The 72,089-nt window shown below is 37.5% G+C and overlaps 2 protein-coding genes across 3 annotated transcripts; both read right to left on the bottom strand.

Annotated features, from left to right (window-relative positions):
• Nucleotides 1-30,934: 30,934 nt before the first annotated feature.
• Nucleotides 30,935-31,594, bottom strand: LOC113279003 (protein LATE FLOWERING-like). The gene has a single exon (XM_026527717.1). It carries the CDS (start codon nt 31,592-31,594, stop codon nt 30,935-30,937), a length of 660 nt encoding a protein of 219 aa, XP_026383502.1.
• Nucleotides 31,595-33,616: 2,022 nt separating this feature from the next.
• LOC113281500 (mannosyl-oligosaccharide glucosidase GCS1-like) lies at nt 33,617-40,266 on the bottom strand. 2 transcript variants are annotated; one of them, XM_026530270.1, is made up of 22 exons: nt 39,840-40,266; nt 39,670-39,743; nt 39,304-39,555; nt 38,911-39,085; nt 38,714-38,800; nt 38,508-38,576; nt 38,269-38,365; nt 37,894-37,976; nt 37,530-37,637; nt 37,325-37,446; nt 37,041-37,148; nt 36,870-36,943; nt 36,615-36,740; nt 36,411-36,478; nt 35,864-36,013; nt 35,733-35,783; nt 35,224-35,280; nt 34,960-35,112; nt 34,718-34,809; nt 34,527-34,636; nt 34,241-34,304; nt 33,617-34,117 (listed from the first exon to the last, which is right to left on the bottom strand). In XM_026530270.1, exons 1-22 carry the CDS (start codon nt 40,134-40,136, stop codon nt 33,970-33,972), a joined length of 2,565 nt encoding a protein of 854 aa, XP_026386055.1. In that variant the 5' UTR covers nt 40,137-40,266; the 3' UTR covers nt 33,617-33,969. The 2 variants fall into 2 exon arrangements, with proteins under 2 accessions (XP_026386055.1, XP_026386056.1); XM_026530271.1 differs by having other exon boundaries at nt 33,765-34,117; nt 39,670-39,750; nt 39,840-39,968.
• Nucleotides 40,267-72,089: the final 31,823 nt, after the last annotated feature.

Genomic DNA, 72,089 nt, shown 5'->3' with positions numbered 1-72,089 from the left:
GCATCGATTAAGATTATTGTGAGGTGATTGATAATACTAGGCTGTTCTTCGGGAATATAAGTCCGATTTATCAATTGGTTCCTGTTCACCTTGATTTATCAAAATACAGAACAAAACTTGTAGGTATTTCTGTGGGAGACAGATTTATCTATTCCTGTAGACTTTTCTGTGTGATACCGATTTGTTTATTAAAGTCTTCGACTTTGGGTCGTAACAACTCTTAGTTGTGGGTGAGATCAGCTAAGGGAATCAAGTGCGTAGTATCCTTCTAGGATCAGTGACGTAAGGAGCGCAACTGTACGTTAAATCAGTGTGAGATTGATTGGGGTTCAACTAGAGTCCAGACCAAAGTTATTTTGTAGTAGGTTAGTGTCTTTAGCGGCTTAATACAGTGTAGTGTTCAATCTGGACTAGGTCCCGGGGTTTTTCTGCAATTGCGGTTTCCTCGTTAACAAAATTCTGCTGTCTGTGTTATTTCTATTCTGCATTATATTTTGTTATATAATTGAAATATCACAGGTTGTGCGTTAGAATCAATCAATTGTGAAATCCAACCTTTGGTTGTTGATTGAAAATTTATTGATCCTTGAACATTGGTCTTTGGTACCGTTCAAGTGATTTCTCTTGTATTCAATTAGACTCGCAGATTTCTATTTGCTTGAGAAAGAATTGAATCAAGAAAGAGAGATATAACTCTTTGATATACTTTATTAAGATTGAGTCTAGTTGATTCTCTTGGAAGTATATTGGAGTTTGTCCATACAGATTACTAATCGAAATATTGGGTGAGGTTGTTGTACCCCCGCTTTTTCAGCATGGATACTATGGAAACTAGGTAACTAGGGGTAGTTCACAGGGGAGAGTTCTATATAGAACTGGTGCTTAAACTTCATATCTTTGTGGGGAGAGTGGATGTGGAAACCAAGAGAAGAATTATTTTGATAATCTTTCCTAATATGAAAACTTGGTCGGTTCGGATCTTAGTTTATCATATCGAAGAGCAAGGTAAATATTTGTTTGTGTATGTTAATCATCTTTCTGTTAAGAAAAGATGATAAATGCTTATTCTTGCTTTTGTTTAACAAAAACGCGGTATAAATGTTATGCTTCAATTGGTTCCCGTTAAGAAAAACTCGGTCAAGTTGGATTTTTGCTTTTGCTTAACAAAAAAGAGGTTCAATTGCTTTAGTCCAATTGATTCATGATAAGAAAAACTAAGTTAATTCTGATCTTAGTTTAGGCTTATCAAAACGAGGTACAATTATTCAAGTCTCATCGGTTCCTTGATAAAAAAACTAGTTATCTAACCTAGTTTTGTCTTGTCTAAATGAGGTACAATTATTTATGGATAATTGGATACTTATAAAGTAACTAAGTTAATTCTGATCTTAGCTTGACTTATTAAATTAAAGGGAAAATTTCTTCGGGCAATTGTTTCCTTGATAAGATGCTAAAACAAATTACTTAGATAGTTTTAGTTTTAGTACTACTTATCTAAAATGATATGTTAAACCTTCGTGCTTAACTCTTATACGTTGTATGAATTCTTATGAACTTGTTAGATCCTTTCGGTTTGCTCTTGTATTACTTTATTTCTTTGTCATTTTTTTGGAAAAGGGGGGAAAATATATGGAGTATACAGGTGATTTACAATCACTGTGAAAAGGGTATATGTGCTGAAAAATGTATATCTAGCGAAAGAGTAAAATATAAACTAAGGGGGAGAAACATGAAGATACATATTTCGTGTCCTGGAGTGGAGACTTTGTATGCATACCTACGCAGAGTTACCATCCGATGATTCGTATGTTGATCACCAAATCTGGTCAATTACGGTACTTTCACATGCGATTATTTCGATTCACACATGTAAGGGGATTGTTGGTTATCTTCCTTGTTAGTAAGATTGTCAGTCCAAAGGGTATAAAGAGAGAATCACCGAAAATTATTTCTTAGTGATCATTCAAAGTTTTGTACATTGCACTTGATTTCCAAGCATAACCTTTCTGGCTATTTATACTAGCGTAGCTATCACGCAGTAAATATGACTAATTGGAAAACGCCTTAATCTAGATGGAGATAAAGTAATTATCCACTTAAAAATTTCTTTCTTTCCAAATAACCTCCTCAACCTGGGTAGCTCTCCTTGTCACATGGCTCTTACTCCGGGTCGTAAGCTCTTGGTCCTGACTTCAAGTTGTGTCTTCGGGCTCTATCTTTGTTGTGGGATCCAGAACTCAGATCGTGCACGTCGTTTAGTTTTCGTCTTCATGTCGTGATTATGAGAATATGATGTCATTTAAATCTTGCACGTACTTAAGACTCGTTTGCCCGACCTCGACCTAGGTTCAACACTCTAGCTCGTATGACCTGTTCAACTGTCAGTATTTGGTAGATTCTATATTTTGTCATCTATATATTTCCCCAAGTTTACTTAAAGTTTAGTCTTTGACTGTACTTTATGTAAACTTTGATAATTGTCTTCTGCTTGTAGCAGCTCAGATCGTTTTTTTAGCTGGAGGAGACGTGGCTTTAATTTTGACGTAAATATTATATTTACATCTCCACTCGGATAAGAGATAAAAATTAGTTTTATTTGGGCGGTATGCCGGTATTATATGGATTTGGGATATTTGAGATCTCTATTCTGATTTGATATGCCTCTCCCCCCCCCCCCCCCCCCTCAAAAAGGGGAGTATCTTTTTGTAAAGATATTGCTTCGTCAGTAGCTGTGAAGTTTGTTTGACACGCGCTAATTTTTATATAATTCCTCTGGGGAATATTAGCCGCTAATTTTGGTAATTTCAAGAGTTATTATTGTCTCATAGTGAGCACAGTATATTATGTTTACCATTATTGTAATGACCCGTCCCTCCACCAATATTGTCCCCAATTAACAATATTTTATGTTTACGGACACTAAAACTAGATCAAGAGATTAGCGGTAGTTCAGATCTATCGTTAGGTCTGATCATTAACTTGTGATCATCCATTGTTAACAGACTTCATTCTGCACGTGATCGATTATAAGTTGGACTCAAGTTTGGTTGTGCAGGTACAGAAGAAGATTGAAGATTTTAAGACAAGAAGATTTCTTATTTGTTTCGTGTCTTTGTAATTTACTTCGTGCACAAAATTGATCGACTAGGATCCAAATAGATCTGATTTATCTTTATTTGTTATTGCTAGTCGTGTTAGATCGAAAAACTGTCATTTAGCGGTATTATTAAGTATCTGAATCTGATAGTTTGTATACCTAGATCTGATTAACTTGTTAATCTAGATCTTGGTAGATCCTACCTAATAAAGGAGTTTATTGATTTAAACGAAAGAGCTTTTGTGAAATCAACTAGAATATCTATGATTGACTTTTTGAAATAAGAAGAGTAATTATTAAACATATTAGTCAACTACTGTTTGGAAGACGATCGAAAAGGTTGAATGCTTGAAATCTTCACAACGGCTGAAGCAACTTAAAATAATGGACTTTTTCTTAGGATTCACGTGCGTTTGCCAGATTTGTTTTAGGCGCAGGGATACTAAGAAAACTAGGTAACTGAGGGTAGTTTACTTGGTCTCAACTATAAGAAGTTGGTAGTGTTCTTTGTATAGCGGCTTAATTCTGATAGTATTCAAAATTGGACTAGGTCCCGGAGTTTTTCTGTATTTATGGTTTCCTCGTTAACAAAATATTGTTGTGTCTTTACTTTTACTTTCCGCAATTATAATTATTATTTTAGTTTTAATAAAAAGTAATACACTGCACGTTAATCCAACACTTGGATTGATCCCTATAGTTGTGTTCGGTTTCGAGTTCATTTTGTATGATGAAACAACTTTAAAAAATCACATAAAAACATGGAATCTTAACTTCATTATATTCATTGAAATCTTAACTTTATAATACATCACTACATCTTCAATGAACTTCATTCTTAAACACATAATAAAAGTTGATTATTTTGAAATAAAAAGGAGTTCATTCTTGACATACAACAAGAACAAACCAAAAAAACAGAGTTCATTCTTTCAAATGAACACACAACAAGAAGAATCCAAATTTAAATTAGAACAGAGTTCATTCTTTAAAAGGAACACACACCAAACTTCCATTATTATGAACAAAAACAGAGCTTATTCTTTCAAATGAACACTTGATAAAACCAAACTAAATCAAATATAAAAACATGAGTTCATTCTTTAAAATGAAAAACACAACAAAAACTTCATTATTATGACAAAAAAATAGAGTTCATTCTTTCAAATGAACATATAACAAAATAGAGTTCATTCTTTCAAACAAACACCTAATAAAACCAAACTAAATCAAATATGAAAACATAGTTCATTCTCTAAAATAGATACACATCAAAAACTTCACTATTATGAACAAAAACAGAGTTCATTCTTTCAAATGAACACCTAGTTAAACCAAACTAAATCAAATATGAAAACAGAGTTCATTCTTTTGAATGAACACCTAATAAAATTGTCTAAAAACATAGTTCATTGTTTAAATGAATACACAATAGAATTCAAAAAAATTTAAAGTTCATTTGAAACCGAAGAATAAAAATCAGATCGAAGAACAAAAACCTCACAAAAGAAAAAACACAAAATCTTTGTCGTCTTCATCATCAACAGCGCCAGAGAAAGAGAAGAAAAAACATAAAATCTTTGTTTTTCTTCATCAACTTCATCGTCTTCAAACGCAGTAGGAGAGAAGAAAATCAAAAGAACCCTAGAACAACAAATCTCTGTAAATCATCTTTAACAACATCATCTTCATCGTCTTCAAATCTCACCATCTTCAAAAACATCATCTTCACCGTTTTCAAATCTCTATAAATCAAAAACCCTAGATAAACAAACCTCGACGGAAGAAGACAAAAAAAAAAAAACAGAGCGAGAGAAAATAGAGAGAGAAGAGGGAAAGTAAATCTGAAAATGATTTCTTCTCTCTCGATTATTTCTGTTTTTATATAGATACATAAGGGTATTATAGGCATTGAATTTAGTGAGTAATGTCCACCCTAGGACCAAACAGTAATACAAATAATAAAAAATGCCTAAAAAGACAGTTGACTAGGTCAACAAGACCAAACTCACTCTATTTATATTATTTCTAGGACTATATGGTAGTTTCTAGTTTATTTACTTTATACGTAAAATTTTACGGGCTCTGGATTCGTACGGTCATTGGTTCTGGCGTTTGCTTTGTTTTTGTATAGATCAGATAAACTTGTCCGCAGACCCTATGACACTTCAACGTCACTTACGGTGATCCACCTGGGTATTTGTGTTGTTTTAACGCCAATCCTAAGGTGCGTGTAGAAAGTAAAGCTTTAGTCTTGTATTTAAAAATGAGGTTGAGAAATCATTGCTGGACGGGTGGTCCGGAGTTAACTGGCTGAATTATCTTGTGATGGATAGACATTCCTAGATATACGGATATGATGGTTATGTTTCCCAAACTTTTAAGCATGTCTGTCTATTGTCGAAGATGAAATATAAGTACCTATGCCTTCCTTGCAGTGTTCGATAACTTTTCGCCGGATCTGAGAAACCCTTGCGTGTTATCTTAAGAGATTGCATTCCTCCATATCTTGTAATTCCTGCTTCTCAAAAGGTAAATAATGAGGAATCGATGGGTTTAGAATTTTATATTGATGGTTCTTCATCTTCAGGAGAGAATGGTTATGTGAGGATTTCTAAATCCATTAACCATCCCAGGCTATAACAGGATGGCAATCAATGGATTCCATGTAATCAGACGCCCGTTAATAGTCCCCAATGAAAGGGTAAAAAAACTTTGGATAAAAAAAAATGTTAATTGTCTTAGTATCTATTCCAATTGCGTTCTTGTTTGGTTTGAGTATTGGGAACTTAGCAATGACAGAGCCCATGTAACTTGTCGGTGGCCAAGGTTGGCAATTATATAATACTACAGCTATATATTATCATATATTTTCTAAGTAGGTATTATGTTGCCTCTTCAAAACAAAATCAGGAAGACAATTTAATAGGGGTGGGACTTGGTTGGGTTAACCCACCCAACCCATGCCCAACCCGAACGTTGGGCGGACATGGGCAACGTATTTCAAAACTTTGGTCAGGTTTGGGCATACATTTTATAAACCCGAGTTAAATTTGGGCAAGCATGGGCACAAATATTTTTAACCTAAGCAACCCACCCAACCCGAAGAACTATGATATAGTTATATAAAACTATTTTTATAGTTGATATTATTATCTATTTAGAGTAATTTTAGATATTATCTTCAAATCTAATAATGAAAATATAAACTATATATATCTCATTAATTATTCAATATGAAAAAAAATTATATTATTGTAAATAATATTCATCTATTAGGAAAATTAAGATAAATGAAGCAATTAAATCTTATTATTTTTAAAGTTTGTTATTACCATTTTAGCAAACTCGTATGTCTAGCGAAAGTTGGGCCAACCCGAGGAACCCGAGGAACATAACTTGGGGGGACTTGGGAAATACCCCAATGGGTTCTAAGGGTTCGATGGGCAATCTGGACAAAGGATTTCTACCTTGGGCCTACTCGGCCAAGCCTTCTAACCAACCCAACCAACCCAAGTCCCACCCCTATACTTTCATACAAAATAATAGTAAGACATATGAAATTTTTTTCTTCTAAATTTGTTATAATTTTCTCTTAAATCTGGCAATAAACAGTTTTGAATTAATTTGTTACTTTTAATTTCCAGTACAAACTTTAATAAGATAGTTTTGAATTAATTTGTTACATTTAATTTCCAGTACAAACTTTAGTAAGATAGTTTTGAATTAATTTGTTACTTTTAATTTCCAGTACACACTTTAATAAGATTAGGTGGTTTCCTCATTGAAGAGAAACTCAAACAAAATCCTGATAACTAAATGTAAATGAATTCTATTATTACAGTTTATAATTTATTTATTTTACATAAGCATATCTCTTTAAACAAAACTAAGTACTCCTAGTTAAAGTCCTGTAATATCTTGGACAAGTATTACGATTTATAAATTAACTCATATATAAAGTTTTTTGGGACCAGTTATAGTTTATACATGATGAACGTCGTTTACTCAACAAAATAATAAGATGTTTCCCACTAATTAGCAAGTAATAAAGTGGTAGTAAGGATCGTTCCCACGAGGAGTAATGCAATTGATATGTTATCTATATTAGCGAAAATATAAAATAAGGATAAAAAGAATAATAAGAAAAAGATAATGAAGAAATCCTTCACCGTTACTAACCTTTAACTCAACATTGTACCCGTTTATCTCTTGTTAGAATCAATTGTCACCAACCGTAGAATAGCAGGTACGCTTAGCTATCCCCAAAACTCCTTGTATCATCGGATACGAAAGCGCTCGACTACTGGATTCTATTCAAAAGAACCACCTTGAGGTTTGATCCCAGCAGTTAAACTCGGTACGTTCAGTCCACTTACTGGTGTTGTCTTTACTCGCAATTGCTCCACATAATCCCTCCGCAAGGTCTTGCGATTTCTACTCGTGTAGGAGATAAGCGACAATTACGGATCGACTCAACTCTCTACTAGCATTAGAATGATTAATAGACTAATCTAGTTGGCCACCCAAACCAATCTAAGAATCAATCATAAACCTTCGATATAGTAAAAACAATCCACAATGATTAACTTTAAAACTTGAAACAAACTTGTAAATAATTGAGCTTCACAATTAGAATTTTGAATTCATCCTTGATAATAAAAAGAATATAGAAAAGAGATAGTTCTCCCCCCTAAGGGGGAGAAAAACGGTGAAAAGAAGATATCTTAAATTGTATCTAAACTTCCCTATATATAGAGTTTTGTAACCTCTCCTTTAAGAAAACTAGGAAACCTAGTTGTGTCCCGTGCATCACATCTCGTGCAAAGTAGTTCCCAAACTCGCCAAATTAAGTCACGGCCAAGTCTAGCTCGTGAGAAGTGGTTGCAATTAGCTTACAGGCCCACGGAGGTGATGAAGGTCCAGCCCACCAAAATTCGTTCAACTGTCAGTTCCATAGAACTGACACTATACCCTTCGGTCTTCCCTCGGAGGCATTACCATGGCTAGCACCACAGACCCATTAACCTTCTCTGTCCATTTCACCATATGCCATGCTCTTCGCGGACAATTCCCTCGTCAGGAAAATCAACTCCCTGACTTTCTTTACTTGCTCAGTCCATGAAACAACATCTCTATCTTCATCACAGCAGCCAAATAATCACCAGAAACAGCATCACTGAACAATGCATCACCATGCTCGAGTTGTACAACTCAGTTCCTTTGTTCATCTCAAGCTTGAGTTCTTCTCTATCAACCACGGCAACGTCCCATGCATTCTATCTTCCCTGTTCGATCTCGATTGACAGCAACCTTGCATACTCCATCGTCATCTCTCACCATTACTTACTGCCAAACAGACTCGATCTATTCTTCAATTCTATCCAAACGACACCGACGATAACAACAACACCCATCACCACAGCTCAAGCTATGGATAAGGTGGAAGGTTGTCATAACCACCCTCGCCCGGAAGATCTTGAAGGACATGCAATGGCCGCAAGACTCACTCCTCAAGAAATGGAAAAAATTGCTAAGTGTAGGAAAATGAGTATTCCACCTACCGTTATGCTTCACTTATTAAAGGAAGATAACCCGGATAACGTATCATCTTTGTCCACCATTTACAATGCAATTGAGACAATTAAAAGGAATGAATGGAAGGATAGACAAGTAATGCAACAATTATTTTTTTTGGCTCAAGAGAAAGGCTACGCGGTTCAAAAGAAGGTAGGTCCGGAAGAAGAAATTACTCATATCTTCATTGCTCATCCAAAGAGTGTTCAATTGGCTCAATCATTCCATGAAGTTCTCATAATGGATTGCACTTACAAGACAAACAAATACGAGATGCCATTGTTGAACATTGTTGGTCGTACGTCGGCGAAGTCACCGTTTACCGTTGCTTTTTGTTTTCTAAAGGACGAACAAGAACCAAGTTACACTTGGGCGCTACAACAAGTGAAGGCGATCTACCGAGATGATGATATCCCCGGGGTTATCGTGACGGACAATGAAGTAGCATTGATGAACGCAATAGAGAAAGTCTTCCCATTGGCACATAATATGCTTTGTACATTTCATATATGATGCAATGTGATGAATAGGTGCAAGCCTCAACTTTGTCCACCTAAGAGGAAAGGATTGGAAGAGATTAGTAAGCTACCGTAAGATGAACAAGCGGATGCAAAAGAGGAATTCGATAAACAATACACCATAAATCTCGCTAAATGGGTTGCCTTCTCCGGGGAATGGGAGGCATTGACTTGGTCTCTTGATAGGCACATTTTTGTGTCTTATATAATCTCAATTGTATATATTATTAGTGCTTGATTTTATATTTATTATGGCTTTTTATGTCCCTGTAGGTATTTTTGGAGAAATAAGCTTTTGCGGCGAAATTGGCTAAAAAAGTGGTTTTTGCGCTCGTGGGAGAAAATTACTATACGGACCCTCACTTTGGATAAGGGGTAACCTAATTACTAAGGGGTGACCCATTTCCATGAATCTGCTAAAGGGAGACCAGCACATGATAGGGGGAGGTCACTTTCTTCTCAAATTCGAATGAAATTTTGGCGGGAAAAATATCCAAAAAAGAACCAAACTTTGGGTTGGATTTCGAAGGTGTTTTAGAGAGATTCGATCGCTGAAATTTGTTGGGTTGGACGTGATTGAGCATAACAGGCTTGGTATGTGTGCTGGAATCGATCAAATTGATATGGATAATCCAGAAAAAGGAAACAGAGTTTGAGTTTTGCACAGAAACTTTGTGGAATTATTTTATGAATTCCAGGGAGACTAAAGGCGTGATATTGTTTCCTAAGGTGATATTCTATCCAAGGAAGAGTTTCGGATGATTTGGAAGTCTTAGAAACGCTCAAGGAAATCGGCAGAGAAGATTATTGGCGTGGCTTGCACGAAAAGAAAAAGAGAGAATTAATCGCTATTTTTAGGTTTCTGAGCAGTATAAAAGGTGTGTTCGAGTTCCAGGGAAGGTGACGAAGTTATTGGAACAGTTTGGGGAAGTTTAGAACACCACAGAGTCAAAAAATCGAAGTTGCAGGAAGTCGAGTTCTGCTGCTGCTGAAGAACACGAAGAACATAAGGTTGTAAAGGACAGTCGTTTCTTAGGGTCTTAAATTTCAAATCCTGTAACAGTCCATTAGTAACAATGATTTCAGTTTGCAACAATTCCTTGTAACACTCGATCTGTAACAATTATAACTGTTACGATTAAGCTACTTTCATTCTTTTCTCACATACCTTCAATAAAAACACCTTTTGAGTCATGAGATATTATTTTGAGCGTGTTTTCACCATGAAGAGCTAAACCCCAACATTGGGATGACGGAGGAAGCCTAATATCATACTTGGGTAATTATATTTATTTCTTATATGACTTTTGCACTAATTAAAATTGAATTATGATTTTGATTAATTAGTTGTCATCTCGTTTGATGGGTCATGCTTGCTTAGATGTTTTGATGTCCCATGCTTAGGATTTACAACTAAAGTTTTGAGAATCTACCTTGGCAAAAATAAGAGTCCATGTCTTTATTGATCTATAATTGTTAAAGAATTAATTATTTGAACCTTATGTTGTGAGTTTGGTGGAATCCTAAGTCCCAGTTTTTCCCGATACTGCTACCATATTTTTTATATATATTTATTAGAATTAGTATTTAAGTCTAGAATCGAGTCTACACAAGTCCGAGTTGAACGAACTTTACTACCACTTAAAAACTACATCAATTTTTGGCGCCGCCGACGCGGACTTGTATTTAGATTTGTTTTAGGTTTCTTTTTATTTTTATTATTTTTTGTTCTTTTTTACGCGTTTTGGTATTTTTCGATTCTTTTCAGATTTGGAGCGAAGCTACAAGGAAATAAAAAGTACTATAAAAGGAAAGCATCGCCAAAGAAGGAAAGAAGAGAGGAATCCAAAAGGAGTGAAGAATAAGATTTTGTATATAGTTATTTTGTTTTATTTTTAGAAACTGAAAATAGGGTTTTATTTTTTGTAATTTTTCTTTTTATTTTTGGACACTTTTTGGACTTTATTTTTGGACTGGGACATATTTATTTTTAAACCCTACGGAAGGGTTGGTTTAAATAAAAACTGTGTGCAGAGAAGGACGGTGATTACGATATCGCCTCGGCCCCTCGGGTTCGTACATGACATAGGAGTCGTGGCCCGAGTCGACTTCAGCAGTTCTTCGCCCGTCTGGTACGGGAGGTAGGTTTTTCGAAACACCCGCGAATCCGCTGTCAGCGGGTTTACTGTATTCCTTCGTTTGCATATATGTTGAGGACTTGAAAAGGGCTGCTTTAATTTCCTAGTAAAGGGCAAGGACTGGCCATACAAGATAAGGGATCGGATTTCATCACCAATCTCTTCTTGCCCGCCTTAGGAAAACGAAACCAAACGCGAACCTAAGCCTAAAATTTTGACTAGAACGAGACCTATAGGGTAACGAGCTTAATAGGAAAGTCGTTCGAAACATATTGGTTACTCTTTTGAGCATACTTCGAAGTTCATGATGGTTTCTGTGAGTTGAATGCGTGACTGCGCCGCCTTGTAACCGGTGAGGCCTTGGGTATCAAAGCTTCACTGAGTTTTCCTCGCCTCGATTCAACTTACTTTGACTCGAATTGATTCAGAGGGGTTTGCTCAGATTGTAACGAGTTCCTTTTCGAAAGAATAGAAGTTGGTCTAGAAACAATCTAAGTGGAACCATCATGCTTTTTGTTTGCTAGAAAATTAGGTTTGATTTGGTTGAGTCAGCCTTGTTTTTTGATTGCATAGAATCCCAAATATTCTGATAGTACCAGAAATGGCAACTTTGAAAGCTTTGTTGAACCCAACTAGGACTACTCGTCCTTCTTGTATCAGGTTAGCCGAAACTGAAGCAAATTATGAACTTAGGCCTGGGACTCTACAGATGCTCCCAATCTTTTTAGGGAAAGAAAATGAAAACCCATACTTCCATATTAGGGATTTTGAGGAAATTTGTAGTACCCTAAAGATTAGAGACCTTGATGATGATGCTTTGAAACTTAGGTTATTTCCTTTTTCCCTGTAAGATAAAGCCAAATCGTGGCTATATAGTTTGGCTTCCGGTTCAATAGAAACATATGAACAACTTACATCTGCCTTTTTGAACAAGTTTTTCCCTAGGCACAAAACATCGTCTATTAGGACGCAAATCTGAACATTTTCTCAACAGGAGGGAGAATCGTTATATAGGTATTTGGAAAGGTTCAATGACTTATTAGCCCAATGTACTCATCATGGTTTAGAAAAGGTTAGGCTAGTTCAAATCCTTTATGAGGGTTTAGATTATTCGAAAACAACCATGGCTGAGTCTCTATGCACTGGTGGTTTTGAAAACCAAACTGTTGATGCGACGATGGAATTTTTGAATGAAATCGCCGAAAAGACCCAGAAATGGGAATATTGTAGGGAACCCAAGAGAAAAATTATTCTAGGTAGAGGAAACGTTAATAGGGTAGAAGGAGGCTATGAATCAGATGCCAAAATTGCTGCTATAGCAAAAAGGTTAGAAGCTTTAGAATTGGGTCACACTAGTGGTAGAGTAGAGCCTTTTTGGGAATGCCAGAATAATAAAGAGCAAGCCAATGCTCTCTATAATAACACTAGGTTTGATAACCGTCAGAAGTTTGACCCATATTCAGAAACCTATAATCCTGGTTGGAGAAACCATCCGAACCTTTCATGGTCTAAGGACCAAGGTCAGTTTAGTAATTCTAATGTTCCCCCAGGTTTTGGCTATACTAAGAATACTTCAGGATCAACTCAGTTTCAGAATCAGTCTGATAAGAAAATCTTAAGTCTAGAGGAAACTCTCACCTCGTTTATTCAAAATACTGAAAATATGCGTCAATTGCTTTCACAAAGCATATAAGCTAGTAATAGGATAGGACAAGAACATAGTCAGGCCATTTCTGAATTGAAAGACCAGGTTAGTCTGATCAATGAGTCTCTAAGAGAAAAAGGTAAGTTCCCTAGTCAACCGATACCCAACCCTAGAGGAGTTAATGAAGTAGGTGCAAAACCATTTAATCAAGTGAATTCTGTCACAACCCTTAGGAGTGGTAAAACGGTAGACAATAGGGTATCCATGCCTAATAGTGGACATACTGTAGATCCACCTTCTATTTCCCAAGATGAGCCCCAGAAAGAGCCACTAACTGAAGAAACCGATAAAATTTCTAGTGATGCCAATGTGGTTCCCGACAGGTCTCATTCTGTACCCAAAGCCCCATATCCACAGTTGTTAGCTCCAACAAAGAGAGAGTCGACTTTCAAAGAAATACTAGAGATATTTAAGCAGGTAAACATTAACATCCCTTTATTAGAAGCGATTAGGAAAATGCCTGCTTATGCCAAGTTCCTTAAGGACCTTTGTACACGAAAGCGTAAGCTTAATGTCCATAAGAAAGCCTTTTTAGCTGGTCAGGTAAGTTCAATCCTTCTGAACCAAACAGCCCCTAAGTATAAAGACCCTGGATGCCCCACCATATCTTGTGTGATCGGTAATTATTCAGTAGATAAGGCATTGCTTGGCTTAGGAGCTAGTGTGAATTTACTCCCTGATCATGTATACAACCAGCTAGGTCTTGGTAAGTTGAAACCGACTAAAATGACATTGCAATTAGCTGATAGGTCTGTCAAAATACCTCGTGGTGTCATAGAGGATGTTATTATTGAGGTTGATAAATTTATTTATCCAGTGGATTTCGTTGTTCTAGATACTCAGCCTGTTCAGGATCCTAGTGCTCAAATACCGGTGATTTTAGGTCGCCCATTTTTAGCCACAGCTAATGCTGTCATCAACTGTAGGACCGGACTTATGAACATATCCTTTGGTAATATGACCACTGAACTAAATGTCTTTAATGTTAATAGACAACCTTCCGATGATTTAGAAGAAGTGAATATGATTAGCACTTTAGTTCAGGATCTAACTCAGGATAATGGGACGACACTTTATTTGGTGATTCCTTAGATGAACTTGATGAGGAAATTCTCTTAAGTCGGTTAGGTGACCAAACTTTTGAACTAGAAGAAGCTCTTGAGTACTTTAAATACTCTGAGGATCCAGAAATTCAAGCAATAGTTAGAGGTTTGTCCGAGAATACTGACTACCCTAAGTTTGGGGGTAGTAATGGTCAATTATCCCCATTAGAAGTCCCTAACTTGGGATTCGAGTCTAGTGTACCTGAGGTATTACTTGAGTCACTTCCGACTCCGCAACCGGATCCTCCTGATATTGTCCAGGAGAAAATTCTAAAAACTTGTTCGAATGAGTCAATTTGTCAAGACACTCATATGAAGCCCAAATGGGCACAACAGAAAAACTCAGTTGTCTTGCAGGAAACCTTGGATGAGGATGTGCTATGTCTGTTCATTTTTCTGATTTGGTGCAGTTGTATGATAATTGTGGCAATTTCATTTGCTTTTGTTGACCCAAAGTTGTTTCGACTATTGATATATGATTTGAAAGGTAATTAGCCATTTTGTGGTATTTGACGTCTGGCTGAAGACTTTAAATTTAGCACTTTTGGGGAGGTAACCCAATCTCATGCAACATGGTAATATCTTTCCTTATCTCTTTTGCTTCAAATGGTAACAGTTTCTCCTTGTTCATGCTTTTAATTTTATCTTTAGAACATTGATGACAATGTTAGATTTAAGGTTGGGGGTATGGGAGAAACTTTTTAGTTGCAGTATGAATAAATAAACTCCAGAGCTTAGAAATTTATGCCTATTAAGGATTGCACTAACTAATCTAAGTGGATGGAAGCATTTTGATTGTAGGAGTTGAGGAACCAATCTGATTAGATGGAAACATCAAGAAGAGTCTATTCATAAAAGCACAGAGCTCAGGTGTTAGAAATAACATGATAGTTTCACCATATCTCGTTGAGTCCTTTTCACTTCTATTTTTATTTTATTTTGTTTTTAAACCATGTTTCTCTAAGTGATAGGTGGGGCCCACGATTCAAGTTGTTACCAATGCTAGGGTGAATTAGAGTGATTGAGTTACAAAGAAAAAGAAAAAAAAAAGACCAGACCAATTAGACCAAACGGATTAAAAAAAAGGTTGAAAAAAAAAAGGTTGAAAAAAAAAGGTTGAAAAAAAAAAGAGAAAAAAGAAAGTGAATAAAGTCGACCACTGGTACCCTTGTATATGCCAGTTGTGTTGAACTAGAATTAGGATTATCAATCACTGGTTCCCTTGTATATGCCAGTTGTGTTGATATTAGTCAGACCAGTATCTCAATCCATTAGGACAGGTTCATTTTGGCGGAGGCCTTCAGAAAGATATGGGAAACGACGTTCACTTAGTAAACATCAAAACCATCTATGTTTTTCTCTATATCCATCTTCTTGATCTATCCATGTGATTAGTTTTGACTCCGGATATTGATGTCCATAGTGCGACTATCTGAGTAGAGCTCTGTCACTTTATATGAATTTTAGTATGCTTGAGTGCAAACTCGTGTACATCAATTGGAATTTCGCATCAGGGTACTTCCTCCTATAGTCAATAAGTATTCCAACCAAGGAGATTCTTTAGTGCCTTCCAAGGTTCTGCCTAGATACCTAGGGTCTGGAGTGTAAAGGTTTTGTGGGTATATCTCTTGTAAGCCCTCTCAAGACTATAACTCGGCCACTAGGGCCACCTAGGGGTTTAAAGGCTTATTGCATACGCTAAATGCAGTCGGCGATGCCTGCGACAGTGAGTTAGGATTTTATTTTCTATTTGATTTGCTCGAGGACTAGAAAATAATAAGTTTGGGGGTATTTGATAGGCACATTTTTGTGTCTTATATAATCTCAATTGTATATATTATTAGTGCTCGATTTTATATTTATTATGGCTTTTTATGTCCCTGTAGGTATTTTTGGAGAAATAAGCTTTTGCGGCGAAATTGGCTGAAAAAGTGGTTTTTGCGCTCGTGGGAGAAAATTACTATACAAACTCTCACTTTGGATAATGGGTATCCTAGTTACTAAGGGGTGACCCATTTCCAGGCATCTGCTAAAGGGAGACCAACACAGGATAGGGGGAGGTCACTTTCTTCTCAAATTCGAGTGAAATTTTGGCGGGAAAAATATCCAGCAAAGAACCAAACTTTGGGTTGGATTTCGAAGGTGTTTTAGAGAGATTCAATCGCTGAAATTTGTTGGGCTGGACGTGATTGAGCATAAAAGGCTTGGTATGTGCGCTGGAATCGATCAAATTGGGCTGGATAATCCAGAAAAAGGAACAGAGTTTGAGTTTTGCACGGAAACTTTGTGGAATTATTTTAGGAATTTCAGGGAGACTAAAGGCGTGATATTGTTTCCTAAGGTGATATTCTATCTAAGGAAGAGTTTCGGATGATTTGGAAGTCTTAGAAACGCTTAAGAAAATCGGCAGAGAAGATTATTGTCGTGGCTTGCACGAAAAGAAAAAGAGAGAATTAATCGCTATTTTTAGGTTTCTGAGCAGTATAAAAGGTGTGTTCGAGTTCCAGGGAAGGTGACAAAGTTATTGGAACAGTTTGGGGAAGTTTAGAACACCACAGAGTCAAGAAATCGAAGTTGCAGGAAGTCGAGTTCTGCTGCTGCTGAAGAACACGAAGAACATAAGGCTGTAAAGGACAGTCGTTTCTTAGGGTCTTAAATTCAAATCCTGTAACAGTCCATTAGTAACAATTATTTCACTTTGCAACAATTCCTTGTAACACTCGATCTGTAACAATTATAACTGTTACGATTAAGCTACTTTCATTCTTTTCTCACATACCTTCAATAAAAACACCTTTTGAGCCATGAGATATTATTTTGAGCGTGTTTTCACCATGAAGAGCTAAAACCCAACACTGGGATGACGGAGGAAGCCTAATATCATACTTGCGTAATTATATTTAATTCTTATATGACTTTTGCACTAATTAAAATTGAATTATGATTTTGATTAATTAGTTATCATCTCGTTTGATGGGTCATGCTTGCTTAGATGTTTTGATGTCCCATGCTTAGGATTTACAACTAAAGTTTTGAGAATCTACCTTGGAAAAAATAAGAGTCCATGTCTTTATTGATCTATAATTGTTAAAGAATTAATATTTGAACCTTATGTTGTGAGTTTGGTGGAATCCTAAGTCCCAGTTTCTCCCGATACTGCTACCATATTTTTTATATATATTTATTAGAATTAGTACTTAAGTCTAGAATCGAGTCTACACAAGTCCGAGTTGAACGAACTTTACTACCACTTAAAAACTACATCATCTCTCACCGAAGAAGAGTATTATCTAAATCTTGCTGAATTTAGAGAACAAATGATCTATCCCCGAATATCCGGAGGATATAATAACGTATGTGGTAGAGCAATGGTTGGAACTGCACAAAGATCGCTTTGTTTATGCTTTTACCAACAACTATAAACACTTTGGGAATCAAGCGACAAGTTTGGTAGAGTCGGCTCACCACCAGTTGAAGAAAAATCTCTTTGGATGTGTCGATAATTTTGTGGTTGTGTTTAACGCAATGGAGAGTTACTTCAAACGCGATATAGAGAGAATTAAAGAGAAGTTCCAAAAAAGTCGCATCATGAAGTACAAAAATATTGTAGACAAAGGTGGTAACATCAAGAAAATGGCGTACCTTCGGTTGTTCAAGGGACTCCACTATAATGTTTCACATGCTTGCATTAAGAGGTTAATGGTTGAGGTGAATTTGATCGACATATGGGGACCCAAGCCGGACGAGGTGTGTGTTTGCAACATGATGAAGTCTATGGGACTCCCTTGTCGCCACATGAAAGCTAAGTATGAACATGGCATAATCCCTTTAAGCGATATTGATCCATATTGACAACAATTAAGTTTGTCCCTCCTCCAAAGGGCGATGTCGGAGAAGAGTTTGGTGACAATGAAATGGGAAGAATGGTTATCTAAATGTACCGGAACATGAACAAACTCGAAAGGCAAATCTTTTGGGATGACATGCGGTCAATCGTTTTTCCGCATACTTCGGAGAATGTGCAAGAACCGGATAAAGGCAAGGGCAAAGGTAGGCCAAAAACCAAAGAACCAAAAAAAAAGTTAGAGAATATTCAAAGGTGTTGGCTAAAGGAAAACTGAAATTACTCCTTTTACTAGAGATCCTTCGGGGCATGAGTATACCGCAGCGAAGTACTAAGAAGATTCTAAGAAAAGGGGAAGGAAAATTATTGAAAAAGGCGAGTCAAGTGAACGGGATATGAAGAAAAAAGGACCGAAGTTACACTCTCAACCTATTTCGTCGGAACCGAGCCAACCAAGTCAACGGGACGTGAATCTAAAGGCTCCAATTGATACACCACCTCTTGATGATAAAAGGTACTTGGAAAAGCTACCTCCTTACATTAGAGATTACGTCATATCCACCCACGACGTCCCTCCGGATGGTAATTGCGGTTTCCAAGTAGTCGTACAACAAATAGGGCCTTTCAATCAAGGTGCCAAGCTATATGATGATAATCAAATCACTTATGTCCGTCAAAGGATGTTGATGAAGCTAAAGGAGAAACCGGAATTTTACAAGACAATGTTGTCCGATGGTGATGCTAGTCTCAATATTCAATTTGTTAGGTTTCAAATGCGTCTCCATGGGGCCCATCCAATCACAAGTGATCATTGGATGGTCATGCCGATATGCGGGCACTTAATCGCCAACGCATTCAATTGCGTGGTTCACTATTTCTCAAAAGGTGCTAGTTTCACATAGACTCCAAAAACAACCATATGTGTCGAGAAACTTAGACGTAGGAGAGTGGTGATTGCGCTCGTTAACCATAACCATTTTATAGGCCTTCGATTAGAAAAAAATTGTCCATTGTCTCCGATATGTGGATGCTCTTATTGTAATGGATTTAACCCCGACACAATGTTGCGTTGGTGCATTATGTATGAACATAACATGGAGATGTGGAAAGCTTTGGAGGAATCGGACAAAATTATACATGAAGGTTCAATTTCCCTTTGGGATGATTGTACCCTTAGCTAGAATATGTATGCTTTGAACATCATCATAAGAATTAAAGATTATGTTTTTTGGAATTTGGGTGTATTATAGTGTGTTTGCATAATTTGCTTTTATACAAAAAGTCACTATTGGTTTACAGTGATAGTTTCGGTTACCTATCAAATTTATGGTGGTAACCGAACAGCTAGTTCGGTGGCATACATATATTTGAGATACTACCGAACTAGCAGGTCGGTTGATCCCGCAGAATAACGAAAAAACCGAACTTCTTATGGAAAGAGCATTTTCACTAATTCGGGTACTTAAAAGTTCAATAATTAATTAAAATACAACACCAAAATAACAAACAAAAGTTGTGGGTGATACTAAAGCTAAATTTGCATAACATTTAATATTCGAAACGCGTTACGAAAAAGTGCACAAGGATGCGAAAATGATCTTCATACTTGAAATTCTTTGTCTTCCATATTCGCCGTTCATTTTTTGTTGTTAAAAGAATTTCCTTGCCTGTTTTACCCCTAAGTCGATACCGCCTTACAATCCGAAACAAAGCCATAAATTCCACGGCTCTCTCTTTAATCTTATCAAATCTAAGTAACAAAGCTATATGATCACAGTTATGAGGGTTTCCTGTGTCGGAGCAAAATTTCTCATGAATTTTTCCTCAATAACTTTGACTCATAATACCATTCATTCTTCGTTCTTCACCCCTCTTTGGATAGTATAATTTGTAGTTTCTGCAAAGAGATGGATCTTCATCTAGAGTAAATTTAGCACAATTAGATGCCATTTTTAGAAGATTTTGAGACAAAATGTTAACTATGAGACACATATTTATAACCAAAGAGGTGTATAACGGCAAGAAAAATAGCCGTTACTTGAAATTTGTGTCATTCAACTTTCAAAATACAGAGTTCGGTTACATAGGAAATGCATAGACAAAACCGAATAGGGCAGTCTAAAAGTTCGGTTGTTTCGCAGATTTGGTCAACTAACCGAACTAAGCAACAACAATATTTCAAAAGTTACAGTGTAATGTTCGGTTACCTGGTATTATTTTGCAGGTAACCGAACATAGAAAAAAATTCACTGATTTTTGAGCTCCATAGTTCGGTTACGCGGTATTATTTCGCAGGTAACAGAACAACAGAGTTCGGTTACCTGCAAAATAATACCAGGTAACCGAACTATACACTGTAACTTTTGAAATTTTGTTGTTAATGAGTTCGGTTAGTTGATTAAATCTGCGAAACAACTGAACTTATTATTTATCAAGTTCGGTTGTTTACCAAATTTAGTCAACTAACCGAACTTCCTAATAATTTCTTTAAAAAATTGAGTTTAATGGAACACATATGAGTCAAATATCCAAGCCAACTAATAATTTCTTAAAAATTTGAATTTAACGAAACACATGAGTCAAATAGCCAAATTAATCCCTTAAAACACAAATTAAAAACCAAAATATGAAATTCATTTAGTAATCCACATAACTAAATGTTGGAAGCAAACATAAGAAAACAAACTACCAAATACGCAAAACAAAAGTCTTCCAAACATAAGGAAACAAACTACCAAATCCGCAATAAAAAAGTCTTCCAAACATAAGAAAACAAAGTACTAATTGTTGCAATCACTTATTTACCACTACCACTACGAGAAACTTTTCTATTCTTGCGTTTAGGAGCTTTAGGTCGTCCTTCGTCACTAGGAGTGTCATCAACTGCTTTGTTGTTGAACCATCCGACTTAAACCTTCCCCTTCTCGGCGACTCCTCTTCGACGGCATGGTATGGCTTGGATCAACCTAGCTTGTATCGACAAGGTTGGGATTAAAAATATTAGTTATTTGGTTGTAGAGGTATGTTTGTTCTCGAGTGTCCATTGGCTCTCCACTCCGGATTTTTTCCATCATTTTCTTGAACAATTTAGCACTTGCCTTCACCTTTTCTCATCAAAAACATAAGTAACTATCATTTTTCAATACTTTATAACATTTTGAAAAACAAAAATAAGAGTAAATATCTTACCGCTGAATTCCACAAGATCAAGGCCTTATCACCACACATAGGGGTATGCTTCATAATCTTCTGAGCCTTTTTCTCCATTGCCGTCGCTTTTGCTTTATCAGCACGGACTTGTTGGATACTGTTTATTACACGAGGATGAGAAAAATGTTCATACCATTCCATATATCCATCGTCGGCTCATCGAACGAATCTTGTAACTCTTCGACTGGAACAAGATAATCCCCAAAGTTCTTTCAGTGGTCCACTGATGGAGCAGGATCGTATTTGGGGATGAAATTCTTCTCGTTGTTCGTAGTTCCGACCTTCTTTACCTTGAAGTTGAAGTTTTCCACTTGTGGGACACTTTGGACACAAGAAAGTTGTCTAAGTACTCTTCGAGGATTATACATTGTACAACCCCCGGGATGAAACAACGGTCCAGTATAACCCGCAACAGGTGAGAAATTAATAACATCAACATCCTCCTCGTCTTCATCTGATGCAATGTTGTAAGGATGGAAAACCACATCTTCCACTGTTAACTTATCCAATGTCTCCCTCAACTCCAACACCTTTTTTTCCTTATTCTTTTCCTGTGAGTTCAAAAATTCATATTTACCAGCTGTAGGCTTCCCATAAGGCCAAGGAGTGTGAGCATGAGACAATTACAGTTTAGGGAAGTGGTCGTACACCCAAACCTATGAGAAGAGGAAAAAATAATACATTCGCAATATGATTGGTAACAATACACATTCATTCACTTATATATTCAAACACACAAATGATAATTTAACGGGGTACCTGAACAAGGGTGTATAAGCCTCCAAATCATAAGCCTCGAAGCTTTTCTGAGTTCCGCTTGAACGAATGAAAGAACCACAATGCCCCAAGAGTAGTTGTTCACCTCATTCAAGGGGTCCAATAGCTGGAGGTAATGAGCATTTACCACGTGGCCTGAAATGTCAGGGAATAAGATGGTTCCAAGTTGATATAACAAATAAGCAGTCACATGGTTCTTAATCTTCTCCTAAGGGTGTATAAGCCTCCAAAATATAGACTCCTAAGCCTCGAAGCTTTTCTGAGTTCCGCTTGAACGAATGAAAGAACCGCAATTCCCCAAGAGTAGTTGTTCACCTCATTCAAGGGGTCCAATAGCTGGAGGTAATGAGCATTTACCACGTGGCCTGAAATTTCAGGGAAGAAGATGGTTCCAAGTTGATATAACAAATAAGCAGTCACATGGTGCTTAATCTTCTCCTCTGTCATCACCAACTTTCCTTGAGCAACCAAATCTTTCGTCCTTGAAAACTCATCAAACAAGGTTTTGAGCTTGATCTTTTTCAACTTCTTCTTGTACGTGCGGTCTTCCTCAAACTCATTATACTCATCACTTTCCTTAGTCTCTTTGTTAGCTCGCCTAAACTCACATTGTGCCTTTTTATCGCTCCATCCTAGACACCTTTCGACTAGTTTTTCAAGAACTTCATAACTCATCGAGGGATCGTAGCCATCTCGAACACTTGTTCCTGTAATTGGTAGGGTTGTGATTATAAAACAATCATCCGGAGTTATTGCCATCTCACCAAAAGGTAGATGAAAGGTATCCGTCTCTAGATAAGCCCTCTCGGCAGATGCAGTAACAGTGACAACATCAAATTTTTGGTGCGCATGTTGTATCCCGTTCCATAGTACACAATCAAATACCGCCAAGTGGACCTCATCACACTCATTTTCTATATTCCATACCTTGTTCTTTTGACGTTTCAAAACACGAACATCATTTTTATGATCCTAAAAAAACAACATCATATCTTATATACTAATATATATATATATATAGAAAAGAACAATATATGTCAAAATATAATAAAATGACTGGGAAATATAAATCTTGATGGTTAAGATTGAACCATACCTTTGTCGCAAAGATCTTGGCATCCCATGAGTTTTTGTAGCCCATCAATACCTCCCTGCCATCTCTTGGAGTACCATATGTTGGATTCTTTGGCGGCAAACACAAATCCTTATGAGGAATGTATGAATGTCTAGCACAAGGCTTTTTAGGCGCCTTTCTAGGTCTCTTTACCACTATGTCTGCTTGTTCCTCTTCTTCTTCCTCTTCATCCGAGTCCTCCTTTGATTCATCATCATCCTTATCTCCATCCTTGTCTCCATCTTCCTCATCTTTTTCACCCTCATCATCGTCACCCTCATTTCCTCCTCCACCTTGATTATGTTTTTACTGCGCATCTCTTCCACAATCTCTTCATTAACTTGTTGGATTACGTTGTCAACATTATCTCTATTGACATCATCTTGGATGACAACACCCGGTAATGATCCACCTCCATACTTAGCATTTTTGATTCCACGCTTACCGAAACCACAATGTACTTTTCCTCTAGGCGTGGGAGTTCTCAGATCTTCCAGTGAAGGTTGTTGGATTGTTTGCCTCTGCCACAAATCAAGAAAACAAAAGATATTAGCTTAATCGATAAATGATTCACTAAATCAGATGCAAATAAGGGTTCTCAGCGTAAGGTTCGGTTACCAAAGTATTTTTACGAACAAACCGAACTCAACATTGGTCAGTATTAATGAAGAGTTCGGTTTGTCCACTTTTTTTGCGAACAAACCGAACTCAACATTGGTCACTATTAGTGAAGAGTTCGGTTTGTCAAGGTTTTTCTCGAATAAACCGAACTCCACATGTATGCAACTCAACAAAGTTGGACAAGTTTGGTTAAATTGAAACTCAACATATTGGGCAAAATAGGATAGTTCGGTTACATTGAGTTTTTTTATTTATTTTATCTGTAATGTTCGGTTACTGAATTGTTTTAAAATTTTATGCGAACCAACCGAACAAGATAGCTCAGTTCGGTTACATAGAAACTCAAAAAAGCGGGAAAAATTGCACAGTTCGGTTACATGTGGAAAAAAAATTGTTGTAAAATTGGTTAAGTTCGGTAAGATAAAAGTTTTAAGCTTCTTTGCGAACTAACCGAACTGACTGTTCGGTGACCTAGTTTTCAATCCTATACAACCGAACTGTTCTTCGTATTCTTCATTTTAAGGAAGTTTCGGTTAGTAAACTAGGGTTTTGGAAAATCGGCCTAACCGAACATGGCTCTGTAACTCCTATTAAAACCCTATTTTGATGATTTCTATTCGATTGAAGCAATCAAAATTAAAGTGAAGGGTTTGTTGGAAAATACCTCCGTAGTGGTCCAATGGCAGAATCAGGTTGCGGCTGGCATCTTTTATACTCGATGATGTCTTTAACTTGCGGTTCCACTTCTTCAACAATTTCACCTGGGAGATTTGCTAGATGCCCTGATGGGGGACCTGTTCCTGGGAGTCGATTGGTTTTCTTACGAAGAACCATTCTTATACTTGATTGATTAATCGACGATGAAAATTTTGTTATCGATGAAAACGATGTTGAAATGGGGAAGAAGAAGAGGAAAACAATTTTGAGAAAACTGTTTTTTGTTTTGTGCGGCTAGGTTTAGAGATGATTTTGTTTTAGTTTTTGTTTTAGATAAAGCTAGAGACGGTTATTAGGTTAGGATTAATTTTAATTAGGATAAGGGGCAAATTAGTAATCCCATATAATTTTAAGACATTCCTTAAAATTGTAGGGTAGATGGCCTAACAGGACCATGGTCCCCAAAAAAACCATGGTCCCAAAAAAAAATCGTTCGTACAAATTGCCTAGTCTTTGTTAAGCCCAATACACCTTATAGGCTAAGCAGCTCACATCTACAACGCCAAGAGAATATGAATTCTCTTTTAACTCCAGTTTTGCTCCCTGCTCCCTGCTCCCATGAGCTTTAACCGTGCATACCGATGCCATCCATTTCAGCGCATTTTTCCTTCTTAACGCCCACAGAGCTGTCGATAGTGATTTCCCATGCAATGATGATTCTACCTTTTTTTCTAGCCAATTGGACGATTTTTTGTTCTTTTCGGAAATAAGCTCCAAAATTCTCATAAAAAGATAGCTAATAATACAATTTCACAAGAGAACTAGCTAAGAAAGCATAAAAATCGATATTTAGAGAGGTGTTTTTAAACACCTATCAATACACTAGCAACGACAAGTGAAATTTGGTAAGCTGTCTCCAGAAAATGCTCAAACATGAGACCGAAATATTTTATATAAACAATTATTGGAAGATTGCATAATAATTAATTAGATTGATGTTTAATTTGGGTTTTCTTAACTTGTATCCCAGTATAAAGTTAAGTTAAAAAATATATATATATTTTATTGTACTAGAGTCTATAATTTCTCTTGAATATCTTATATTTTTGGGAAAAAGATTTTTGTGCATCTAGAAACTACCAGTTCCAACTTTATGCTCATAAAATAAACAATTATACCCCTCTCTCGTCTCCATTGATCCATTTTTAATTATAAAAAAAAAACTTATTTGTTTCGGAATGCAGTGTAAGATGAAATCTATATGGTCTCTACACCATTTAAATTTTGGATTCGCTGCTGAACTCCCAATCCTTTTGTTTGGTTGTAATTAAATTGTAGTTATGGTGTTGGAATGTAAGGAAATGGGTGGATTTCCTATATCGATCCTTTTCCATATTGAAATGGGTTTCCTGAAGGAAAGAGTTTATTTGGTGATTAAGCTTAGGAAAAATTATTTCTAAAGTTAAGTTTGCTTAAGGGTCAAGTTTGTGTTCTCTATATGTGAGACTAGAAATTGTAGGTTTGTAGGACATCCAACCTAGAAGACTGGTAAAGCCTTGTGCTTAGTTTTTTTCAAGTCTCTTTGGTAGGGAGGGTCGAGTGCTACCGTGAAGATCAGTATCAGTGTGAGAGAAAAACTTGTAGATAGAGGATTTTGGTGTTCTAGTACTTCGGGTTTAGAGATTTTCCCTAAACCAGTTTATCTTCTGTTACTAGCAACTGTGAAGAAGTCCTAAAAGAGAAAACTGAGGCTGGTTTGAAGAATGATTAGAGAGTTGAGTATTATGGTTTCTTTGATGATGTTCTCGGTTATGTCTTGTTAACTCTTTTGTTTGTATTTTCTTCAATGGATTGTGAAAAGAGTATGTAATGGCCTTTGATTAATATAGAAGTTTTTCTTGTGGTGTAGGCCATGGATGTAGCCTATAAGTTAACCATGTATATTTTATATTGTGGTTGAATGCTTGTTTATCTTTTGTCTTCTTATTTCTCCATGTTTGGATCAAACCACCCATTGCGCTTTGTGATCATGTGTTCCACTGTGCTCGGATATCAATCTCCGAACATGGAGTACTCCTTAAATATCCTTTTCATTGAGTTCCTTTTATTTGATAAAAATGAATTCCTTTTCTTCTAATACTAAACTCTCCAATTAAATTCACCCAATAACAAAATTTTTTTTAGCTAAGTCATAATATTAAAGTCAAAAACAATAATTACAAGTAATTATCCATGGGCCTGAAGGTCCCGGACCCTTTAGAGAGCTAAATGGCAGACAAAACCTCTAAATATCTCAAAATTAATAGAAATGGACAAAACAGGCCGTTATAGGAAATGGTAAATAGTTATAACACCTGTTAAACTTCAAGCATTAATTTCACACGAACTCCAAGCACCCGATAGATTACTCATGTCCGTAGCAACCGACATTCTAACAACATAACTTCATTTAAAACTGCGTTTACGTGGTAGTAAAGGACCACGAAACTTACTACTCCTCGATTTATTACCATCAACTGATGCTATAGCCAACTTCACATTTACCAAATTCAAGATTCTCCGAGCTTCTTCCTCCGCATTAGGGTCAAACCCTTTATCTTTGTTAAAAGAGTTTACTGTAGACACCCCAATAATATAATTTATAATCGCTGATCGGTTAGTATCAACCTCCATCCCTTCATTAAAATCTTTTCCAACTTGCTCGTCATCCTCATCATCTGGCGGAGACTCATCGGACACCTTCTCCGCTAATTCATCGATAAGATTATTTGTTGCAATATCTATAATTTCTTGAGCGAACTTTGACATTGCTAGCCCCTCTTCCTCCAATCTCTTCTTATTCATACGTATTTCCTCTTCAGAGAGATTCTCTTTAGATTTATTTGTACATTTACGATTTCTATTGTTACCGGCTACAGCCCCCGTATAATTCTAGTAATAGTAAAGAAACCCTTAGGTAACTGGATTAATCTACAGCTACCATTGGTATTCCACTGTGATAATAAAATTTGTGTTGCAATTTCGAACTTCATATCAACTTTTTTGGTATCCGTACGACCAATCAAACTGAATTTCATGTCTTCCATGGATTCATCTTCTAATTCAGACGTTAAAATAATTTTTTTGCCTTTTCCCTTGATAAGAACATGTTTAGGTAAGGTATTGAGATCAACTGTGGATGATTCTTTACTTCGAATAAGTTTTCCTGTGACAGCTTCACTGAATAACAAATTACAGCCACGAAATCGGTATGTAATGTAAAGTAATACTTATAATTGAAATTTTATTGTTAAATTATAACAAAACACCATGAAATAAAAGTAACCAACCTTCAAATGATGCTTCTTCTATCCTTGGAACAAGGAAGATACAAAGATCTGAGGTTCTTCTCTAATAATCTTCAAATTTCTATCCAATTCTAAGATTGGAAACTAGAAGATAATAGATGCTTCTCTTACAAATTGAAATTTTTACCCAATTACAAATTGGAAATAACAAAGTGTTGGAGGCTCTTCCCTATGAAGGATTTTAGGGTTCTTACACCACTTTTCTAAACAAACCAAACTTCAAACTAGTAGAGCTAGGGTTTAAACAATAAGTAGTAAACAAAGATGAGAAATAAGGGAAAGAAGAGGATAAAAGAGTAATTGTGAAATAAAAGAGGCATAAATGGTATGTCTGAAATACCATTATGCATCATCCTTCCCTCCTTAAGTGAAATTCTCCCTCGAATTGTCCATCTCTTCATCCATAGCATTTTCACCCCAATATGGAACCAAGTGCTTAACATTAAACACGTCGGGCGTACGAATTGAGCTTGGTAAGTTGAGTCGATAAGCATTATCATTTATCTTTTCTCCAATTGGAAATGGTCCAATCTTTCTTACCTTGAGCTTGTTGTACGCACCCACGGGAAAACGTTCCTTTGTAAGAACCGCATAAACAAGATCTCCTACTTCAAACTCAACCACGCGTCGTCTTTGATCAACCTTGTTCTTGTATTTCCTTGATGAAGCTTCTAAATGCTTTCGGGTACTTTCATGGATAAGGTGAAGTTGAGAAACAAAGTCTTCCGCCTTAGCATTTGGCCTTTTCAAATCCGGTACTAAGGACAAGTCAAGTGGTACTCTTGGATTGAACTCGTACACCACCATGAATGGTGAATAACCACTACTTCGGTTCACCGCATGGTTGTAAGCAAATTCCGCCTTGCATAAAACTTGGTCCCATGTCTTCAAACTCTCTAAAAATAAAATGAACTCCCTAGTGCTTGAATTACTTCCCTTCTTGAAAACTACTCGACCACGATTTCTTCCTTTATAATTACTCACCAAGTCTAACCTCTTGTGGTGATAGTCAAGTGCACACTTAAGAAGCAAAGAAACACCAAGTAGTTTCTCCAACTTTGAATGGTGACTAGCATTATACTTGTCTTCAAAGGAAGCCCAAGTTGGGTCAACATAAGTTAATTTCTCATTTTCTTTGCTAATACTTGATAAATAGCTTGTTGTTGGGTGAATTTTTCTCTAAAATTTCATCTCTTGAATGACATTTTTGGATATGGAATAAACATAACTATTGGAATCATTAACAAGCTTGCTTACCTTTCTTCTCATGGTACAAGTGGTATGGAATGCGTCATGCCTTGTCCTTCGATCATCGTCGTCAAGTTCAACCATGGAGTATTTGTTTATGAAACCCAATCTTTGCATTTGATAAACGGTGATAAAATCTTCTTCCATTTCTCCATTAGGTTCTTCATCAAATATGGGTGGCGACGTAGGATCAAAGTAAACATCATTACCAATCTCACCTTCCTCAAAATTTGAAAAACTATCAAATTTTGGTGGAGACATTTTATAAAATACCATGTGGGCAACATCATTATCAATATCACCTTCCCCACAACTTGAGAAACTATCAAACTTTGGTGGAGACAAATTATCAAACATCTTGTGGGCAACCTCTTGATTCTCATACCTACCGATGGAAATTGAATTCTCTAACTCCATTTCATCTTCATAATCATTAGAGAGTTCAAATGAGTCCATATAAATACTTTCCAACTTCTTAATTTTCTCTTCTACTAGTTGACACATTTCATCAAACATCTTATATCTCATTTTATTCAATAATCTCATCACTTGAACATTACTTACTTTTACTCCTTCATCCATTTTCATTCTTCTTTTTGATATCATGATAAAACACCATAAAATTGAAATACCCAATTTAAGAAAACTACCAAGAAAAAGAAACAAAACCCAAAATACTTGATGATGATATTAGTATCTTTACCAAACCTTTCCCCAAAAATCAAACCAAAGCTCTTGATACCAACTAATGTAAAGTAATACTTATAATTGAAATTGTATTGTTAAATTATAACAAAACACCATGAAATAAAAGTAACCAACCTTCAAATGATGCTTCTTCTACCCTTGGAACAAGGAAGATACAAAGATTTGAGGTTCTTCTCTAATAAATCTTCAAATTTCTACCCAATTCTAAGATTGGAAACTAGAAGATAATAGATGCTTCTCTTAAAAATTGAAATTTCTACCCAATTACAAATTGGAAATAACAAAGTGTTGGAGGCTCTTCTCTAGGAAGGATTTTAGGGTTCTTACACCACTTTTCTAAACAAACCAAACTTCAAACTAGTAGAGCTAGGGTTTAAACAATAAGTAGTAAACAAAGATGAGAAATAAGGGAAAGAAGAGGATAAAGAGTAATTGTGAAATAAAAGGGGCATAAATGGTATGTTTGAAATACCATTATGCATCAGTATGCCAATACTTGATCAAAAGATGAACGCGCACAACATGGAAAAAGTTGATAGTATTTGTGAAGAACGCATCAAATAAATTTCAGCTTTAGCTTAGTCTTAGAAATGGACTTGACATGGGCTGGGTTTGGGCTCGGAGGAAATCATAAGACTCCAAAGTTCATGCTTACAAAAAATGAAAGAAAACTCCAAAATCATCATCAATACTAAAATGAATAACTTATAGTAATTAGAAAACATGAATTCAGTATTCACCGATCATACTTACTACCTAGCTACTGATTGAACCTCAATAATCTTCATTTATTTATATCATATAATATCCAACTAGGGTATTGTTATCAAATCCACCCATAATTGAAATATATTTCTTAACAAACATTCGAAATCATACCTAGTATGAGATGTATGAGATAATTGATTAGAAATTAAAACAGAAAAAATTTAGAGTACAATGCATCAAACACTGAACACCATTAAGTTTCTTGTCCAAATCATCTCCACAAAACGTAATAATAAACTGAAATTTTCCTATATGAATTCAAAATTCTTAATATTTGGTTGCTGTTAATCTTCACCATCGGTACATATGCCTCGATTTTGCAAAATTTCCTAATCTATATCAAAATGCCGAAATAAAAACATATCCCTCGTAATCACCATCACCAAGAACCTACATGCTTGTTCATTCAGGACAAAACCCACATAAATCCTACTACCAATAACCATTAAACTGAAAAAAGAAGAAGAAAGAAAGAGAGTTGTAGAGAGCTCGAGAAACCTATTTATAGGTGAAGGATAAGATCGAGATTGTTGATTTCATCATCATCATCGTTGTTGTTAATAATATTGTTGTTGTTGGTAGGAATATTAATATGATCATCATACTGATAACACTCGGAGCAGAATGAGTCAGGAAGAGGGGAATAACCAGTCTGATAAATGATATTGTTGTGATTCTCTGCAGCAGTGGGTAATTGTTGAGGATTAGTGCGATCAAACCAATAAAACTGTTGTTGATGATGAGAAGAATCATACGCTGCTACAGGTGACGAAGATGAAGATGGTGGTGGTGTTATTTGTGGTGGTATGTAGTAGTAATAAGGATTGTTATTGATGGGGAGCAGACGTCTTTTAATATCACCATGGGTTTTGCGATAAGCATCTCTTTCTTTCTTATGAGAGTTTTGATGGCCACCTAATGCTTGAGAAGTTAAGAATTGACGAGTACAGTAATTACACGAGAATAGTTTCTTGTTCGTTTCTGCTCCTGATGGCGATGGTGGTGGTTTCTTCCTCCTTTTGTTTGTCTTGGTGTTAGTTTCATAGGAGGGATGATCATGAAGATCTGCAGTGGTAGTAGTAGTAGGAGATGGAAACTCATAATAATAAGAAGAAGAAGGCATGTTGAGAAAATCATGATAGAGAGCAAGTGATTCCTCCATTGATGAAGCTTATTCTTCTTCTGAGCAGAAAGAGTGGTGGGGTACCCTTATTGGACGACGATCAAAGGAAGGAGTCCCTTAGTGATGAAAAAATGGTGAGTTTGTCCGTCACAATGTTTGTGCAGAGAAACTGAAATTGATTTTCTGGAAAAATCACAATTTCATGAAATTAAGCTCAAACTTGGGATCATCAATCAAATTGATTACAGATTTCAGTCAAACGCCATTAAACAAACAGATTCACAGTTCAAATTTCTTTAAAATAGCCATCAGATCCGTTGAAATCGATCAATTTCAGTATCATTTTATTAAAAAACAGTTCGTTTTCATGGCCGACCTTCACTGCTTTAGCAGTAATCTAGTATTAGTATATTATATGCGAAAATGTAAAAGTTGTTGCTGCAAAAAGTGAGTTGTACACGGAATGTGATAGCAGGTTGTTTAATTAACATTTTGACGAACTTACCCCCCATGGCTTTTAATTTCTAGTGGTTCTAGTTCTTTTTCTTGTAAGTTTGTCTAGGACGTACGAGTCATAATAACTGGATTATAACTTGATGAATTGAATTTGGCCCTTACTGATGGGATACAATTTAGTTTAACTAGAGAGGTAGTACTACTTCTAAAAGCTTCGAAACAAATGTAAGCTTTGCCAGTTTTTTTTCTTTTTTTCTTAACAAGTTTAGAGAGTAGAAAGCTAAATTAAATCCGGTATCTGTTTTAGTTTTTGTTACTGGGATGCCACGAAGGACGATCAAACGACTATTCATGAGGAAAGAGTGACGGCAAGAAATAAAAGGATAAAATGGGAAGTTTCACCAACCAGAAAAAGACAAAATTGATACAGAAAATCAAACCCGTCGTTTCTCTCTCTCCCCTCTCTCTGTGTGGGCACTGGGCAGTGAGTGTACGTACTATTTTCTGTTATGGGGCCAGGACGGTTGGGTGTTGAAGGTGATGTACTACATTCTCTCTCAACCATTAACATTTTTCAAATCTCAATCTCCCTTTCCTTGCTCTTCCATGAAACATTCAATTCACGCAGGTTATCAACCTTTCCTCCTCCTGAAGATTATCTTACATGATCATGGGACCCACACATGCACACGAAGGAGGATATATATTCACTGATGATTTGGCCACTCCATCATGTAGTTATATATTCTGACATCTTTCATGACCATTTAGGTTAGCCACCTGGTTCTTTCCGCTACATAAGTTTTCAGCAAGGGTCTCATCTCATGGACCCATGGTTTCCAAAGAAGAACAACGTACAATACCTGAGAGGATGAGCCTGAGCATGACATGTATGATTTCTTTTCTAAGCTTCATATATTTTATCGGCTTGAGTCCCCATAACAACCTTGGCATATAGTCAGTACCTTACTACGATAAAACTTCTTCATTAACGTTACTTGTAAATTTATATGAACCTAATAAGTGTGGCCATGTATTTTGTTCAATTCTGTATAGAAATAAAGTGTGGGCATGTACCGGACATGTGTTTAGAGTTTTGACCAAGTGAGATTTTGGTTTCCGGTGACTGCTTTCTCACACATTGTCCATCCAACATAGGGTTTAGTTTGATTGATTTGTTTAAGTACTTGAGTTTGTCAGAGGTGCTTATATATGAGATTTCTTGTTAGGTATTATTATAACTTGTGTTTAGTTCTTGTGCCCCTTCAAAAGACCCGCACTTTACACAAATAGCAACACTCCATGTCAGCATAGCTTGATGCTTGACATGGTACATTTTTGGTTTGATACCGTACAGAGCCCATCAGAGTGCTAGTGTTTGCATATAGAAAAGAAGCAAAACTTGTATTTTCCAAAAATGACACTGCAGACTTTGAAATTACTCGCCTTTAGTTTAGGATAAGTATTCTACGGACATTAAGCTGTTGACTACTTGTAGCCAAACTGCAAACACAAGGAATCATCATTTCATGTAGAATTAAATAAAAAAGCTCATATCATGGCTGATAATTTCAGATATGGAGACTTGTTTCCTTGCGCATAATAGATTTGGACACCGTATGATTCTGTCATAATCATTGAGGTTTGATATTACATAACAATGCTAAGAAAACTACAGTTCCACTGGACATGTTTAGCTTGATGAGCTTTATTATAATGTATGTATAGAATTTCATCCTAGGGGTTGTTGCGGTTGTACGAAATAACAAGACTTTATCTTCCATGGCTTCAAATCCCTTTGACAATCAAAATTCTAATGTCATGAAGCATACATATGTACATCATGATTGGCTAAATCTGTAATGGTAGTTAAATATTACGATACTCTCTAATGAAGTGATTTTCTCTAAGTAAAACATTTGCCTCCCAGAAGAAAAAAATCTACAAAACTCAAGGCTTCAAATTTCAGGATAAGCTTCTGCCATGATCAAAAGAACAAGTGAAGTCCAACCCGTGAAAGGTCGAGCACCTTTACCCTTCCCCTTCTTCTTTTGGTCATACTGCTCCCACAGATACCCTGTTTTGAAATAGTTATCGACTACATTCCTGCAATAAACACAAACGCCAGTGCTGATGATTCATTACCTGACAAAGTCCACTTCAACGATTATGTAAGGTGAGATTGGTTCCCCACATCTAATATATCTTCATAGAGAACAGAGAAAATACCTGATCAAGTTTTGCCGTAATTCACCATATATAGTTCTCGCTCTCTCTTTATAAGGTCCATCCTCTAAGAAAATAAGAAGAAGTAACAAAGATAATCAAATAACGTTATCTAACAGACGACAAATACTTCAACGAGTATTGACCTTATCTACTAGTAAAACCTTTCAAAACGTTTTATCATCTCTCGAACTTTTGAAATGGCTATTTTTTTGGGGCAGGTATCCATCTCTATTGTCGTCTAATAACTTTGAGATAGACAAAACATAGCAGAAGAGATTGTGAATACCTAGAGAATAATGGTGGAGTGCTGAAAGAATCATGTAGTTCATATTCATCCATATTGGGCCTCTCCAATATGGCGGGTCATGCTCCGTGTTGCGTTTCATGTACAAAGTGCTGCTTGAAATATTTAACGGTTTTAGTATTTTTGATTCTCAATAGGATCAAATAAGCAGATTACTCAAAGGATAACAATACCTTGACTTAGCTAGAGAGAGTAGTCCGTAATCTGTCCATAATGTGCTTCTGTTGGAAATATGGTCGAGCTGTTTTCCAAGTATTGGTGAACCCTGTACATTTTATGATGAGGGGAGAGATAAAATTAAGAGATCCAAAGACGGGAAAAGAGATCAAAGTGCACAGGGAACAAGCTGAACAGTATAACTTCTGGAGAATGTGTTACCTCACCAAGGAAAAATATGTGAACCACGAAAACTTACAGATGGAATTAGCCCCATCATAAAGGGGAAAAGGCTGACATAACCAATATGAGGAACCAGCCTCAGTTGTGGCCTTTCCGTAACTGCTCGGGTAAGCTCTCGGCTAGCATGGTTGCTGTTTAAGGTCTCTGTTTGTCGCCAAGTCAAGTGAACCTATAAGTATTAGGTTCAGACTTGTGATTATTAAAACAAGTTCAAAAACAAAATATAAGAAAATATTTACTAAACCAAATCCAAACTAGCTGGGGATATAATTACACATACCTTCTCGGAGTGGTTCCCAAAATCAAAATATGCTCCAGCAACATCATCATAATGCATCTATGAATAATTATGATATTTATAATTTCAGAAGAAGTGTAGTAAAAAAGTACAAGACAGACACCACATGTAAAGATAGCAATGAATATAATAGAGATAGGAATATACTAGATGTACAAGTCTAGTAAAATGAATATACACGATGAAGGAAAGAAGTTACTTAGCAATGAACATATCGAAAATAGGAATGAGACAAAAAACATGGATCAGAAAATTAGACATGCATTTCCATTAATAGTCATAAATAGCAAGTGATGTAACAGAAAAATCAAACAGGCGACCAAAGAACAAATATAAAGCAGTGCAGGTTCAATGGTCTACCAGTCCATAATTCTAAAACGCTTTGGGTTTGTGGCTTGACAACGTATATGTTTCTGACCTCAAGCAGTGGGATAAAAGACCTGATAATGATGAATGCAAAAGTCACCGGATGTATAGAAAAGAGAAAATACCTGATTCAGAAGCTCGAAATTTGAGAGCAGATTAGCCGTCGACTGATATTCCTGCATAGGAAAAACTCAATGCTTTAAAATCCAATAAATGAAACTCGTCGCTTATGGGGTGATTTCTCGCAGCACTATACCTTTCCTAAATCATTCTGCTTTCCAAGAAGCACTTTGATGGAACTCATGCAATCTGCAGCACGAAGCATCCAACAACGTAGATCCAAGTGGCGCTCTTCTTCATTGGGATGTGATGCACGTGGATAATCATCCAACCCAGAGGACAGTGTCTGGATAAACCATATACAACATTAATTGCACAACATGACCACGGAAAAACAAAACGATAATTCGACCATCTAATAATAAAATTAAATAAATCAAGCAAGCAAGCAAGTAAAAAACCGGGAAACAAAATTCCTTTCTCAATCTATGTATCTGTTCCTAATACTAGAAACTTAGAAAAAAGGAACTTTGAAAAAGTACTCAACTGAACTGGACCACAGAAAGGACTATCATATATCTGTATCAAACACATGCAACAGAAATGATCTCTGTCATATATTTGGATCCTAATTTGACCACATGGTTACCAGGACAAACGAAAAACCATAAAAGTAGTTCAGCAACACAAGAGGAAAATACTTGATATTTACCGGATAATAGAAAGGCTGTGGCAAAGACTACCTTTGGATTTAGCTCTCGAATTGTTGTTTGGTCTCTGCCATGCCAGTAATAGCTGCCAACATCCTTACCTACATATTAAAATCAAAAGGAACTTGGGCGTGAATCATCTAATAGATGATATGGACAACAGAGATATCCAAATAAGACGTGAAGTCATGGATTCTAACACCCAGGCTTGTGATCGAGTACTATAGTCAAACTCACCCGACTGTGTATTATTGAACCACTGGAACCATGCTTCCAGACGAACAAAAGCTCTATCTAAGAATGAAGAGACCTCATTGATCTCAGTAGTAGTAAATTTATTTCTACTTATGCCACGAACCAAATCTGAAAGAGGCAAGTCCACAAGTTCAAAGTGGTGCTGTCATTATATACTGGTGGAGTGAAGCCTTTCATATTCCAAAGAAGAGCATAGGATTTGGAGTACCAAAATACTGATGTTGTCAAGAAAGTTACCATGTAGAGCTAGAAACAGAGTTGGTGGATTTCCATTAGTTGGGTGCTGAGGAATGAATTCCTTAGGTACTTTACTGCAGATATTCCATAATAAGATTGTGAGGCTTAACATTATTATAAATGAATCTTTGATATTATACACATGTTTTAGCTTGTAAATATGTAAATCACCTCCGAGCTTCAGCACCTAAGATTTGCTCACGGGGTATCCATCCATCAACATTCATCAAATCTAGCCAGTGTCCAATGATATCCAAGCAAATTTGGATGTCCCAACGGCTATTCAGGGTGTAAACAAAAGAGTTCAGACCATGCAACAAAACACATTTAATTAAATAGCTGGGTCTAGGAATAAAACCCCAAAATAGAAGAACATGGATATATATTTCTTAATCGTCACAAGCAGCCCAAAAATGGGGTGATAGCTAATAATTCTTGGTGCCAAGCTAACTAACCAGATTAGGAGTTGGTGAAAACCTTCATCCCATAAGAACCCCCTTGGAAAGAAGGATCTGCTTGGGACAGCAGTGTAAAGCTCGGCTGGCCAATATGAAACAAAATCCTCCCCATACTTACGCTGCAAGAGAGAATGAAAAATGTTACCAATTTTTGCAATCAATTAAATCTCTTTAACAAAGCCAAATAACTTTTAACACTTACACTCAAATCTTGTGTGAGGGCAATTTTAGATTGCCCGTAAAAGTAGCCAATACCACCAAGCAGATTACCTATAGCCGCCCTACCCACAGTCACTGATTCGGGTTCAACCTGGTAGAGTGTAATGAATTTGGAACTATTTAAGCATCAAAATAAAAATTATAGAATTAAAAGATGTCATAATCTCATGATCTGTATAGATACCACCTCTGCCATTTATGCGCTATAAAATTCTTTAAATTCAAGAAGAAAATGGATAAGCAACATTTTGGTACAAAGCATGCCTTCATATATTATGTTCACAAAGCAAGTCTACCATCAAAAGAGTATTGCTTACTAAATAATTAAGATGCTGTGGATAGGATACCTTGTCTGTTAAATTGAATAGTGCTATATATTTGTCTTCAAAATCTCTCTGTTTCTCAATCAGTTTATTACTCAGTAGAGTTCCTGAATAAGATTCACAAATAATTCATGATATTAGTCAAGTGTAATTAAGAACTGGAGCATGTGATTCCATCAGCAGCAATTCATAAAATCAGTTAAATGTAAAATGAAACATATGATACATTAGATAGAAATTCATGGAAGCAGTTAAAGGTACATGAGAACTGTAACATATGAAACATGCAACTTGTTGGAGATGGGGACGCATCACAATACTATCTTGAAATATCCATAGAATAACAGATAAGCGGAAAAGCTAAATAATAAAGGCAAGTATTAGTTATAACAAAAACACCTGTAATGCTCTTGAGACGTTGTTCAGCTCTTGAACGTTTTAAACCAGCTCCAGATACAAAAGCAATATCTGTTCTGAAAGGAAATTTTGCAGAAATCTGTATACGGGAAACATAAAAAGTGTGAGAACTTCAAAATTTATCAATATCAGATAGAATCCATAACAAAGTGTGCGAGACTACAAACTGAGAAAGTTGGTATATCCAGGGAGATATAAATGATTAAGAAGGACCTACGGACCTGAAACACTAAAACATTGGGTGTTTTATCAGATGAGTCTGGTAGCTGTAGTAAACCAACCCGTCTTGCCTGGTTAAGATATGAATCAGAAAGACAGAAAAACGTGTCCTTTAGTATAGCCTAATATTTTGTTGGAAAAACAGCACTGCAAGGGAATACAATGAATGCTGTGTAAACACGCTACTACTAGCACAAAATATACATACATGAGCTCCAAGGGCTCCCAACACAAGTTCAGTTAAATTGTGAAAATGAGGAGTTCTGAAACCAGAATAATGGATTTCCATGTTATCCTGCAAAATTAGAAGTTCATAGTCAGAATTTAGATTCTCCAAGTCAAATTTATCACGAGATCAATATAGACAAGTGGAGGACAAATCTTTCAAGATATCTTAACACATACCGTTGAATCTGTATGCAACTCCCAATCTCCAATATCTTTACGTGTACCATATGCCAAAAGAGATGAATCATGAGTATCCAGTTTCTCTCTACCTAAGATTAGACTATTTCCTTCTTCATCTGCCACATAGAAGAAAAAATGACCAGTACCCAGTAATTCTTCGTCAAGTTTAGATCTGCAAGTAACCATAAAATCATTATTCACCAAAGAATACCAAAGGCAATGAGGTAAGATACACATCTTCATCAGTTCATTAACAAAAATATTGATGTCATATTTATGCTGGCACTCATATAATTCCAATTCTCTCAACCAAAAACCATGTTCACCTAAAGTTACACACAGTTTAGAGGAGCATAAAACACAAATTAGTAACAAAGTCAAAAACTTCACTTATCATGTTGTGCATCAATATGAACAGCCCAATCTCCTCCATAACCACTACCATCCCCTTTCACTTTCAAAAAATCAGTCGTCAACGTCATGCCATGATCAACCATAACTTGACGCCCGTAATCCCTCCCATTATGATGTGTCCATCCATACTTACTGAGCTCATCAGAATCCTCACAAATATGTCGCATAACGTACCTCCCATCCTTTACACCGATCCACATTAACCCAGCAATCAATGACCGCGGTGTCCTAAATCACCCCAATAGTCCAAAATAAAATTCTCTAAATCAAAAGTGTCAATTTGCACCAAAATTATCAAAATGACAAAACATTAAAACTGACAGTTAAATATCAGTTATATACCTGGATCGAATTCCAAGATAAACATGAGGGCGATAAGTTCCCCAATACAAGCTTTCCTTATGATCACCTTGAAACTGCAATCTTCGTCACACCATCCAAAATAAATAAAAAAATACAAAATCACAAACTAAACATCTGAAAACTGAAAGAAGAATATCTCATTTAGTAACCTGTATAAGATCCATAATCTTTGGTGCAGGAAAAGGAGTTATAACCCTAGGTTTCTCAACTTGTCTTTCTCCTTCATTTGGTTGAATGAGATGATAAATTAAGAGAATTAAAATTAGGGACGCAAAAATACCAAACCCTAATAAATACTTGAGATTAACTTTCATAATCTTAATTGAGTTGGGATCCCCATTTCGATTTTTCTTGATTGATTTTCGATCGTTGTGGTCGTCTTCATCGACATTGTTGTTTGTCGATTTGATCCTACTTCGAGTAGTTTTTCTACCACTACCAGTCATTTCGAAGTTTTGAGAAATCACGTTTATGTTTTCATTTGATTAAGAATTTGGAATTAGGGTTTTAGAGATATAGAGAGGGAAAAGAGAAACAGTTTTTTTTTGTGAGGGACGAGATTGGTCAAGAGAGAACATGCACTATCCCACTTATTGTTCAGCAGGGAGATTCGACCACTTTGCTGGGTAATGTGGCACTATGATCCACCAAGCCAAAGTTTGGCTGCAAGCAACCAGTGGGGGCTGCAAGCAACCTAGATTGTAGTGGTTGGCTAAGGCGAAGCACTATGGTGCGCCATTTCCCTTAACTATAGCTTATTTAAAGTTAAGGGAAAAAGTCCAAAGGCAACCTCATTATAGTGATGTAGCATCTCTTGGGTACACGGTACGTAAACTGAGTTTCCGCGCAAATAGTGCCAAGCTGTGTATCTGTTTGAGTTAATTCGTCGACTTGACCAAAACGGAAACCTAGTATGCGTTTCATGGGTATAACCATCCAAAAGGCGCTCGGATTTGGCACTTCTCTTCTTTCCTCTGCTTTTTTCCTCTCAAAACCCTCACAAACACCATTTTCCCCTCTTTTTGATTTTCATGGTGATTGTTTGCGATTTGTTGGTTGAAATTAAAAAGGTTTTATCCATACTCAAAGGTGATTCCATTGCATCCTTCAAACTAGAATCCCATCCAGAAAATCATCAAAGGTAAGTTATTCTAATTTTATGTTTCCAAGTTATCTTTTTTTTTTATTATTTTGATGAAATTGTTGATACTAAGTTGATTAGGTATTTCGTATGTAAGTCAATAACAAAGCTAAGATATAGATGTAGTGAAAAATCCACGATTATTACTTGTTTTGCGATGCATATCTTAATTTTTGTTGAATGAAATGTTTGTAAACTACTATTCTATTGATGTTAATATTGATTGACTTTTATTTCATGTATGGTATGAAGAAATTGATACTATAATTGTCGTTTGCAAAGGTACAAAATGAGTCTAATGTGTGCTTATGTGAGAATTAAACACGAAATCTATTTGGATACTTCTGGTAATGAAGAAAAAAAGCTCTGCTAATATTTACACAATTGTGTTTGGAAGAACGTTTGTGTATTATTCGGAAACCTGCCCCTAGGGAGGTGCAGACATGCAATTATTCGAGATCGAGTGTGGTATGATGCAAAAATGATGAATAATTATTTCACACCTGGAACCGGTTATACCTCAAGACAATTCAGACAACGTCTATGCATGAAGGAAGATTCATTTGAAAAATTGTTAGGAAAATTACTTGAAGTGGATCCAGAATGGCATCAACGTCCGGATGCAACAGATGTTATAGGGCATTCTCCACATATGAAATTAGTTGTCGTGATGAAATTTTTGTGCAAAAGTACAACATCTGATAGTGTCGATGACTTTTGCTAGGTTAGAATGTTGAACGAGGATTTCCAGGAATACTGTGTAGTATTGATTGTATGCGGTGGCCATGAAGAATTATCTGATAGCTTGGCAAGGAACTTATTGGGGTAAAGAGAAACACCGTTGTATGGTGTTAGAGACGGTGGCATCATATGATTTATGGTTTTGGAATGCTTTTTTAGAATTCCTGGGTCAAATAAAGATTTTAATGTGTTGGCACACTCACCCCTTTTTGATAACATGCTAAAGGGTGTAGCACCGCCATGCAGTTATATCAGCAATGGTCACCAATACAAGATGGGTTATTTCTTAGACGATGATATCTATCCAAAGTAGAGTACAATTGTACAAGCTTTTAGTCATACATTGGAGGTTCCAGAAATGGTAAGATTCAACAAGTATCAGATGGCTAAATGAAAGGATATCGAGCATGCCTTTGGAGTGTTGCAAGGTAAAGTTTGATTTATCAGATCAACCTTGTACGTATTGGCAACAATCTGACTTGAACCTAATAATGAAATGTTGTCTGATATTACACGAAATGATTATTGAGCATGAACGTCAGGATAGGGATGTTAAAAAAGAATTGCTTAACCAAATACGATACTTTACATTATTGAATTCATTCAAATAACTTAGTAACATAAGTTATTTAATCAAGGGAACCACCTGACGGTTTCTTGAGTACTTCTCTAGCAAGTCATATAAGACTTGACATGCCATCACCCACCTGTAACATAGCTCGTCCGTGATTGGTCAAAATGTGCAGGTCTCATATACACGACCAACAGTAGTTTTTGGGTAACCATGCATCCTCTTCTCCACTTCTCACAAAAATTCATCACCCACGTGATGCAACTTGCTAGCATAGTCATACAGGTCAACCTAGAGATACATGTCTGTCTAGTCATGCAGGTCAAGCTAGTCATGCAAGTCGACTTCTTTTATATTTTTTTCACCCGAGACATCAACAATGTCACAAATGGGGGATGTTCATCGGGGTATTGGTTTTGCCGTTTACAACATATGGTGTGTAATGCACCCATTATGGAAAAGTGTCAGGAAAGGCGGACAGTTAACAAGAGTAGAAGAGTAATGCATACAGAACCGGATGGTCCTTTCTTGTGAATAGGGACACGGTTTTCATCACTTTCACACGATCTCCACTTCTTCACTACTCTACAACCTCAACTTCCTATGAAATCAGGGTGTTCGACTATGACTTGATACAAATAGATTTTTAACATATCCAATCGAAAACCAACACAAGTATCCATAAAACACAGAAAACATACATCTTACACTTTACAAGCAAGTTCTATCTTCTGATGCATAGTCATAAACAACCACACCTTATAGAGTTCATCACTCTGATCTCAACACCTTTTCTGCTTCTCTCTCTAAGATCAACCCTTCTCCTTCCTTTGTGACCAAAGCAACACTAGAACGACCATTTTTTGGTTTAGGCAAGAATTGTATAGATTGATCTCTCGAATCTAAAGTACTAATGTGCGGTACATTTGATTAGGGTTTTAGACTTGTTTCTTATCAACCTACTATATTTTACCATTTTCAGAAGAATCAGTTTTTACCCCCATTACAATCTTAGCCCCCCCCCCCCCCCCCCCCATCCACTTCGGCTCCCTTGGCTAGGTTACCCATGAGGCTCGCTGGTAGGCTAGCACGACAACCTGTTCAATTCATGTAATAGTACGTTGTTGGAGCTTAGCTTGTTAGGCTTCCAACTAGTTAATGTAATAATTTTATCTAATAATTAAAAAAAAAAAAAAAATCTCAGCCCCCCCATCCGCTTCGGCTTCCTTGGCTAGGTTACCCATGAGGCTCGCTGGTAGGCTAGCACAGCAACCTGTTCAATTAATGTAGTAGTATGTTGTTGGAGCTTAGCTTGTTAGGCTTCCAACTAGTTAATGTAATATTCTTTATCCAATAATAAAAAAATTATTATAATAAATTAAAAAGATCAGTGTTGTTATAAACTAAAATGAGACATAAAAAGAAAAAAGAGATAAGAAGAAGAAAATTCTAATTAGTTGTTCATTACAAAAGAAACGCGTTAGAGCACTGTTCGGTCGAACTCGCAAGCGTTGTTATCTCAAGCTTGTTTGTCAAGTTTAGTTGTAAAAACTATAAGTCTTGATTTCTAGTCTACTTATAGCTATGTCTCGGATTAGGATAGAATGTGTATTTGAGCTTCGGACTTCACGGCGTTCATCGATTGAAGACGAAGAACTAATAAGGGGAGCTTGTGGAACTTCATCTACAAAAGGTATGTGGAGACTTGAACTCATTTATTACTCAGAAGTCTATTATATTCTATCTTCTATTAAGACTAAGTCATATAGCTCTATAGACTTTGATATTATACATATTTGATATTTCGAGCTGAGTTTAACTCGCTTATATCTTTCTCGAAATATGTGTTGGAAAGCTTTTTGTTTTAACTACGTTCATCATTATTCTTGACGAAATTCAAAAGATGATCATGTGAAAATCACTTGGTAACATCTTATATGATTTGTGTGAGATAGTCATTTGATGTAGATTCAGAATGTTTCGTATTGATCATTCGATCACTTGAAAATTTCTTATAAGCTGGTAGTTTGTGTGAGACAGTTATTGTCGTCTTCTAAGAATGTTTCAATGGTTGAAATGGGAGTTAAGAGCTAAAACCCATGTCTGGATACATTACGGTTTGTGTACTTAGTGTACGAACTGTTTTGACGGAATTCAAGACCGGAAGTTTGCATACCGTTCGCAAACTTATTTAACTGTTGAAGTTCGGGAACCAAGTTTGTGTACCCGTTCACAAACGGTTTCAACTGAGTTCGGTCTGGAGTTAAAGTTTGCGTACCCGTTTGCAAACTGTTGGCTTGTGACCAATGTCTGAAACATAAGTTTGTGTACCCGTTTGCAAACTTAAGTGGTTCAAGTACTAAAATCAGTTAAGTATGATTTCATACTCATGAACAAATACATTTATAAATCAATAAATGCACACGTTTAGGTACGGTTACCCATATCAAAATGAAGGTATATTCCATTTGTGTGTAACAAGCTAAGACCATCTAACAGTGAAAAGATATTAGCTTGAATCTTGAATCAGGTTTCATCTAACGGTGAATATTGATTGCTTTGTTCCAAAGTTATCAAATCCTGATTTGAAGATTATATAAGGGAGAACTCTAGCAACTGGGAAACCTAATCCCCATACCTCATGTGTGATACTAGTTGCGACTAGAGTCGATTCTCCTTTAACCTAGGTTTTCCCTAAAACCATTATAGGTTAATGACTTAAAGACTTCATTGGGATTCAGAATCCAGGCCCAACTATTTTCTCTGTAATTGCGTGTTCTGATCTTACTTGTTCTATCGTATTAAGTATTATCTTCTCTAAGATTTGCTCGAGATTTATCTCCGATAGGTAAGATATAAAAAGTAATCCAAAGCTCTTCGTCTCATTCTTTGTGATTCCACAATAACTTATTTTACTACCATATAGTTAAGTGATTGTGAGTTAATTGATATTTCTAGTCTGTTCTTCGGGAATATAAGACCAGATTATATCAATTGGTTCTTGTTCACCTTGATTTATCGAAAGACGGAACAAAACTTCATAGGTATTTCTGTGGGAGACATATTTATCTATTAAAATAGACTTTTCTATGGGAGACAGATTTGTTTATCAAGTCTTTGAATTTGGATCGTAACAACTTTTGGTTGTGGATGAGATCATCTAAGGGAATCAAGTGCGTAGAGTCCTGCTGGGATTCAGAGGCGTAAGGAACGCGACTGTACCTTTATCAGTGTGAGATTGGTTAGGGCTCAACTGCATTCCAGTTCAAAGTTAACTGGTAGTAGGCTAGAGTCTGTAGAGGCTTAATACAGTGTGGTATTCAAATCTGGACTAAGTCTCGGGATTTTTCTGCATTTGCGGTTTCCTTGTTAACAAAACTTCTGGTGTCTGTGTTATTTCTTTTCCGCATTATATTTGTTTATATAATTGAAATATCACAGGTTGTGCGTAGTTCAATCAATTGGTAAATCTAACCTTTGGTTGTTGATTGAAATTGATTGACACTTGAGCATCGGTCTTTGGTATTGTTCAAGTTGTTTCTCATTGTTGGAGCATAGCTCGGTTGAACCCACCAAGCGTTGGTATGTCAAGTTTGGTTGTCATATTTTAGTGAGCCAAAACTCATTTAAAGAGTCGCTTGATTATGTACTAGAGTCAACTTCGTATAGGTTAGCTTGAAAGTATTAGGATATGAGACATTACAAGTATTACGTGAAGACTTGAAGAAGTGAAGAAGTAAAGAGCTACAACGACAATATCATCCTTCCACTTGAGGTTAGTGATATTTGACTTGCACTGTTTCATTCCCTAACTTATCTTTGAATTCGTGCATATAGAAAACATAAATGCGAAGCATGAATGATTACTTCTAGTTAGACATGATATTAATGAATACAATACGAGGTTTATTGCTTAACCGTTAAACTTTGTATATAAGACATCGACATAATCGTTTGAATGTTATTGTGATAATGTATGGGTATGAGGTGAAGATTTCATCCTAGGAAACAATGTTTTACATTCGTTTAAAGGAAGTAAATTCATGAACTTGTTTCGTGAATCGAAAGGGAAATCGCTAGGCTTATTGGTATTGTTATTCATTGCATATATTTTGAATTACCAATATGTGTGATTAGTATAACCGCTCATGACTTGTTTATGTTCTTGGTAAAACTATTCACAAGGCCTGACTTTTGTATTGGTATGACTTTTATTAGTGAAACCGATCTTAAGTAATCACTTGAGATGGTATGATCGATTTGTTGTAATTGGTATGACCAACTCTAGGCAAAGGGGAACCGATCCTAGTAAGAGGTGCAACCGATCACAAATGGGAATTGATCCTTGTAAGACGTGCAACAAGTTTCTAGATATTGAGAACCGATCCTATAAACATGTGCAACACGTTTTTAGACATTGGGAACCGATCCTATGGACATGTGCAACAAATACAAGTTAGATACCATATATATGTGGGAACAGATCCTAGTACCTAAACAACCGAATTTTTGGAAAGCTAGTGTGACTAAATCCAGTACCCACATGGAGGTAGAACTAAAACTTGTTTTGGTAGAACCTTGAAACCCATGTTTGGTGATTGAGTGTTCTTAATCAATCACATAGTTCTTGAAAGTCAGATGAACCAATTCTAAACTTGTTTGGAAGTATGGCAAATCGGTTTCAAGATTGTAAGTATGAAAGAGGACTTGCAAACTTAAGATGTCGACATACTTTGTACATGTGCAGTAACGCTTATCTTTTATTGTTCAAATATATTCCTTAATAGCTAAAGGAAAAAATCCCAGATCGAAAAATAAATTGAGAATCTTTTAATTAAGGTTTTTAATTTTATTTTTGGAAAATGAAAATTAGTAATGTGCATTTACTAATTGGAGATTTTTTAAGAGATTTTCGGTCAATATTTGGACAAAGCATTTCCAGGAATTATGAAAACCGAATTTGGAAATATTTGCATATCATGAGAATATTTTCGGTTTTGGAAATTTCTTGGTGTCCAAACTTCCTTGGTCTATAAATATCAAAGTTTGCATTTCGAGCAAACTAATCCTCAGAGCCAGCAAAACTACCTAGTTGTGTTGTTACTGGTGGAGCCGTCTATTCGGAGAGGAAAGTAACATAATTAGGCAAAATCTCTTACGGCCGCTCGGTTTAAAGACTTCTTTGGGATTGAGAAGCTCTATTAGTACCGTTGGTGGGAAACTAGATAATTGCGGTTTATTATTAGTTTTCGATTAATTTGATTAACTAATGGTTGTTGATCTTTGATTGCACCTTGTTTGCTTATGCTTTAGAATCTTCTCTTCTGATATAAGATTCACTCAAACTAGATCGAAGTTTCGACGGGGATCTTTAGACTGTTTGTAGAACTAAAGACGTCTTGTGATAATCCATTGGTGACAGACTATGTTCTGTGCATGATTGATCACAAGAGATTCAAGTTGATTGTGTGCAGGTGTTTATTGAAGATCAAAGAAGACTTTGAAGATTTCAGATTTGGGTTCATAATCTTTGGTGTGCATGATCTCAGTCGTATGCGTCAAAAATAATTCACTTTCTTACTCAACAAAATATAAATGAAGTACAAGGTAAGGAAGAGTTCGTTTCCACAGAGAGGCAATTGTTGTTATAAAAATTCTAGTTTCTTAGTAACCAATGGGGGAATTTTTGTTTTATCAAAATAAACAAAGCAATAAAGTAATGAAAATAGTTGAAAATAATCATTAGAGAGAGATATTGGTCAAGGAGTTCATCTTCTATCTTAAACGAGTGCTTGCATTCATGATTAGAATTACAATTTAATCTCTCCATCATCAAAAGTCTAAAGTATCAAGAGAGCAAGATATTCCATTAATTTCCTAAGTTCATCAACACACACATTAGAGCTGCGTATGTGAATTGTACCTAAAGAATAACCTAACGCCTTGCGCTAATTAAGTTCAATTCCTAGGAGCATTAAGTTTTGGAAATAGGCTAATCAATGCAATTGTCATACATTGCGCATAACTATTCGGACAATGGTCAAACTCTACATATGATCACAAGAGTGTATCACTACAAACCGTGATCATATCATGCTACTTGTATTCGGGGTTATCGCTCGATGAAAAACCATAAAATAGCCATGGAAAAGGATGCAAGTTCAATTAATTGGCCACTAAACCAAAACAAACATCTAATCCTATCACAATACATCAATCATGTGATTATTAAAAACAATAGAGATTTGAACGATAATCAAGAGAGAAAACTAATGCATTAATCAAGCACAAGTTGTAGATATAGGACTACTTCCTTAACCAATAATATAAGATTTAGGTACTCATAGCTATGGAGTTCATCATAATAAATAATCAAATAAAGAAGATGAAAGCAAAGCAAACCCTAGTAGTGTAAGTAAAAGCGGCTCTCCTCCTTAGCTCCAAGTAGAATACGTGATCTCCCAAAAGTTGTAGAAGTCTTCTTTTATATTCCTTTGCTTTCCAAAACTAGGTCTAGTCTTCAAAGTCTATTAGATAAAAATTCACCAAGCCCATATGTGAGAAAAACTCATATAAAAATTATGCACAAGAACCTTCATCCATCTCTAAAACACAAAAATCTGTTGGAAATATTAATTGATTAACCTGCACAAGAACATCCTCAACAATACCCATTGGGTAGACATTAGAGCGATCAGCTAATTGCAATACAATTCCAGCCTTTTTAAGAGGACCAAGAGCGAGTGAGTTATACATAGATGCAGGCATAACATTAACGGATGCACCTAAGTCCAACATAACTTTGTTAAATGTGATGTTACCAATTGTGACCGGAATGTCAAAGCTACCGGGATCCTTGCATTTCAGTGGTAGTTTGTGTTGTAAGATTTTCAAAGCATTCTCCCCCACACTTAACACTTCATTAACTTTGAGCCTTTGTTTATTGGTACACAAGTCCTTTAACACCTTTGCATACTTTGGAACTTGCTTAATAGCATCAATGAGTGGTATGTTCACATGGATCTTTTTAAGAACGTCTAAAATCTTCTTTTCTAGTTCCGCCTTCTTGGAACTTGAAAATCTGCGAGGGAAAGGTAAAGGAGGAACATAAGTAGAAACCGGAGTTTTAGAGTTAGAAATAGGTACCTCAGAAATTTGGGGAGAATCCTCATTCTTCTCCTCCAAAACAGGTTCCTTTGGTGTTTCCACCTTGCCCGAATCAGTAACTTCGGGTTGCACAAGTTGTGTACCACTTCTCAACGTAATAGCATTGACACCCTCTTTTGGTTTTATAGGTTGAGAAGGGAGTTTCCCACCATTTTGTGCCTTCAATTTATTTATATCCATCGCCATGGAACCCATTTGTGTCTGCAACTCCTTTATGGCACTCTTAATATCTTTTTGACTTTCTTGAAACATAGTAGAAATGCCTTGCATCATTGTTTGAAGCTTTGCATCGATATTGGAACCTTGATTTTGCATAGATTGTTGTGGTTGCTGAAATTGTTGTTGTTGCAGCTGGAATTGTTGTTCTTGTGGTTGAAATCCACCCGAACGGTTGAAAGTGGGTTGTTAGACTGCACCATGCTTGTTAGCTTAGCTGAAATTGGGATGATCTCTCCATCCCGGATTGTAAGTGTTGGAGTAGGGATCATATCATCTTTGTTGATTTGGGAAGACCGCACTAGCTTGCTCTAACTCTTCATCATGTGAAGGTAAAATAACCGCAGCCATCCTTTGCATCATTCGCTCCATATTATCCATCCTTTGATCACGGTGTGATGATGAATCATTAACTTCATGCACTTGCCTAACCATTGGTTCACCTCTTGTGTAGAATTGTTGCGAGTTCGCAGCCATGCTTTCAATCAACTCGGTAGCTTGGGCCACCGTCTTGTTCACTAGTGCACCACCACCCGCTGCATCAACAAGATATCTATCACTTGTTTGTAGACCTTCGTAGAAGTATTGGATTATCATAACGTCACTGAATTGGTGGTGTGGACAGCTTGCCACCAATCTCTTGTATCGCTCCCAACATTCTTACAAAGATTCTCACACATTTTGTTTTATACCACAAATCTCCTTGCGAATTTGAGTAGCCTTTGATGCAGGAAAATACCTTTCTAAGAAAAATTTCTTCAACCCGTTCCATGTAGTGACACTTCCGGAAGGCAAGTAATACAACTATTCCTTAGCATTACCCGCCAAAGAGAACGGGAAAGCTTTCAACATTGCACAATCCGTATTAGTTTCTGCTGGAAGCATGGCCGTGACTATGGTATGGAAGTCCATAAGATGCTTGTTTGGGTCTCATTCACCATGCCATGGAACTTTGGTAACTCTCTAATCAACCCCGGATTGATCTCGAAGGTTGAGTTTGTTTGAATACACCATTGTTGTGTATCCAACTTGTGAGAAGCTAAGTCCTTGAGCGTACGATCACCCATAACTTCTTCTTCTTCTTCTTCAAAAGGTGTTTCTTGTTCAACCGGAACCTCTTGTTCTTCTTCTAATTCCAACTTTTGTTCTTCCGTCTCGTCAATCCTTGCTTGAAGTATTGTTCCTTCACGAGTAGTTATCCCGCACCTTGGATAGTTCCAATTTTTGGGAGTCAGGGATTAGTACCTGAAAAACAATGCTTGCAAACAAGTGAGAACAAGAGACAAGAAACAAAAAGCAAAGATATAAGCAAAAACAAAAATAAGGAATTAAAAACTTAATAACTAGCCGAATGCCTCCCCGACAGCGGCGCCAAAATTTGATCGCAGTCGTATGTGTCAAAAATAATTCACTTTCTTACTCAACAAAATATAAATGAAGTACAAGGTAAGGAAGAGTTCGTTTCCACAGAGAGGAAATTGTTGTTATAAAAATTCTAGTTTCTTAGTAACCAATGGGGGAATTTTTGTTTTATCAAAATAAACAAAGCAATAAAGTAATGAAAATAGTTGAAAATAATCAATAGAGAGAGATATTGGTCAAGGAGTTCATCTTCTATCTTAAAAGAGTGCTTGCATTCATGATTAGAATTACAATTTAATCTCTTCATCATCAAAAGCCTAGAGTATCAAGAGAGCAAGATATTCCATTAATTTCCTAAGTTCATCAACACACACATTAGAGCTGCGTATGTGAATTCTACCTAAAGAATAACCTAACGCCTTGCGCTAATTAAGTTCAATTCCTAGGAGCATTAAGTTTTGGAAATAGGATAATAAATTCAATTGTCATACATTGCGCATAACAATTCGGACAATGGTCAAACTCTACATATGATCACAAGAGTGTATCACTATAAACCGTGATCATATTATGCTACTTGTATTCAGTGTTATCGCTCGATGAAAAACCCTAAAATAGCTATGGACAAGGATGCAAGTTCAATTAATTGGCCACTTAACCAAACAAACATCTAATCCTATCACAATACATCAATCATGTGATGATTAAAAACAGTAGAGATTTGAACGATAATCAAGAGAGAAAACTAATGCATTAATCAAGCACAAGTTGCAGATATAGGACTACATCCTTAACCAATAATATAAGATTTAGCTACTCATACCTACGGAGTTCATCATAATAAATAATCAAATAAAGAAGATGAAAGCAAAGCAAACCCTAGTAGTGTAAGTAAAAGCGGCTCTCCTCCTTAGTCCCAAGTAGAATACGTGATCTCCCAAAAGTTGTAGAAGTCTTCTTTTATATTCCTTTGCTTTCCAAAATTAGGTCTAGTCTTCAAAGTCCATTAGATAAAAATTCACCAAGCCCATATGTGAGAAAAACCCATGTAGAAATTCTGCCAAAAATATGTTGCCGGAAAACTGGTACCAGCGCCGGAAGTTGACCGGAAGAATGTCGGAGAAGTATCTCAGGTGACCGGAAAAGTCTACCCGGTCACCGGTCAAACGAGCCAAATCGGGTCAACTGGGTTAACTCGGAAAGTCAGACCGACTCAGGTGAATCGATTCAGTGATGTCATGAGTCAGAAACGAGTCAGAGTCTAACTAGCCTGACTGAGCTGAATTAGCTGAGAAGGTTTTGGACTGAGCCATTGCACTGGCCTCAGTTATGCTGCACAATCATTGTGCTTCAGCAGTGCACTTCTATCCATAATGGCTATTCATCCTGCAGCAACAATATCTTCATTCAGTACCACCTCAATTCATAGCCTGCACTTCAGCTGCGACCTTGTATCTTCTCGGCTCAATTGCACAATCACTGCCATTTCAATCTCAGCTCCGCATCACCAGCAAAATATCTATCTCAGTCTCGTCCATCACCAAACAACTCCCACCTGCACATCCATCCATTGTCTGTTGCAATCATACATTCAACTCCATTCTTTCAGCAGCCAAGCAGACACACAAAACTAACCATTAGATGCAGCTCAGCTTAAATCCAATTCATCCTACTGCACCACCATCTGTAGTAGCTCATACTGCTGGTACCTGCAATACCAACTTCAGCTCCAGAACTTCCACCAAATTACTTTGCAATTCACCATCTCAGTATCATCTTAACCACCAACATCAATTGCAGTCACCACTACAACCACCATGTCCTAACCCTGAACTCTCTTAGTATTTCTCCATTGAATCCAACACAGACCCATGAATCTCAAAGCACAATTCCATTATCTCCTCAAGCCCACGGCTCCAACAGACCTGTTCCATTTCTACTCAACTCTCAACTGCAGCTCATTCCTCCATAAATTTCACTACACAGCTCCATCTCAGTTACAGATTCAACACAACCATCTGCCAGTCTTCTTCTGCAACACACTTGTTCTTGACGGAAAACCCATCTCAGTTCAACCAGAGCAACACCAGTCCACCTGCAATCTCCTCTGCTACAGTAACAACCAACACCACAGATCACCTCCAGTTTCATTTCTCAGCACATCTAACCAACAGAAGACCCATTACCAGGTTTTAACAAGAACCCCAAAATCAACCTCAGATCTGTATTGTTTGTTGTCTCACTCATTTCTGAATTCCTCCAAAATCATCACATCTTCTTCATATCATTCTCAACTTGAATCGAGTTCAACCAAACCCAATCTTCCATTACTTCAGTCACCAACAAAAACCATCAATCGATTTCTCGATTTGATCTAACCCCCAAATCCTCATAGCCATCAATAGAAACCCATCTTCGCACTGTAATTTCATCATACATCAATCTAATATTCCTAATCATTTCTCCAATAATTCCCATCAATTGAAGAATCAAAACCCTAGTCTCAAATATTCTCCTTGTCTATTTAACAACATCGTTCATCATCCCCTCTCTTCGATACAATATCATAACCTTAATCTCCCCGGTCACTCAATTCTCTGAGACTTCATCTCTCAATTTAACTTTCAGAAGCAGCCGCCATGGTTTACTTTACTCTCTCTGAATTTCAGACGAGAATGATGTTGGAAAAAATTGGTTTCACAAAGGATGAATGACACAAAGAAGAAAGTGTTGCACTCCAAAACTTTCAAGGCTTGTATAAATTTCTTTTAGACAAATATTTCTACCCTCCCAATAACAATTGGCGATTACAACAGGTATGCGAAATATTGCCTTCAGGATACAATGAAAGCCCTGCAACGAAAACTGAATTCAAGGTTTGTACCCCTTGATTCAATCAAGAACACACAAAGAGATTTCTGATTTCTGATGATGCTTTTTGAAACAGAGAAAACAGATTGATTTTTCTTATATGTTAAACGAAACTGGGAGAAGCTATTTATAAAGGGTTTTGCACCTGTTGGGAATAGGTTTTTATTCGCCAACAGGTTTCTATTCACGAAACGTCAGGTTCCTTCATCAACAGACATCAATGGTGTCTTTTGGATTCGAAATTTTCGAACAGGCTTTTATCGGCCAAATAAAACCGTCAGTTCAAAAAATTCTTCCGGGGGCGATGCCCCCCAGGACCCCCCTTTGGTTAGCGTCGTTGAAAATATTCCAACAAATGATTGAGGGGATTAGTTTCTCTCACTCTCGGGGTTTGGTAATGATGAAAATCACTGCAGGCACCCAGAACTTAGATAAGGGTCATCTAGCTCATGTATGGCATGTCAGTTCCATAGAACCGACTGCCTATTCGATCTCTTGCTCAACTGTCAGTTATGGGGAACTGACAGTCTATTCTTCAGCTCCTTCTCGTGCACTTTAGCCCGCTCCAAGTATAGCTCGCATGTGAATTGACCTTGGTGCTTTTCGCTCCAAATGGCTAATTTCTTCTTCTTTTGCTCATAATGACTTCATTGCACCTAATAAACTCAAAATCAAACATAAGAGACACAATTCATAAAGACAATAGCAAAGAAAGCATAAATACTAGATATAAAATTAGGTGTTTTAGACACCTATCAGTGTACAATACTTGTTTCGGTTAAAGATGATCCAACTATAATCGGTTTATCCTTGTGGTAGATTGGATTGATTAGTTGGGTAGATTGGCATCAATACAATTCTTTGTGATTCAAAGTATTGATTGCAAAATCTTGACAATTACTTTGGTAGTTGTTATTAGATAGATCTAAGGACCTGACAAAGGATTTTATTGGGATAAACGGAAGAGCCTTTTGTCGAACTCACATCACTTCGTTGAAAAGAGTTTTTACCAAACAGATTTGTTGTTCCTTTACTATTTGATTGCGAACCAAAGGAATTGTTCCAAGTACGTGACTTATTACAAGTTGGAGGCGTGGGAATACATACGGAACTAGGTGAACTATAGGTTTAGTTGCTTGGTCTCCACTATACGAAGTTGGTTTGATTTTGTATATCGGCTTAATCCTGAGAGTATTCAATTCTGGACAAGGTCCCAGGGTTTTTCTGCATTTGCGGTTTCCTCGTTAACAAAATCTTGTTGTATCTTTTACTTTTCTATTTCCGCAATTATAATTGTTTTTATTATAACTAGAAGTAAAATACACAAATGTTAATTCCTATTTACTTGATAGTAATCCTATTGTGTTTGGTTAAGTCTGAACCATTTATCAAGTAAACATACTTCGTTGTTGCATCGTCTCGATCTTGTATCCATAGTCAATCACATAAGTTATCTTGTTGTTGTATTGTCTCGATCTCGTATCCATAGACGATCACACGAAGTGTGAACCGATTAGTTGTATTGTCTTGACTCAGTCCATAGACAATAACTTTCGGAGAAAGGACTTATAGGTGGAAAAGTTTTAGATTGAGGTATATTTGGGTACCCTCGTCTTTTCAATTGGTATCAGAGCGGGCAAACACGAAAATATCTAACAATATGTGTTTGGTGCGATCCAACCTATAAGAATGAACTCGAGTTCTCATGAATCGACTTCAATTAACGTACCGCCAAGATTTGACGGAACAAACTATCTATGGTGGAAATCTGCTATGAGATTTTTTCTTCAATCACAAGACTTTAATACATGGCTATTAGTCATCGATGGTTATATTCGTCCAAAGATAGAAAATTCGGAAACTGAGTTTAAACGCTTAGTAGATTTTTGAAACGAAGAAAAAGCTCTTGCAAAGCAGAATTCAGATGGTTTGAATGCTATAATACATGTTGTAAGTCGTGATCTACAACATCATGCATCAACATGTCAAACTTCGAAAGAAGCTTGGGATAATCTTCAGATCGTATTCGAAGGAAATACTTCAGAGAAAGAAGCTAGACTTCAAACTCTTACGTCCGATTGGGAAAACCTTCGAATGGATGACAACGACACTTTTGAAGAGTTTCATCTTAAACTCTCTGAGAAAATTAATTAATGTCTCTTTCTCTCTTGGAAAGACTATCTTCGAAAAAGATATAGTGTGCAAAATTCTCAGATCGTTGCCACCAAGATACGATTCTAAGAAGCATGCAATCATAAAAGCAAATGATCTCTCAACTCTCTCACGAAGCACACTCGTTGGAAAGTTAAATATCTTTGATTATGAATTACAGTCTATTCAAAGTAAAGGAATCGCTTTTAAAGCTGCAAAAATTCCGAAAGCTCTAATGGAGAGGAATAGACAGGTGGATGATTCAGATAAACAGATTGCAGAAAATTCTGATGATGAAATTGAACAATCATTATCATTGATTACTAGACAGTTTCGAAATCTCTTAAAGAAACGAAATAAGAGATTCACAAAGGATACTCATCGATCTTCTCGCCCACATGATCGAGTTCCTGTCAAAAAGGATCATGAAGAAGATGATGAATATCAACCGTAGTGCTTTAAGTGTAAAGGGTTTGGTCATATTGCTAAAGACTGTCCGAATCTTAAGAAATACACTGGAAGCAAGGCTCTGGCTGTAACTCTAGATGAGAGCTCTGATTCATATGATTCCGAAGAAGAGGAAACAACTAATATTGAATTAGTTGTCAATCTTATTTCTTCCTCCTCCATTAGTGATTTACCCATTTTAAAAATGGACATGTCTTCCGATGTTATTAAATTATCTAATGGTAAAGGGAAAAATAAGACAAGATGCAAAAACTGTCTCAAAAACAGATTGCTAAAAGTTGCATAGGAAACCCAAGACAATCTCAAGATACTTCGCTAGTTCGAGGTAACAAGAGGAGAATTTCTCATACGATACTTGTAGATGGTGGATTTTCAACAAGGGCTAAAATCGTAAACTCGTGATTATACGAGCCTCTGATCCAGCAATCAGACGTGAGTATTGAGAAACGGGTCTCTCATCGAATTCTCAACGGATAGTACTTTCTCTCAGAGTACATGTAGATACGTAGTCTCACGACTAGACAACGGCATATCTCATGAATACTGAACACTTTCAGTGATTATTCCTATATAGTATCACGAGATGGACGGCTCCTAGACAGCTTGCTCTGCTACTATAGAGCGATAACGTCTTCAGGAACAAACAACGAGTTTACCCTGACTATATAAAGGATATGACTTACCAACAAGCTCATATCGGGATAATTAATGCTCCTAGACAGCTTGCTATGCTAGTATAGAGCCACAAAGTTAATTATTCCTAATTAAGATTAATTCTGCTGTGACATTCACTACTGAATTCCCAGAATAATCTATTATTGCTCCTATTCCATGGTCGAATCCACGACTGGTCCCATGGAATGGCAATAAACAATTGTTCTGATTCTATGATCGAATCCACGTCTTGATCTCAAAGAATAGCAATAACTATATTATCTCATTATTCCGATTTCATGATTGAATCCACAACTGGTCTCGTAAATGGTAATAGATAAAACTTAATTACTCCAATTTTATAGTCGAATCTGCGATCCCATGGAATGGTAATGCTCACTTTATTATTCTGAATTCGTAGTCGAATCCTCAGTTGATCCTATGAATTAATAATAAACATCTTATTACTCAGTTTTGTGACTTATTCTCCACTGAATTCCACGATTAGTAATAAATAATCAACAACCGGGCGTATGAGCTACCTCTAATTAAGCCCCGATTTATATGGTGAAAGTGTATTCAACAACAATGCACTAACAGTCACCGCACGAACGAGTATTTCAAAATACAACGAAACGATGAACCTATGAAAAATAGGGAAGAAAATAATAAATAATTAAAAATATTGACCAGGGTGCTGGAGCACGGACACACGACCAACCGAACGTGTCGTGGTTAATCCCACGCCAGTTTTATATTTTTAATGCATTTTTATTATTTTCCATGATTTGATGAAAATTCTCTCGTTTTATCAAATCTCCTTCGTCTCGAGGAAACTCCTCGGCTTCATGGTGTTTTCATAAACCCATGAAAATAATATAAAATTAAGGAAAAATAGTGTGGGGCGTGACCATTGGCCAACCGGCCATGCCTTGGTCCTAGCCGACCCCACACCTTATGGTTCCTTATTATTATTATTATTATTATTATTATTATTATTATTATTATTATTATTATTTCTCTGATTTCATGAAAAAACTCCTTGATTTCATGGCATTTTGTAAAAAATAGGAAATGAATAATATAAAATTATGAAAAACTTGTGGGACCGGGCCCTAGCCGGCCGGTCATGCCCTAGCCGGTCCCACATGCCCTTTTATTTTATTATTATTTTATTTTCCTTGAATTTATGAAATTCCTTGATTTCATGGTATTTCTCTCAAATTAGGAAAAATTCCCTCAAATCATGAAAAAATACCTAAAAAATATTAAAAATTATGAAAACTTGTGGGACCGGGCCCTAGACGTCCGGCCATGCCTCCCACGGCCCCACATGGCCTTGTTTTTATTATTTTAATATTTTTGGCTTCCTTGAACTCATGAAACTCCTTCACTTCAGGGAAACTCCCTAAATTCATCAAAACTCTTTAAATCCATGATATTTTTCATAAAATTATCAAAATATTATAAAATTAAGGAAAAGGCACCACAGGACCGTGGCCACGACCGGCCAACCATGCCTTGGCCTCGGCGGTCCCAGGCCTCCTCATTCCTTGTTTTATAATTATTTTCCATCATCTCATGGTGTTTTCCTCAGTTTCGTCGAAACCCTAATTTTGGCATATTTTCTCGAATGGATGCTCAATTGCACGCCAGAAAATATCAAAATTCTCAGGAATGAGATGCGGACGCCTTGGAGACACGAGCACGCTATCTTGACCGACCAAGATTGGCTCTTTGGCTTACATAAGTCGGTCCCATCAAGTTTCACAGTTTTGACCTAATTTGCACAATTGCACGTATTAGGTCCAAGACTCTTCCAAACACTTTGGATTTTCATGAAGTGATCATCAGGCGGTCACATGACTACCCAAGTTCGGTTTCATGACCCCATGGTCGGTACCTCGCTCCGTCATAATTAATTAGGTTTTCTCAGGCTCAGATGAGCATTTTCGAATAAATGATTAAACCAGCATTTAATCATTCTTTCACCAACAAATCGTCAACTCTTCAGGAGTTCTTTGTATTTGATCGCGTGAGAATATGTAAACTACATGGTTGATCCACGGTCCCATGTAGTCGCTCCCTCCTTCGTCCCATGGTTAAAATTCTGACAAACCATGAATTGATCATCAATTGATCAAATTAGGGTTTCTGAATCCAAGGATCATCATTCCAGATTCCAACCTTAATAATTTTACGACGACCTCATGGTCATTAATTTTATTAATTATGCTCGGTTCAATGACCAGTATTCTAATTAATATTTTTGGTACGCTGCCAATAATCCATCAGATGAGCAACACATGCTCAGACGATCAAATATTCAACAATTCATCACATGAGAAACACTTTCTCAGATGATAATTTTTCTCAAACCAAGGAATATTGGTTCAACAATCAATATTCAACGATCCATCAAATGAGCAATACTTGCTCGCTTCATCGTAAAAACTATACCTCTGTCTCACGACATGTTCAACTCATGAGTTTCAGAACATCATGTTCAACTCAGCAACTACATGGACTCATCGTCCCATCAAACCACGAAGTCATCAATTGACTAACATACCACGAGACGTCAATCGTGTCACTTTGGGGGATATCACTTAGGGTTTTGGTCTGGCGGTCTACGTCACGTGTGTTCAAACACACGATGGAATGTGAGCAAGTCGTGCAATCAGTTGAAGGAATTCACGAGGTAGTGGGTGTAAAATCGACCAAGTCTCCACACGTTGAGCAACTGGTTTCAAACATGATCTCCACTTCCCCACTCCTTGATTCCATCAACTGTCACACTTCATGGGATCATGATGTCTAAAATTCCAGCAATATAAATAAGTCTCTGAATCATGATTGAATCATCAGCATCAACAGTATCATCAATCTCACGTCTCATCGACAACACGAGATCATCAACTCATCAATTGAGAAACTACTCTCAATTGAGCAATTTCAATCAGTCAGAGCTTATCATATTCAGAATTCACACACCCACAATCTCGATCACCATTGATCTCACACATTTCTCAGCTTCCCTCCTACAGATCAACCCATCCTCTCTTGTGACCGAATTTACTCTGGAACTGTCATTGTCTTGATTTAGGCCGGAGTACTACAGATTGATCTCTCGAATCTAAAGCACCCCCTTTGCAGCGGTGCATCTGTGTGAGGTTTAACATTTCGCTCGGTTCGAGGAGTCTCCTCCGTACGGTCGTCTCCTCAATTCCTTAAAAACCAGCAAATCGTTTTTCCCTATCTACAGATTGGCGACCAAAGTGGGAGATTAATCTCTCGGTTGCAATCTAACAATCTTACAAGATGGTTGGTCTTAGGACTAGTTCAACTAATTCAGATCAGAAAATTTCAAACGACAACGTTCCTCATGTTACACCTGGCGGCATGGAAGGCAGAGGGATCCAGACTTTGGCATAGTTGGCTCAAATCCTAGAAGTCCATACCAGGAACATGGACCTGATGAAGGAGACGATAAACCACATCCTCGACTTTCTCATCAGATTAACATCCGAATTAGGTGGTATCTCCGCTCCAGAAGCCTCAACACCGGGTACTGAAGCGTCATATGACCCTCAAATCAACAGCTTCAACACATACAAGAAGCCGGTGGAACAAGAGGTCACACATTTGATTGAAAATCTATGTGAACTCCTACACTTCTCCAGGGATCAGCGCACAGACACATTTTCAGCACTCAACCAGATATCGTCCAGCGTGCAAATAACGCCACCAATACCATCAGTTGAAGAAGTCTCCCTAGTGCCTGGGCATTCGATCGACAACATATCTTTTGGAGAAGAAGATCGCATGACGGATGAAGGACACAACCGAGCATTGTATGTCACTGGTTTCATCAAAGGCATCGAATTTAGAAGAGCTCTTGTCGACATCGGTGCTTCCACCAACATTGTCAATATGAAGACTCTCAGGATGGCAAGATTCCCACAAGGTAAAATCGTTCGCTATCCCATCCTAATGACAGGATTTGAAGGAAGTCAAAGCCATACATATGGATATGCATACATAGATTTGAGGATGGGGCTGATTCGATCGAAAGCAAAGTTTCATGTGATCGAGCAAGAACCTGACTACCACATATACTGGGACGCCAATGGCTTCAACATACCATCAATGCATACCATCAATGCATGAAGGCTCTGCTCGACAACAAGATTGTTCGCATTCCGGCTTCATCGTCTCCTTATGCTCCCGTCTATGATACTGAGTTCCTTGAATCTCAAAAAGGCGTCCCGGAACCTCCAAGCAGGATCCACAGTACTCCACTTCCAAGCAGGAAGACTATCGAGAAGGCTGGTAACGATCCGTCATTCTCAGCTGCTAAAATGATCAAGTCACCTACCACACCGACTAAACGCCATAATGATCAAGTCTCAACTCCAGGGTCAAACTTCACGACCGATCGAGATGTAGAAGGGAGAGTCATTTATTGCCGACGGAAAGATTAGCAATTAATCGGTAAGAACGATGAAAAGTCTCCCCACCATGAAGAATCGTGTCAGAGTGAGCCATCACTTGAAGAAGAAGTCCAGGATTCCCCACGACAACTACAGGACGACACTGACTCTACCACTGACGATCTTGAAACAATCAACATTGGGACTGAAGACGATCCAAGACCAATCCTGATCAGTTCAGCACTATCACCAGAGGAACGGACCGAGCTGATAAAATTATTGAAAGAATATCAAGATGTCTTCGCCTGGATGTACGAAGAAATGCCGGGTCTGGATGACAAACTCGTCACCCATCACCTGCACATCGTCCCTGGTTCCAAAGCTGTCAAACAACCGCCCAGACAATTTGGACACGAAGTCGAGGAGCAAATCAAGGTCGAAATCCAGAAACTGTTGGCAGCAGGGTTCATCAAGCCTATTCTTCATCCAACGTGGCTAGCAAATGTGGTACCTGTTAAGAAGAAAAATGGTCAAATCAGATGTTGTGTCGACTTCAGGAACTTGAATAAATTTTGTCCAAAGGATGATTTTCCTATACCCAACATTGACATGCTCGTCGATGCAACCAGTGGTCACGGTATGTTCTCATTCATGGACCGCTATAGTGGGTACAACCAGATCAAGATGTATGAACATGACGCCAACAAGACTGCGTTCCGTACTCCCATTGGGAATTTTCACTGCACTGTGATGCCCTTTGGATTAAAGAATGTTGGTGCCACCTATCAACGAGCTATGACTGCCATATTTCACGACATGATGCACAAGCAAGTAGAAGACTATGTTGATGATGTGGTGGTAAAATCGAAGACTCGAGCATCTCATCTCGAATTTCTAAGGCAGGTGTTTGAAAGATGCAGAGAATACAAATTAAAAATGAATCCTTTAAAGTTCGCATTCAGAGTTTCTTTCGGAAAATTCTTAGGATTCTTGGTCACGGCTGAAGGGATCAAAGTCGACCCAGACAAGGCAAAAGCTATTACCACCATGCCTCCTCCATGTACCGTGAAGGAACTACAGAGCTTTATGGGCAAGATAAATTATATTCGTCGCTTCATTCCTAGATTAGCTCAACTCATTGCTTCGTTCACACATCTGCTGAAAAAAGGAGCAAGCTTCACCTGGACAGTTGTTCAACAAGAAGCTTTCCATAAAATACAACAGATATTATTGTCACCGGACGTCATGAGGTCTTCAGTGCAGGGACGACCTCTGATTCTTTACACAACCTCCAGTGACGTCGCCATCGGCGCACTCCTCGCTCAGGAAGACGACGAAGGCATCGAACGACCAATTTACTACTTCAGCCGCACAATGAGAGATGCTCAACTCCGATATCCAAAGGCCGAAATGGCATGCCTGGCATTGGTACATGCAATCCAGAAGTTCAGACATTACTTACTATCTAACAGGGTCGTACTCATCTCCAAAGCTGATCCCATAAAGTTCTTGCTATCAAAGCCAGCCTTGATAGGGAGACCAGCGAAGTGGCTACTCCAGATATCAGAATTTGACATAGCTTGCACGCCACCTAAAGCCATCAAAAGGTCAAGCGCTTGCAGACTTGTTCGCTGCTTTTTCAGGGGAAGACACAACAACACTACATGAAGAAGTGCCCGGCGAATTCCCAGACATCTTGGTCATCAAGGAAGAAACATGGCTTCTGCACTTTGATGGATCTGCCACCCCTAGTAGTGACACCGGAGGAGCGGGAATAATACTGGTGTCTCCATCGGGTGAAGTTTTCTCACATTTGTTCAAGTTAGATTTCCACTGCACCAATAACTCAGCAGAATATGAAGCCTTCCTATTAGGATTATCCTTGGCCAAGCAAGCAGGAGCAACACACCTTGAGATAAGGGGGGATTCAAAATTATTGGTCAACCAGATGAATGGAACGTATTCTCTCAAGGAAATCACACTTGCTCCATTCAGAACCGAAGCCAGCGACTGTTGACCTATTTTGCTGACGCAACGATCGTCCATACTGGACGGACTAACAATAGGCATGCTGATTTCCTAGCAACTCTCGCCTCCAAATGCAATTTGAAGGAGCAGAGAAAACGATCACTGTACAGAGGCGTACGTATCTTCAACTTGGCTCACTCAGATCGAAGACATTCCAGAACGATTGGCGAGCACCCATCATTCATGAATTGAGCAGCTCTATTTCAGAAGGCCAAGTCAGCCTCAAGGAATTGAAGAACTACTTCTTGCTCATGGAGGACTATACTATCGAAACCCTGATGGATCTCTATCACGATGTCTTGGGAGCACGAAGCGGAAGAACAACTCAAGCGCATACATGAAGAAATCTGCGGGCAAACGTTAGTGGTAACACTTTACAGAAAGCTTCAAAGAATGGGGTACTACTGGCCATCCATGGAACTCAGTCAAGAGCTTTACAAGGATCTTGTCCTGATTTCCAAACACCTCCTCATCACTGGAGGTTTTGACGTCCACCACACTGGGGACTGGAGGAGCCTTACATCAAATACCTCCGGGACAACGAACTACCACTGGAAAAGAAGCAAGCAGTCAAACTCATTCAGAAAGCTAAGAGATTCGTCTATCTCGATGGGATCTTATACCGCAAAAGCTTTGGTGGAATTTACTGAGGTGCTTAGCCGAACATGAAATCCCTACAATCCTGAAGGAAGTACATGATGGAGAACATCAAGGAAAGAGGAAACTATTTCTTCAAATTCATGAGAAATATTATTGGCCAACCATGGAAGATGATGCAGCCGCACACGTTCAGAGGTGTCACCAATGCCAAACCCATGGTAATCTCATCCACACTCCTTGTCTCCTTGAATTCTGTGAATAGTCGTGGCCTTTCTACAGCTGGGGACTAGATATCATTGGGAAGATCAATCCAGCATCTTCAAAACAACATGAATACATCATCACTGCGACAGAGTACTTCACCAAGTGGGTCGAAGCTATTCCTCTTCGAAGCACCACTGGAGTTACGATTGCCGCCTTCATCAAAGAGCACATAATATGCAGATTCGGAGTTCCTAAGCATATCATCACAGATAACGGAACTCCTTTTGCCAATCAAGATGTTGAGAGAGCTGCAATAAATATGGGATCAAACAAATCTTCTCCACACCTACTATCCACAAGGAAATGGTCAAGCAGAAAGTACCAACAAGACTTTGGTCAGGTATTATCAGTCGGACGATTCATGACAATCCTCGATCATGGCATGAGCAATTACCCATGGCTCTATGGGCTTACAGAACTGCACCAAGGAGCTCGATCGGTACTTCGCCATATTCCCTTGTCTATGGAGCCGACGCCATACTTCCAGCAGAAATCAAAGTTCCCTCAGCCAGGATTGCAGCATCCAGTGGTGTACAATGGGATGAGGCTGAAATCTCCAGATCAAGAATCGCTGAGCTAGATATGCTTGAATCAAGGAGAACCAAGGTGGAAAAATATGTGGAAGCTTACAAACAGAGGATCTCCAGAGCCTACAACAAAATGGTAAGACCTCGAACATTTCAAGTAGGAGATTTGGTATTAAAGACGGCAAAGCACATTCAACAAGACATGTCTGCTCCTAAGTTCTCTCCTAAATGGGAAGGGCCGTATGTTGTTATCAAAGCAGTGTCTAGCGGATACTACAAAATTTTAGCAATCAATGGAGGAAAGGAAGGAAACATCATCAATGGCAAATGGCTCAAAGCTTATTATGCCTGATCCATGAAACAAACTACCTCTTCATCATTTCAAGCATTTTCAAAAATGTAATTTCATTCCTCCAAAGAGCATGCGAATGCTCCTTTGTTCATTAAACATTTCATAAATGAGCAAAATTCGTTCATACCATGATCAACTGTTTCACCTAACTAGAAACTCAGATTTATTCAAAAAAACAACCACAAATGCTCACTCAGAGCAAACCATCCAGCAACGGATAATCCCTGTAAGAAGCCTCGTCAAGCTTCTTCTGAAAAATCTTGGTCTTTGCCTTCAAGTCTTCGACCGCTTTCTCAACCCTTGCTGACTCCAGAGCCAGTATCCTCTCCTCATCCAGTAAAGCGGCATTCATGGAAATTGCATCGGCAGCCTCTGCCGCCTTATGAACCTTGATTATCTCAAGACGACGACGGAGCCAGCTTACATTGAATCGCAATATCTCACAATTCGAGATCATTTCATCCCATTTGTGCAGTTCATGGTTTTTGACGTCTCGCAAATGCATCTGGTTCATTTCCTCGATGATCGGCAATAGCCCCGCTACCGTGGTTAAAAGGTTGGAAGAAAACCTTTCCACACTTCTGTGGTAGCAATGTGACCATACTCTTCCAAATCTTGGTGTACAGAGGCGCATGACATTTGGGAATCACGAATCCACCGACCACTTCATTGTCTGGGAAGGTATTAATCAATGGAGCTTCGAATAAGAGTCCAGCGGTTGGGTATTCACGAACATGGACACTGTCTAGTCTCCACGGATCCTGCAGAATCTTCACATGCCTGGTTGCTGCTTTCCTCAACCTCAACCACGGTCACGGACTTTCCACTCTTTCTTCGTCTAGCATCGACGACACGGACATCCGCCTGATGAAACGAAGGAGTGTTAATCCCGGGACTCAGTACAATCTCAAGATTCATAGGTTTACTTATAGACGATCCAGCTTCAGCACGAACTGATCCATACCGGGCAGGAGCTCTAACAGTCCGCTTAGGCCTTGCATTATGAGGAGTAACATTCTTCTTACAGTCCTACGACAAATCATTCTCTTATGATCAACAATCTCGATCGAACAGAGACAAGAAAAGAGAAGAAGAATAAGTGTACAACTTACTGAGATAGACGTTGATATTTCACGCTTCGACTGAAGATCATCTTGAGAAGAAATGCTATTGCTCGACATGATGGCAAGGAGGTAGGATAAAAACTTCTCTACACGATGAAACTGACTTAGGAATGGAAGAAATATTTGCGTGGATCATAGATTTGGAGTCTTGAAGATATATATATCAGGCGATAGTCATCACTCGCGAATAGTCAACTCAGTTACGAGTTCCACTGAAACCCTAGGCTTGAAAGATAGATACTGAAGACGCGGAGGAAAATAACGCACTGGGGACTGAACATCACGGGTCAAAGGATAGGCCACGCGGCCTTGTACACGTCATGAATTCTCAGCCGTGTGTTATGTTACTTCTCATGAAAATCGACAAGTCATGATGAATTTGGATGTATGGACATTGGTCCATGTCATGGATTAGAAGAAATCGACGTTAACAAAATGTTCATCATTCAGAAGAAAAGTCTAATTGAAGTAAAGTCATTTAAACAGTCAAAAGAAAGATATCCACTATGAAGACTAAAAGGGAATGCTCTAACGTCTAAAGAAGATGGAAGTAAAACTACTCGTCGGACTCATCCGAATTGTCAGATTCATCGTCACTATCCTTCTCGGAATCATCTTCTTCAGAGTCACTGTCAGAATCATTGGTGAAGTCCGGTGGACGGAAGATAATACATCATCATCTGAATCCGAGTCATCTTCTGCTGCAGCTTCAGCTTCAATTTTCTTCATCATCCTCTGATGCTCTCTTTCATATCGATCAGGCTTAATGTAACGCTCGGATGGTTCCCATGTGATCTTTCTTCAGAAGCATCAGCATCAGAATCAGAAGGCACTCCATCCAAGAATCGACGCTTCTCCTCAACCCTCTGTCTCTTACGCCGGGTGCGATCTTTCTCACGTTGACGGGCATCCTCCTTTTTGTCTTCAGCTCTCTTTTCTTGAGTTCAGCAAAAGAGACTCTTCGCTCACCCAAGGGAACATTAGGCTTCCCCTTCATGGGTAACCCTAGCCTTTGATTTCGCTACAGGAGCGTCGGAATCCTCATCAGAAGAGCCAGAGGAAGAAGAGGAATACCAGTAATCGTAATTTGTTATTGTTGGTCGACATTTTCTGGAACCGGAAGATCAAAGATTACTACTATGTAAACAAACCAACATCAGCAAAAAAGGTAACTCTGAACTCTTACCTCTTTACAATTCTACTAATGGTAGTAGTTATGCGTAGAGTTAACACCTCAAAATCGTTCGTCTCTTCGAAAACTGCAAAAACGAACGAAACTTTATTTAATTTCCGAAACTGATTTTTCATGAAATCACGGACACAATTTTCATAATGTGAACATTCACACAACTGACCTATGAAGTTTATCAATAAAATATTTCATCATAAATATATGTCTATCTTCGAAGGTTCCTCAAAACACACGCTTTGATTTTTCGAAAAAACAGCAATTAATGCAACTTGCATACAAATCTCAAGGATTTTATTAATGAAAACAAACTCATGAAAATAAAATATATCATCATATTTTGCACAATATATGTCACGGCTGCATATAAAAAAAAACTATTTTTCCTTCGTATCGTCGTTATTTGTCTTTAAAACGAAGGTTTATTTCAAAATACTGTGAAAGCTCACATCTCATACATATGATAAAGTTTTGTATTTACATGAAAGCTCATAAGCAAAATTTTATCACTGGACACAAGTTCATCATATGAATTTCCTTCGAGTGTCGTAATTTGCCTTTAAAACGAAGGATTATTTCGATTTCGTGAAAATTTACTCCTTTTATGATAAAACCGTGGTACACATGAAAGCTCATACACTAAGTTTTATCACTGGACCTAAGTTCATATATAAAAAAAAATCTCCTAAATCAGGGATTATAGTTAGTTTTCAAAACTAACGATCGAACGAACATACGTTTTCAAAAACGAGGGTTTTCATAAAACTCAACCAATATATACACACATGTATATGGTTTCATCATGATCAAAACATGAACAACTCATGAAGGTCACAACATCAGCAAACATCAAAAAAAAAAAAAAAAACGCACGCACCTGGTCGGCCGAAGTTGGCCGGCGGCGACGCGGCGGCGATCAGGTGGCGGCGGAACTTCAAGCTGCTGGCGTGAAGGAGGAGAGGTGATGGAGAGCTGGACGTGAAAAATTAAAAAAAAAAAGATTAATTCCTTTTATACAATTTTTTATTTCCAAAACCTAATTTTCCAAGGATTTCCTTATTGGGCCCGCCCGCGAATCCTAAACGACCAGGTTCGTCGTCCAAACCAGCGGTTCAACACCAATTTATGCTCATCAAATGACTCAATCATGACATTGAAGCCTTCATCAAGTTGGTTGCTCATTCTCGAAATCGGTAACGTCTAACTTACGACTAAGTTCAATTACTGTATATTTATGGCCGGAAAATCACCATTTAATGCTGACTGAGGAACAGCTTTCCTCAGTAAGCAGGGGACTTAATGTAGATGGTGGATTTTCGACAAGGGCTAAAATCGTAAACTCATAATTATACGAAGCTCTGATCCAGCAATCAGACGTGAGTATTGAGACACGGTCTCTCATCGAATTCTCAACGGAGAGTACTTTCTCTCAGAGTACATGTAGATATGTAGTCTCACGACTGGACAACGCATATCTCATGAATACTGAACACTTTCAGTGATTATTTCTATATAGTATCACGAGATGGACGGCTCCTAGACAGCTTGCTCTGCTAGTATAGAGCGATAACGTCTTCAGGAACAAACAACGAGTTTACCCTGACTATATAAAGGATATGACTTACCGACAAGCTCATATCGGGATAATTAATGCTCCTAGACAGCTTGCTCTGCTAGTATAGAGCCACAAAGTTAATTATTCCTAATTAAGATTAATTCTGCCGTGACATTCACTACTGAATTCCCAGAATAATCTATTATTGCTCTATTCCATGGTCGAATCCACGACTGGTCCCATGGAATGGCAATAACAATTGCTCTATTCCATGGTCGAATCCACGACTGGTCCCATGGAATGGCAATAAACAATTGTTCTGATTCTATGATCGAATCCACGACTTGATCTCATAGAATAACAATAACTATATTATCTCATTACTCCGATTTCATGATCGAATCCACAACTGGTCTCATAAATGGTAATAGATAAACTTAATTACTCGATTCTATGGTCGAATCTACGATCCCATGGAATGGTAATGCTCACTATTATTCTGAATTCGTAGTCGAATCCTCAGCTGATCCTATGAATTAATAATAAACATCTTATTACTCAGTTTTGTGAATTATTCTCCACTGAATTCCACAATTAGTAATAAATAATCAACAACCGGGCGTCTGAGCTACCTCTAAGTAAGCCCCGATATGGTGAAAGTGTATTCAACGACGATGCACTAACAGTCACCGCACGAACGAGTATTTCAAAATACAACGAAACGATGAACCTATGCAAAATAGGAAGAAAATAATAATAATTAAAAATATTGACCAGGTGCTGGGAGCACGGACACACGACCAACCGACCGTGTCGTGGTAATCCCACGCCAGTTTTATATTTTAATGCATTTTTATTATTTTCCATGATTTGATGAAAATTCCTCTTTTATCAAATCTCCTTCGTCTCGAGGAAACTCCTCGGCTTCATGGTGTTTCATAAACCCATGAAAATAATATAAAATTAAGGAAAAATAGTGTGGGGCGTGACCATTGGCCAACCGGCCATGCCTTGGTCCCCGCCCCACACCTTATGGTTCCATTATTATTATTTATTATTATTATTATTATTCTCTGATTTCATGAAAAAACTCCTTGATTTCATGGTATTTTGCAAAAAATAAAAATAAATAATATAAAAATTATGAAAAACTTGTGGGACCGGGCCCTAGCCGGCCGGCCATGCCCTAGCCGGTCCCACACGCCCTTTGTTTTATTATTATTTTATTTCCTTGAATTAAAATTCCTTGATTTCATGGTATTTCTCTCAAATTAGGAAAAATTCCCTCAAATCATGAAAAATACTAAAAAATATTAAAAATTATGAAAACTGTGGGACCGGGCCCTAGCCGGCCTCCATGCCTCCACGGTCCCACACGCCCTTGTTTTTATTATTTTAATATTTTTGCTTCCTTGAACTCATGAAAACTCCTTCACTTCAGGAAACTCCTAAATTCATCAAACTCTTTAAATCATGAATTTTTCATAAAATCATCAAAATATTAAAATTAAGGAAAAGGCACCACGGGACCGTGGCCACGGCCGGACGACCATGCCTTGGCCTCGGCGATCCCACGCCTCCTCATTCCTTATTTTATAATTATTTTCCATCATCTCATGGTGTTTTCCTCAGTTTCGTCGAAACCGTAATTTTGGCATATTTTCTCGAATGGATGCTCAACTGCACGCCAGAAAATATCAAATTCTCAGGACTAAGACGTGGACGCCTTGGGGACACGAGCATGCTATCTTGACCGACCAAGATTGTCTCTTTGGCTTACAGAAGCCGGTTCCACCAAGTTTCACAGTTTTGACCTAATTTGCACAATTGCACGTATTTGGTCCAAGACTCTTCCAAACACTTTGGATTTTCATGAAGTGATCATCGGGCGGTCACGTGACTACCCAGGGCCGGTTTCATGACCCCATGGTTGGTCCCTCACTCCGTCATAATTAATTAGGTTTTCTCAGGCTCAGATGAGCATTTTCTAATAAATGATTAAACCAGCATTTAATCATTCTTTCACCAAAAAATCGTCAACTCTTCAGGAGTTCTTTGTATTTGCTCACGTGAGCATATGGACACTACATGGTTGATCCACGGTCCCATGTAGTCGCTCCCTCCTTCGTCCCATGGTTAAAATTCTGACGAACCATGAATTGATCATCAATTGATCAAATTAGGGTTTCTGAATCCAAGGATCATCATTCCAGATTCCAACCTTAATAATTTTACGACGACCTTAATAATGACCACACGTTGAGCAACTGGTTTCAAACATGATCTTCACTTCCCCACTCCTTGATTCCATCAACTGTCACACTTCATGGGATCATGGTGTCTAAAATTCCAGCAATATAAATAAGTCTCTGAATCATGATTGAATCATCAACATCAACAATATCATCAATCTCACGTCTCATCGACAACACGAGATCATCAACTCATCAATTGAGAAACTACTCTCAATTGAGCAATTTCAATCACACCCACAATCTCGATCACCATTGATCTCACACATTTCTCAGCTTCCCTCCTACAGATCAACCCATCATCTCTGGTGACCGAATTTACTCTGGAACGGTCATTGTATTGATTTAGGCCGGAGTACTACAGATTGATCTCTCGAATCTAAAGCACCCCCTTTGCAGCGGTGCATCTGTGTGAGGTTTAATATTTCGCTCGGTTCGAGGAGTCTCCTCCATACGATCATCTCCTCAATTCCTTAAAAACCAGCAAATCGTTTTTCCCCATCTACAATACTATATCAAGGACACTCTGGTTGTTCAAAATTCCATAATGAGAGAAAATCTCATACTAATACCACCTGATCGGTATTAGAATTCTTTCCTCACCATGTGTGTCGAATCTTGAGTGATGAAGATGAAAAACAAATCACTTATGTGTAGATTATGAGAATAAATTCTAGTATTTGAAAATGTTTGATATATTCGTATTTATAAGAATATTATATTTTCGGAAGTA

Source organism: Papaver somniferum, chromosome 5 (genome assembly GCF_003573695.1).
Source record: "Papaver somniferum cultivar HN1 chromosome 5, ASM357369v1, whole genome shotgun sequence".
Lineage (NCBI taxonomy): Eukaryota > Viridiplantae > Streptophyta > Magnoliopsida > Ranunculales > Papaveraceae > Papaver > Papaver somniferum.
The sequence above is the reverse complement of the archived record's forward strand: the minus strand, read 5'-3'. Positions and strand labels throughout refer to the sequence as shown.

Excerpts from the sequence above, each read along its gene's own strand:
- LOC113279003 (XM_026527717.1), bottom strand. The coding sequence starts at position 31,594 with ATGGAGGAATCACTTGCTCTCTATCATGATTTTCTCAACATGCCTTCT.
- LOC113281500 (XM_026530270.1), bottom strand. The coding sequence starts at position 40,136 with ATGACTGGTAGTGGTAGAAAAACTACTCGAAGTAGGATCAAATCGACA. Across the intron at positions 38,801-38,910 it reads AGTTGCATACAGATTCAACG|GATAACATGGAAATCCATTA; the intron begins GTATGTGTTAAG and ends CTAATTTTGCAG. Across the intron at positions 36,479-36,614 it reads GTTCAATAATACACAGTCGG|GTAAGGATGTTGGCAGCTAT; the intron begins GTGAGTTTGACT and ends TTTAATATGTAG.